The 71275-nt window shown below is 38.8% G+C and overlaps 2 protein-coding genes and 1 pseudogene across 3 annotated transcripts; 2 read left to right on the forward strand and 1 right to left on the reverse strand.

Moving 5' to 3' along the window:
* Positions 5048-6129, reverse strand: LOC109216566 (annotated as a pseudogene).
* On the forward strand, positions 31048-48028 carry LOC109244282 (vacuolar protein sorting-associated protein 52 A-like). 2 transcript variants are annotated; one of them, XM_019411347.1, is made up of 23 exons: positions 31048-31234; positions 33591-33698; positions 33807-33876; positions 33975-34057; positions 34174-34231; positions 34381-34476; positions 35547-35648; positions 35921-36004; positions 37761-37841; positions 38483-38626; positions 39400-39491; positions 40337-40418; positions 40917-41099; positions 42358-42473; positions 42615-42682; positions 43035-43135; positions 44299-44343; positions 45264-45314; positions 45903-46082; positions 46170-46304; positions 46757-46831; positions 47401-47458; positions 47528-48028. In XM_019411347.1, exons 3-23 carry the CDS (start codon positions 33850-33852, stop codon positions 47830-47832), a joined length of 2166 nt encoding a protein of 721 aa, XP_019266892.1. In that variant the 5' UTR covers positions 31048-31234; positions 33591-33698; positions 33807-33849; the 3' UTR covers positions 47833-48028. The 2 variants fall into 2 exon arrangements, with proteins under 2 accessions (XP_019266892.1, XP_019266900.1); XM_019411355.1 differs by lacking the exon at positions 44299-44343 and having other exon boundaries at positions 31049-31234; positions 42615-42673.
* Positions 48836-50812, forward strand: LOC109216575. Its single transcript, XM_019380743.1, has 3 exons — positions 48836-48859; positions 48901-49532; positions 50501-50812. The coding sequence occupies exons 1-3, from the start codon at positions 48836-48838 to the stop codon at positions 50616-50618; spliced, it is 774 nt and encodes a 257-aa protein (XP_019236288.1). The 3' UTR covers positions 50619-50812.

Here is a 71275-nt window from a genome sequence, read left to right on the forward strand (position 1 = left end):
CTCATCCGAGCTCGTGACATCCTTGTAAATACCAAACCGCAACCTCGTTCCTCACCTTCAAATTCCACAACACTCACGATACCTAACATGCCAACATGCGATAGTATAAGAATTTCATCACAACTCTTGAACCACTAACATGGTAAACAATTCCTCACATGGAAACTTTTTTTTTACTTAACTCATTCCAAGAGAACCATAGCAACACACGAGTGAATTCTCGCAACCGCAGAAGATGCAATTCTTCAAGTAGTGGCCTAAGCCACCATAGCTCTTTCCGGGATCCGCCTACACATAGCAGGCCACAATACTAGAATACTTCCGAATAAAGTCAATTACGGTGGCCGACAAGCCTCACATGTACCATCACAAATCACTTGCATAACTTAATCACGTTGTAGGAACTGATCACTGCCACCAGCATGCCAATTCCACCATGGCTAACCAATCCAACCTCTTCCAATTTATCCTTAATTGTCTTAGAATAATAATAACTTCATTCAACACATAATGCACTCAACCCGAGTGGCCTTGTAACACGAGACCATGCTGTCTCGAATCCCACGAACCACCTCATACCTTCCTTGTGCGCATATTCGCATCTCGACTGGTATATCCATTCTGATAATTCCTCTACTAATCTGAAGTCCTTTTTCTCCCTTTCCTCCCAATGCTACACTGCAAGTCAACACATCATAGAACATTCTTAGCCTCTCATCATAAGCTGCTTCACAAGCTCAATTCTTAAACATACTGCGGGATTGAATCCTTAGGCACCGCATTTTTAACCCTTGAATTCACTAGGACCGTTATTGAGAGTCACCCACTCTGACATGGTTCCGAATATAATCAACTGCAAGGCTACGCTAGCCCATGACCACCCTTCCAAAGAAGCACCCGGCCAAATCACCTTCCTTGCAACTCACTTCTACGCGAAGCAAAATTCCTGAGTCTTCCCAAAGCCTGAATGCGAATCGATGATGCCAATTATAGAACACATTCTTCTATTCCTTTGCTCAAATTACTACTGATGTTCTCTTTCCTTAGCCGAAACAACTTACCAATACGCCGATAACCAAAACCTCACAAGAATATAATCATACAACCCAATCGTAGGCGGTGGGACTCTCCCACTTAGCTTGAGGCCAGCATTACGCAATGCTGGAATTCGACAAGATTCTTTCTTTATTGTTGACATGATCTAGCACAACCAACCCGCCAAGCTCCTCGAAATCTTTCTGTAAACCATTTATGAATACTCTGGATCATTAACCACATTCACATGTTCGACCTCCTTACCAGATGGCCAGTAGGATTCTTCGCAGAAGCTTCGCCAACCACGCGACCGCTCATCTGCTCACATGAGATAGCCCACCTGTGGAGATTACACGCCGACATCTTTCAACGCTACTGCACGAGGCACAATCACTATGTCATTCATAACCCATCATGAACCCGTGCTCATCCACCAATTGTACTAGTCCGTTCACTTCTTAGGGACATCAACTAAATGTGCGACAATATCTTCCAATTCTAAGTTATGTTGTATCCTTCTTCATATCAAGCATCTCCTTTCCGCATCAAATCTCCCGCCGCTATGCTAGCCAATATTTCAAATTAAGCTCGACCTAATCACCGTCCACTAAAATTCCCAAATCACTCCAAACTTTCCTCAAGGGTGTAGTTATCCTGCCACAGCATCCACGTGTTGCTCTGCCACTCTCCCACTTTGTCCAAACCCTCTTCTTTAAGCAACTATTTGACTTTCGCGTATTATACTTGGCCTTCTAGAAATTTAACCACCGCCTGACACTTCCCACATGTCCTTCATCATCATTCGCCGCTCAGCTGATGCCTTAGATAAAAAATCTAACTTAGTAGCTCTTGAACCAATTGGCCGCTACTAACTTTAAACCTTCCCGAAGATCATCTCTTCTCGAGCCATCGACATTAGAAACATCGATTAAATCCTGAACCACCGCACCCCGCGATCTCTGACAGCCGCTTCTCCATTGCTATCTCACAATATCCTACCCCAAAGGCGAATTGTAGAAGATAATAACACCGACAAACTTAGCACATTCAACAAGGTAAACAGCACCTTATCATAGATGAGAATTCCACCACGCTCGGAAATACCAAGTCTCGTTACTCCATCAACCCAAATCTAAACATTCTTATCCTGATTGTCTTTCCACCGCCGGGAATAAAATACCGTATCTCTGAATCATGCACTGAGTAAACCTCCCTTCAAGTCATTCGCTGCCCTGACACGTAGGCAAGCATCCTACCATCATATCAATACTGTGGGACAACCATTCATAAGAATCATTGCAACTTTTGCCTAGCGTCAGAGCTCTTAGAAGTATAGCTATTGTGCTGAAACGACAGAACATCCTTCCACAAGGCGACGATAATAGTTCAAATGACCACGCAGGGAGAAACACCCCGCACCACATTCGTAGTACCATTACAATTACTCACTCGCCGATTCATGACCAGCGCTTCGCGTCGCATAAGATCAATTAGGAAGGAAACAAGGCGTAAGCCTCAAAGGAATCAAATCGCACGATGAGGAAATCAAGAAGGGAAGTGCTCCTAACAGCCCTGTAGCCTCCCGAAGATAAGTACACACGTCTCCGTACCGATCCGCGAGACTCTACTAGACTTGTTCATGACTCGTGAGACCTAAGGGAACCTAGTGCTCTGATACCATGTTGTCACGACCCAAAATCCACTAAGGGTCGTGATGGCGCCGGACACCATTGTCAGGCAAGCCAACACTAAATAACTAGTAACTTCTTATTTTAGATATTTCTGAATTACTTCTTTTCCATATTTAAACAATAAAGAATAAGTTCCACTTAATAAATAATAATATCCTTAACAATGTCAATATACTGAATAATCCCATAGACATCCCAGAACCTGGTGTCACAAGTGCACGAGCAATTACTAAGAGAATTGAACAAAGTACAATAACTGTCTGGAATACAAATTGTACAGAAGTAAATACAATACGCTGAAAGAGACTATACTAGCTGCGGGTCGCCTCGAAAAATGTAGCTCACCTAGTCTCCGTATCATCCATGCTACTACGCCCAGTAGGCCACTAGAAATACCCGTGTCTATGCAACAAAAATGCATGGCAAGTGTAGCACGAGTACGAAAATAACGTGTACTCAGTAAGTATCCCGTCTAATCTCGAAGAAGTAGAGAAATCGGAATTTTTGTGTCAATGGTATAGAGTCAAACCCGAGAAATTAGAATTTTTGTGTCAATGGTATATTTGATTAAACCTAACCCCGTGTCTGGATAAACAGGTACACCATGAGTGGGGAAAGAGGTAAGTCTGAAAAGAGGACCAGGTCAGAAGGGATACTAGATTTTCTTATTATTGATCAGATACCACAATTGTTGTGGGACTGGAAGAGAGATTTTAAGGAATATGAGCGAAACCAAATAAAGAAGTACTTGGGTGTGGTCAAAAATTAGTTGTTCACAGCATGCCCCTCTTTGCTTTGAAATAATGGAGAGTTTTCAGGCAAATAAAATGAACAAGGTGACTGATTTTTGACCTCACAATTATTTGAAGATGAGAAGAAGATAAAAGAAAAAGATGTGACCGAGCCTTGGTTTTAGGCAGCCTACATATCCCGGGTTATAAGGGAATCAGGTCACGTGTAGTTCAGGTAGAAGAAGAATAATGGAGTATGCTTAGATGGAGAGCCGAGCGAAGTTCCGTCGAGGTTATGATCCGCGGTTCCTACTATTAGATCAAAATGAAAAGAAAATTACATACTCTTGAAATCTAAGAGTTACAAAATTCCTATCTAAATGCCATTTGGAGTCTTTTCTTGATTCATGACTTGCTTCTCCCATTGATAAAATTCTCTTGTTCCTGTTCTGGATAAAGAAAAATTCGTTAGTTTTGAAATGGTGGTAAGTTTGTGGCCTTGATTTCTTGGGCGACTTGACCTTGCGTCCATTACACTTGTTAGAAAAACTGACTCTTTCGATGATCGTACAAATTGCCGGGAGATTTTGGCTTTACTTTCTGAATATCTTCTTTCTCAATATCAACAGCTGACTATTTTGCGCCTATCACCATTTGTGTTTATGGTACAAACAACCTTGCTCCCCAAAACAACTTTAACTGAGTAACTTTTGTTGACCCTTGAAATATTGTTCAGTCCTTCAAGCCTTTTGCTCGTCGGGGAATATCAAAGTTGGCTTTATGCCTTTGCCCATACTGTTTATGCCCAGAAATTTTGCTTCATATAATAAGGAAACTGTAACCAATTTTGCGACCTTTTCTTTGCTTTGCTTTGACAAAATTAGACTGAAAGGGACTCAAAAAGTAATGCGAAAGAAAATAAGAAGGTGAAATAATAAGTATTACAACTTAATCAAGAAGCGTCCCTTTTAGAGGGGAAAAATAAGAAAGGACTTATCTGGAGGAATATGCTGACTTCAATGAACATGACATGCACTTTGGACTGGATGCCCGATCCGTCTGAACCGTTTAATTCTCAAAATTCATTGTAAACTTCACTTTGAAACTGAGTTCTTTGTCTTAACCATGCTTGACGGATATATCTGTCACCTTTCCTTCTATATCTGTCAAGTGTAGAGCTCCTTTTGACAATACTTTTTTGATAAAGTAAGGACCTTGCCAATTTGGGGTAAACTTTCCTTTTGCTTCTTCCTGGTGTGGAAAGATGCGTTTCAAAACAAGCTGTCCTACCTCAAAATTTCTTGGGCGCACTTTCTTATTGTAAGCGCGTGCCATTCTTTGTTGGTATAACTGACCAAAACAAACTGCCGCCAAACGTTTTTCATCAATCAAACTCAAATGTTCCAATCGGGACTTCACCCATTCAGTGTCCTCAATCCCTGCTTCAACAATTATACGGAGAGAGGGAATCTCAACTTCAGCAGGTATGACCGCTTCGGTGCTATAAACCAACAAGTAGGGCATTGCGCCGACTGATGTACGGACAGTTGTTCGGTATCCCAAAAGAGCAAAAGGCAGTTTCTCGTGCCACTATCTAGACCCTTGGATTATCTTCCTAAGAATCTTCTTGATGTTCTTATTCGCAGCTTCAACAGCTCCATTAGCTTTGGGCCGGTAAGGAGTAGAATTGTGATGCTCAATTTTAAATTGTTCGCACACCTCCTTCATCAGATGACTATTCAAATTAGCAGCAGTATCTGTAATAATGGTTTTTGGAATACCGAAACGACAGATGATGTTGGAGTGAACAAAGTCTACTATTGCTTTCTTGGTAACTGCTTTCAATGTAATAGCTTCCACCCATTTGGTGAAGTAATCAATTGCAACCAAGATTAATCTATGCCCATTTGAAGCTTTTGGATCGATTGGCCCAATGACATCCATTCCCCTAGCAACAAAAGGCCAAGGAGCCGACATAGGATATAACTCTGAAGGAGGCGAGTGAATCAAATCCCTGTGAATTTGACACTGATGGCAACAAAATGAAAGCAATATCGTTCCATGGTAAGCCAATAATATCCTGCCCGAAGGATTTTCTTTGCTAGAACATATCCATTCATGTGCGGACCACAAACTCCCGAATGCACCTCATTCATAATCAATTCAGCTTCTTTGGCATCCACACATCTCAACAAATTCAAATATGGAGTTCTTTTGTAAAGGATTCCCCCACTCAAAAAGAAACCATTAGAGAGTCGCCTAATAGTTCTCTTTTGATCCCTATTAGCATGTTCCGGATATTTTCTTGTTTTCAGATATTGTTTGATATCACGGTACCATGGTTCACCATCTAGTTCTGCTTCAATTGTATTGCAATAACCATGTTGATCTCGAATTTGAATTTCTAATGGGTCAATGTGAGTATTACCCGGATATGGAAGCATTGAGGCCAGGGTGGCCAAGGCATCAGCTAATTCATTATGAAACCTGGGAATGTACCTGAACTCGATGGACTTGAACCTCTTGCTAAGATCTTCCACACATTGTCAATTTGGAATGAGCTTGAGGTCTTGAGTCTCCCAATCACCTTGAGCCTGCCGAATAAGCAAATCTGAATCTCCCATCACCAACAGTTCATGCACATTTAGGTTTATTGCCATGTTTAGACCCATGATGCAACCTTTATATTCTATTGTGTTGTTTGTAGAGAAGAAACGAAGCCGCACCGCGGCAAGGTAATGTTGCCCAGTAGGTGATACAAGAATTTGCCCTTGGAGTACCAAATCTTGTAAAGATGTTCTTCTTCAAAAATTCCACCACACTTTTAGATTCATTGTTGGGCAAAACAACAGCCTCAACCCATTTAGACACATAATCAATCGCGACTAGAATGTAGGTGTTCCCACAAGAGCTAACAAACGGTCCCATGAAATCAATACCCCACACATCAAAAATATCTATCTCTAAAATGGTGGTGAGAGGCATTTTGTTATTCTTTGACATTCCACCGGCCCTTTGGAATTCATCACAATGCTTGACAAGCTCACTAGCATCCTTGTAGAATACACAACTAAAAGCTTTTGCCGCCGTTCTTGCTCTACCATGGTGACCATTATACGGTGAAGAGTGGCAAGCCTCAAGAATTCCCACTTGTTCCTCCTCCGGCACACATCGCCGAATCATACTATCGGTACGAATCCGAAAGAGGTATGACTCATCCCAATAATATTCAAGGCAATCCCGTTTTGAGCTTCTTCCTTTGGTTTGAAGAGAACTCATTCGCTACAATACCACTCACAAGATAATTGGCTAAGTCGGTGAACCATGGCATCTCGGTCACTGAAATGGCTAGGAGTTGCTCACGGGAAATGAATAATTTATCTCAAGACCGTCATGTGGCTTCCCATCCTCCTCCAAACGAGACAAGTGGTCTGCCACTTGGTTTTCACTACCCTTACGGTCTTGAATCTCTAAATTAAACTCTTGCAATAGAAGCACCCACCACATTAATCTTGCTTTAGAATCTTTCTTGCTCATCAAATATCGAAGCGCCGCATGGTCGTGTGAACAATCACCTTTGTATCCATCAAGTACGGACATAACTTCTCCATAGCAAAAACAATAGCAAGGAGATCTTTTTCGGTCACTGTGTAGTTGACCTGAGCATCATTCATATAGTAGACCGGATGGAAGATTTTTTTGATACGTTGCCCCAATGCTGCTCCAACCGCTACATCACTTGCGTCACACATGAGCTCAAAAGGCAAGCTCCAATCATGTGCGGTAATAATAGGAGTAGTAGTCAACTTGAACTTAAGCAATTTGAATGCCTTCATGCAATCTTCGTTGAAATGGAACTTGGCATCTTTCTCCAAAAGTTTGCACAAGGGTTTCACCACTTTGGAAAAATCCTTGGCGAATCGGCAATAGAACCCCGCATAACCCAAGAAGCTCCTCACTCCCTTCACGGATGTAGGGGGTGGGAGTTTAGAAATCACCTATATTTTGGCCTTGTCACCTCAATACCATTCTTTAAAATTTTATGGCCAAGGACAATGCCTTCCTCGAACATGAAGTGACATTTCTCCCAATTCAATACCAAGTTCTATTCTTCACAACTTGCCAAGACCTTATCCAAATTTTTCAAGCAATCATCAAAAGAATTCCCGACCACGAAAAAATCATCCATGAAGACCTCAAGAAAATCCTCCAGCATGTCAGTGAAGATAACCATCATACACCGTCGAAAAATCGTTGGTGCATTACACAACCCAAATGGCATCCGTGAGAATGCGAAAGTACCATAGGGACAAGTGAAAGTGGTCTTTTCTTGATCCTCTGGAGCAATAAGAATTTGATTGTAGCTGGAATACGCATTGAGGAAACAATAGAAAGCACGACTGGCCAACCTATCAAACATTTGATCATGGAATGGAAGTGGGGAATGATCTTTCCTTGTGACTTTGTTGAGCTTGCAATAGTCCATACACACTCTCACCCGGTCATCGTTCTTGTAGGAATCAACTCGTTCTTCATTGGTAACCACAGTCATGCCCCCTTTCTTTGGGACACATTGCACCGGAGAAGTCCATGCACTATCGGAAATGGGGTAAACAACCCTCGCATCCAACCACTTTATGATGTTCTTTTTGACCACCTCTTGCATTGCTTCATTTAGCCTCCTTTGATGTTCAAAAGAGGGTTTGGCACCCTCCTCCAAAATAATCTTGTGCATGCAAAAGGCGGGGCTTATGCCCGATTATCCGCCAATGTCCATCCTATAGATTTCTTCCTCTTTTGTAGCACCGCCAATGTGGAGTCTACCTGCACGTTAGTCAAAAAAGAGGAAAGAATAACCGGTAAAGTGGAACAAGGTCCGAGGAGTTCATACTTGAGATGTGGAGGCAATAGCTTCAACTCCAAGGTGGGAGGCTCCTCGATTGAGGGCTTTATTGGAGGAGTTTTCCAGTTTTCAAGATCCAAGGATAACTTGTGGGGTTCATAAGTGTACGATTCCATTCCTTGCAAAGAATTCACACATTACACATAGCCATCCTTCTCCTCATCATCATTAAGGTTGAGCAAAACGGCCTCCAAAGTATCCTCAATATTAATTGTGGCACCAGCATCATCAATAATCACATCGTTCACCAAGTCCACGAACGAACAAACTTCATTGCTATTTGGTTGCCTCATAGATTTTCACACATGGAAGACCACCTCTTTATTACCCACCCAGAAGGTGAGCTCACCGGCTTCCACATCAACAAGAGCCTTCCCCGTAGCAAAGAAAGGTCTACCGAAAATAATAGGCACCTCATAGTCTACTTCATAATCAAGAATCACAAAGTCCGCCGGGAGGATGAACTTGTCAACACGAACCAACACATCATCAATAATACCCAATGATCTCTTATAGTACGATCCACCATTTGTAACCTCATGGATGTGGGTCTTGGTTGCCCAATTGTCAAAGTTTTGAACACCGAATAGGGCATCAAGTTGATACTTGCCCCAAGATCACATAAAGCTTTGGCAAAGTCGACGCTTCCAATGGTACAAGGGATTGTGAAAGCGCCCGGATCTTCCAATTTAGGAGCCATTGAGTGCACAATTGCACTCACTTGATGTGTCGTCTTTATAGTCTCATAATTCATCGACCTCTTCTTGGTCACCAAGTCCTTCATGAACTTTGCATAACCCGACATTTGCTCCAATGCCTCAATCAATGGTACACTAATAGACAAACTCTTCATCATGTCAATAAACTTTTTGAATTGGTTCTTGCTATTTTGTTGGCAAGCCTTTGAGGGTGTTGATACCCAATTTTTCCCTATATTTTTTATATGCATAAATACCTTCAAAATAGCATATACATGCATATATAAGCATACACAAAGGTTTTACAATTCTTCCCATGATTTTAGGAATTTAAGTTGATTTATTTTCTTCCCTTTTATTCATAAAATCCCAATAATTATTTCCCAAATTATTGTTATGATGATTTAGTCATTTAATTTCTATATTTATGCCAAAATATGGTTAGTATATTTTTATGCATTTTTATAATTGCATTTGGTATTTTTAAGCTAAAATTGCATATAATTGCAATAATAGCCCATTTAATGTATAATTACATCCTATATGTGTAAAATTGGTCCCTATATTTTTAAAATGATAAATATATATTTTAAATCATTTTGGTACATAAAATTATTTTCCAGAAATTGTTTATTATTTATTATAAATTAAATAGGAGAAAATTAGCTATTGAAAATATAGCCAGATTGACATTTCAATTTTAGCCTAAATTGAACCCAACCCCATCCCAATTTCTTATTAAATTACTTGACCCAGACCCTATACACACTTACCCGACCTAGAACCTGTTAGATCATGGCCGTTGATTTGAGAGATCAACGGCCCATATCGTTTATTTCCCTTTTTAATCTTAAACGACCCCTAACCCTAATCACTCTCTACACACCGCCGCCTCTGTATCCTCTCCTCTCCTCTCCTCTCTCAACCTAACCCTAACCCCCTTTCAACTGCTGCCCCTTCTCCGGTCATCTCCGGTGACTACCTTTCAACTCCTAAGCCTCCAATGGCCCCTCCATTGCCGTGCTCATCTTCTCTGAGGCCTTCAAGGGCCCTGGGCCACGCTGACTTGTATATAGGGTTTGCTGTTTTGTATGTTCATGGCTACTCTGTGTGATTTCGAGCAAAATCACACTGTATTTGTTACGATCTTTGAGTTTCTAAACAGGTTCTTCCATCTCTACTTGGGTTTCTTCTGAAACCCTAATTTTGTTTGCATCTCTTAGATCTGTGTTTTTTTTAAAACGATTTGAGTCTGTTCCTTTTATGTTTTACACTGTTCTTGAACCTCTTTTGCAAAAATCGTCGATTTCAAGTTGTTATTTTTTTACTTTCTTCTAAAGTTAGGGGTTTTTCAGAACTTCTTCTATGATCTGATTAAATCGATTTTTTTATATGTTTTAACTTCTATCCTTTGCATATCTCGACTGACTCTATGTTTTACTGCTTTTTCAACTCGCTTATGTTAAAAGCCCTAATTTTTTAAGGTTCTTCGTTTGGTTTCTGTGTAATAGCATGACGGACCGGTTCTCATTTTTGAGTTCTTGTGATTTCTTGTGACTGCCTCGCCTTGATATGCTTCTACCGAGTTCCTCAGCCTAAACTTACACTGATTATATGTGTTTGTGTTCATCTTGACTATTCACATCAAGACTTACATCTTTCTCACTGATTCGACATTGTTTAACTTTCATATTTGCTAGAGTTGTGTGCCAATTCTTGACTATCCATGTCTTACTCTATTTATATGTCAAACATGCTGACTCTTTTTTCATGACCTTCTCTTTGATTAGTTCAGCGTTCCCTGTTTCCTAGTTTGATTTGAACACTTCCCTTTAAACCCCCCCCCTCCCGATTCCTACCTTTCCACTTAATTTGATTAATTTGCTTGCCTAAATTAATTTTCCCTTGCCTTGTCTGCATTATTACTTGATTCTCGCCGATTATTTCCTTAATTTAAAACTTTCTGGAGCTAGCCTTAATGACTTGTTCTATACTTGTACTATTTTGAAATCTTTCCTTATTTGTTGTACTCCAACTATGTACGCTTTCTTTCCTTATTTATCACTTGTTCTTACCGTTGAGTTAACTCCTCAATTAAAGGGAGTACTTGCCTTGATTGCTTTACTGATTGATTCTGAGTTCCATAACTACTGGTGAACTTTGATTTTTACCTTATTTGCTACTAGTTCTCAACCTATAAATACCTTAGTCTTTCATTAACACAAGACACGAACTCTTGGTTCAAAAAACTCTCTCACACACACTTAAAACTTCCTGCTCTCTTTTGTGCTACTTGTCGCTGCTCTAAGTTAGTCGGCTGCAAGCCAAGGCTAACCATTGTGTTTTCATGCTCTTTCACTTTGCTTACTGTCTTCTTTACCGGTATGTTCTAGTTTCAATTTAAAGTTTCAACAACAACATGATCCTTTTGTTGCTTCAGTTCATTCTGTTTCTAGTTTGCTTCTATTGTGGTTTTGCTGTGAAATCTGTAGTTAATATGTTTACATTATTAGCATGTTATGAAATTCCCTTCTTTAGAATCAGTGTATTACCCCCTCTGTTTGTTTCTGAGCATTTCTAGACCTTTGCTTGATTATGTGTTGGCAATTAAGTGTCCCATGAATCCCAAACCCCCCTGACCCCTGTTTGTGATTACTGGATTTACTTTGGTTCTATGACCACTGGCTATGTCTATGAACCTCTCTTAAAGGTGTTATGTTTGGATTTTTGTTCACTACCCCAATCTCTTTTCAAACTGCCTCTGGGGTTTTACTAAAATTACTTTCGAACAAACTTCCTTTTTACAGTCTTTCACTAAAACCTTTCAACTTGTGTCAAGCACTTTCACTTTACTCCTAGATTAATAAGTTCTGCCCCCTCCAGTATGTGTACTGCCTTGGGATCCTCTAGAGAACCCTCTGAACTCTGGCATGCTGAGGCTGGCCCTTCCACACTGCACTTGTTCAATCTTTGGTTACTAAGTCTAAGTGTAAGCACTGCCCGGGATCCTTGAGATCCTTAGGGAACTTTGATGCACCTAGACTCTGACTTTGTCTATGGAATCGAGGCATTTGAGGCCATTGGAGGCTTTGGGCAATCTAGGCCTAATCGGAGGCTCCCTATAGAATAGCTTCTTGATTTTTTATTTACTTATGTAATTCATTCATTGGTCTGTAATAACTTGTAAACAGATATTGGGGTATTTTAGTGAAAAGGGTGGGTAGATACATGTTTTATGGGGTAATTCGGGTAGAAATCATGCTCATAGGACTTTACTTTTAAATCTGTTTGCTCTACTAAGTAGAAATCATGCTCCTAGGACTTCATGTTTAAATCTGATTGTTTTTCCAATAGAAATCATGCTCCTAGGCCTTCATGCTTAAATTCGATTGCCTCACCAAGTAGAAATCATGTTTATAAGGTTTTACATTATGTCATGTTTAGAAACCATGCCTATCGGTTCTAAATAATCATGCCTTCAATCAGATTAACTGATAGATGTCATGCCTATAGAAATTAATCCAAATTATGTTATGGCAAGTGTTTATGTCTGCATGTCTTAAAATCAGAGTAACAAACATAGACATCATGCCTATAGGGAACCATATTTGAAATTCTGCCTGTCAATCCAATTAGTCTAAATAAATCAACTTAGTCCACGCCTAGTCCATTTCTGAATTGGTTTTATTAAGTATTTCATATTTCTTGAAACAAGTTCTTTCAAACTGCCTCAATCTCATTAGATATCATGCCTATAGGTATTAACGAAATCTGTTTTAAAACCGGCTTTGTTTCTATACAAATGTGCTAATCAATACTCCGCGTATAGGCAAGCCCTTAGGGCGTTTTCAAAAAATGCATCTCTGAAACTGTTTCTATTGCTTAATGTTTTCTGATCCTAACAGGCTTTAAAAAATCCATAGGCAATTGCTAGGTTTATAACTTCTGAGTCTAAAAGAGGTTGTTTGTTTTTTGCACATTCACCTAGATGTCCTGCCTTAGGACATTGTCAAATAAAAGACCTTAACTGTGCTTGAGTCGTGCTGCTTATGTGTTTGTTTGGGGAGGAAACTCTGAGCCGCTAATTGCCCCTTTTACATGCTGAAAGTCCTAAGTATTTTGATTGTCGCCTTAGAATTTTAACCTTTTAAAACCTTAGGGGTACGTCTAGAACCACCTATAGGTAGAGGTCCTAATTCCCTCCAGGACCGTTAAGAAGGGACGGGTAGCAGCACGCAATAGAAATCGCTGACCAAACACTCGCTTTGCATGGCCAATAAAGGGATGGGAAGGGTAGATATGGATATGATGACCAGTGCTCTAATGCCACGCGTAGCCCCTTTCCGAGGAGTGATTACCGGGCATTGTACTGATGTGATACTTATAGGCTAACCAACCTAGGACCTCCCTCTTCCCAAATTCTCTTTACCTGAAGCTTTACTTTCCCTTTTTATGCACATAACCTGTTTAAATCCTTGTTTTATTGTTTGAGTTATACAATGCCCAACATGCTCTACTTGCAATTATTTGCTTAAATTATTTATTTTGTTAATGGACTAATTCGTGAATGTAAGTTCGGCCGGGACCCACAGTTGTGGACCAAGAGGGGTGCCTAACACCTTCCCCTCGAGGTTATTTCGAGCCCTTACCCTAATCTCTGGCAATGCAAACCAATCTAAGAGTTAACCGCTCTAGGTGCCCTAACGCAACTTAAAAATCTTTAGGTGGCAACTCTTCAAATACCCACTTCCCAAAAGGAAATGAGTTATCACCACCCATGAATGTCGAAACCCGGACTTCTCCCCCCGCGAGGGAAGGGGAAAAAAGGGGGCGCGACAGCACGTCGACTCTGTTGGGGATACCCTTTAGGCTCTTACCATGACGAACTTGCTCTTATAAATTAGTCCAAGCATGCTTTATCCCGTACCCTCTTCCCTTATTTTAATTTTTTTTACTATCTGTTTTTTTCCTAAGCATTTACTGCTCTTTATTCTTGAAACTGACTAGTCGGTTTGTTTCCTTTTTGTAACTGTCTTTCAATTGTTTAAATACTGTATTTATTTTTCCTTACGTGAAAATACTTGACTATTAACTGCTGTATAAATCATGCTCCACATCATATTCCACTCGTGCGTATCAAACCCTATAGCAACGCTTTAATGAGTGGTTGCGCTCTTCCTATTTACTACCCTTAAATTCGGAAAGGCTTATTTGCGGTAAAACCAGTCGATCAGCGGTGCAGTCGATGGTCCGTGCCTTCTCCCTCGAGTTTTCCGCTCGAGGGTACCGGTCTAAAACCCCATAGAAACCTTACTCTGGTTAAAATTGTGCATGCATCATGGTCAAATCTAGTCGGATCAGTTATGTTGTCCGCATAATGATCATTTAAGATAAGCCTTATCCAAAGTCCATCGGGTTTTCCATAATTCCAATGGACACAACCACGTTCTGTGCATTAATTTGGAGAACTAAATGCTGATATGTTGATCACAAATGTATAAATAGTCGAGTCTGGTGGGGGAGAAGGGCCTAACCCTTTTTGTTTTGCAGAAAATGAGGCACGAGGTCCCCAGCTTCGATATGGTTAGCACACCCTCACTCTTGCTAGACTAGTGGAGAAATCTTCCATCAGATGACCAAATCAATGAATGGAAAGAGAGGGCCGCCAAATCTAGCGAGAAGCTTGAATATCTGGAATACAGCCTGTTGGAATTGGAAGGAAAAGCGAGGAAGAGAGTCACCGACTGACGCTGAGGGAAACGAAGAAGGGCATTTGGCAAAGGCATTCCTGCTAATGAGCCTATGCGAACTGGGGGATTTGATCGACAAGAGCATTCAGCCTGAAGAAAGTCCTTCCGAGACCAAATAGATTAGGTTTACTTGCTTTTCAAATGTAATAAGGCCAAGTGCCAGTAGTAATTTGTCTTTTTCTATTATCTTGGTATTGTTTTGGGATTCGTCTATTTTGAAATTATGAAATGAAGCATTTATTGGCATTAAAAGTTCTCCAAATCTACTTGTCGCTAGGCCTACCTCGGGTACAACGAGGCTCCCAAATTAGGATGCAAATTTATATTTCCGCATATTTGTTTAGATCCTGCAAACATTTCAGGACCCTCACTGACTTGTTACCTTTTGTTTTTGCTTATTTCTTATTATTATTCCCATCCCCTAGGTTGGTTCAATCATACTGGCCTCATCAGCATGTCACACCAGATCCAGAGGCCCTTCACCTCCTCCTCATCCAAGCAACACAAAGGGCAAAGGAAAGGCAAAGACGGATGATTTAAGTGGTATCCGAAAGGAAAATATTGAGAATGCAGAAACCTCTGATGGTCGTAGCACTATGGCCCCAAATGATCTGGTTTTAAGGCTAGAGCAAAAGATATTGGAACTGCAAGGAGAACGTGAGCAAGTTCGCAACCCGGCAAACCTGTCGCTTACCCTGAATGTCCCTGACATCAACCAACAGAACGCCAAGAACCCAGCACCTCCTCAAAGCACACAAAATCCTCCCGCACCAAATCAATACGCAACTCCACCCCAGAATCCCAACCCATTGCCAGCTCCGCTGCAACAACACCATCAACCAATTCATTACCCACCAGCTACCACTTACCACACTCCCCAAAATACACCACCACTCATTCCTGATCCACAGAACTCCACCAATGACCACCACCACACCCACCAAAGCAACCCCATCTATGTGGAAACCACACCTCATCCTACCCAACCAATCTCCTGTACACTGGAAACTTCTGAAAAGGATTTGCTCATCAAAACATGGATGAAGAACACAAGAAGTTGACTAGCCGGGTTCAAGGTGTTGAGGGCGACAGAGGAATAGAGGGTTTGAACTATGAGGACTTGTGCATACAGCCGGATGTCGAACTGCCAGAGGGGTACAAACCTCCCAAGTTCGAAATGTTCGATGGTACAGGTGATCCCAGGGTTCATCTCAGAATTTATTGTGACAAACTTGTCGGGGTCGGGAAAGATGAAAAGATCCGAATGAAGCTCTTTATGAGGAGCCTTACCGGGGACGCTTTGTCCTGGTATATCATCCAAAATCCCAAGAAGTGGTCTAATTGGGTAAGCATGGCATCAGATTTCATGGTCCGGTTCAGGTTCAACACAGAGAACGCACCGGATGTCTTCTACTTTCAGAATCTTAGAAGAAACCTACTGAGATGTTTCGTGAATATGCTACTCGTTGGAGGTCGAAAGCGGCCAAGGTCAGGCCATCCTTAGACGAAGAACATATGAATAAATTCTTCGTCAGGGCACAGGACCCGCAATATTATGAGAGGCTGATGGTTATCGAAAATCACAAATTCTCTGACATCATCAAACTCAGAAAAAGGATAGAAGAAGGGATCAAAAGCGGAATAGTAACAAACTTTGAGGCTTCGCAGGCCACGAATAAAGCACTACAGTCAGGTGGCATATCGAAGAAGAGAGATGTTGGGGCAGTAATGGTAGCCCAGGGCCCAAAATCCCCGCTTGTCTACCAAACACCTCCACCCACATACCAAATACCTCCACCCACGTACCAAGCATCACCGCCCATATATCAACCTTCATCTCCCAGATACTCCCAACCAGCCTCTGTCCATCACACCTATAACTCCCAACCATCCTACTTCCAATCACCGCCAGCCCGTCAAAATTATCCGAGACCACGACCCAACTTTGAACGCAAGCCACCCAGACAGTATACCCCCATTGCTGAGCCCATTGACCAATTATATGAAAGGTTGAAAGCCACCGGTTATGTCACTCCTGTTCCCGCTGTGGCGTTAGAAAATCCATCCCAGTGGGTCAGCCCGAACAAGACTTGTGCGTACCATTCCGACATGAAAGGGCACACCACTGCTGAGTGCCGAACATTGAAGGATAAGATAAACGCTAATTGACAACAAGGTCATACAAGCAAAGGAGGCCGCACCTAATATCCGCAACAATCCCCTCCCTGATCACAGAGGTGATGATATACATGTGATAGAGACAAATGAAGAATGGGACCCTGAGGGGTCGATCGAGCTTATTCGGGAAGGCGATGACTCTAAGGTCGCAATCACACTCACCCCTATTGTGGTTTAGACACAGGCACCAATCGAGGTTGAGGTAACTGCATCATATCCATTCGAGGTAGAAGTAGCGCCGCCCGCAGCCACCCCCGCTCCATTTGAAGTAGAAGTGGTCACGCCCTTCACTGTGATAGTATCCACCACACCTCGATTCAACTCAAAAGCAATACCCTAGGATTATGTCGCTGAGGCTCGGCGGAAAGGGAAGGCCAAGGTAGAGGAATCTGACTTGGCACAGGGAATGAATAGGACCGGAAGAGTCTATACACCTGAACACCTAGGAGGTTCAAGTAAGGAGGCCACTACTAGGCAACCTATCATTGATACTGGGCCAGATGACCTGTGGAGGAAAGTACAGGCAAAGGAGTATTCTATTGTTGACCACCTGAACAAAGTCCCTGCTCCGATATCTATCCTATCACTAATTCACTGTTGCAGAATTCTGAGGCACACAAGAACGCCTTGATGAAAGTGTTGAGTGAGGCCTATGTACCCAATAACATCACCGGCGTAGAAATGTCCAACATGGTTGGGCAAATACTAGAAAGCCATAAGATCATCTTCCACGAGGATGAGCTACCACCCGAGGGGCGGAATCACAATCGAGCATTGCATATTACGGTGCAATTTGAAGACAAGTTCATTGCCAGGGTCTTGGTTGATGGAGTTTCAAGCCTAAACATCTGTCCATTGGACACTGTGAAGAGGTTGGACAAAGGTTTCCACGAGATAAGGGTAGGAAACATGAATGTGAAAGCTTTCGATGGGTCCTAGAGGGCCACGAGCGGGGAAATCAGCCTTTGCTTGCAGATGGGGCCAACTTGGTTCGATGTTGAATTCCAAGTACTTGACATACCAGCCTCATACAACCTTCTGTTGGGCCGACTATGGATCCATGCTGCGGGAGTCGTGCCTTCCACGCTACATCAAGCCGTGAATTTTGAATGGAACCACCAAGAGGTAATCATTCACGGAGATGGAAGTAACTCCATCTACACTAGTCAGACCATCCCGGCCATTGGACATAGAAGAAGGCTAGGAGGGGAAACCTACCATCACATCGAACGGGTCAATGCTGTCGAAAAGGACAAGTGGTGGAGTAACAAGATAGAAAGCATATTAGCATGGTCTAGATATGAACCCGTCAAAGGATCGGGAAAGAACCTCCAAGGTATCACCAAACCAATACAGCTGAAGAATCATGGTACTACCTTTGGGCTCGGATACCAGTACACATGGAAAGAGTACAGAAACTGGTCGCCTCCATGGCGTGGGCCATATTACCCACTTGAGCAGCCAGTGCCACGTCTGGAACAAGCTTTTCACCAAGCTGACACAATGTGGGGAACCGCGGAAGAAGAAACGCTAGCAGGATTGAGGAATTTGTTCTTGGAGGATGAAGACATGGATTGCAGTGCCATAATTGAGGAGATGGAGGGCCTCATTATTCAAACTATGGAGAAGGGAGCCGTTCTCATGAATTGGACCTCCACACCATCCCGAGCCCGCCGGGTCCCTGGGTAGCTTGGCAAAATTTACTTCTATAAGCCATTCTAGGCATTTAGGATTTCCCGTAATTTTGTTTTAAGTTTTATTTGTTTTCCAAAATGAATGCTCGATTCATCAAGCAGTACTTTGTCTGGATAATTTTTCAAGTTTTAATCAAATGAATTTGCTCTTTATTATTCACTACTATCTTTACATTTTTTCTTTTCTACAGCATTATTATTATTTTTCCTGATGAACCAGTGACTGTGACATGTAATGAGGCAACGCAACATGAGAATAGTGAATCAGAGGAAGATGAGATACCTGAGGAAATTGGCAGAGAGGTTGAAAATTTTGAGAACAAGCCTAAGTCCAATCTGGACGAGACTGAAGCAGTAAATTTGGGAGACGCCGAGACCGTCAAGGAGACCCGCATCAGCATTCACTTGTCACCAACAGAGAAAGAAGAATAAATCCGGTTCCTAAGAGAGTATGAGGACATTTTTGCATGGTCATATGATGACATGACCGGTTTGAGCACGTCCATAGTGGCTCACAAGTTGCCCACTAATCCCATGTGTCTGCCAGTCAAGCAGAAACTCAGAAATTTCAAACCCGGCATGAGTTTGAAAATCAAGGAGGAAGTTACCAAGCAGATTAAAGACAAAGTTCTCAGGGTGGTTGAGTACCCAACTTGGTTAGCTAACATTGTGCCAGTTCCGAAGAAGGATGGGAAGGTCAGAGTATGTGTCGACTACCGGGATCTAAATAGAGCAAGTCCCAAGGATGACTTCCCACTACCAAATATACACATCCTGATCGATAATTGCGCCAAACATGAACTCCAATCCTTTGTAGATTGCTTCGCAGGTTATCACCAGATTTGGATGGATGAAGAAGATGCAGAGAAGACACCTTTTATTACACCATGGGGTGTATATTGCTACAAGATGATGCCATTCGGTTTGAAGAACGTTGGGGCCACTTACATGAGAGCCATGACAACCATCTTCCATGATATGATACACAAAGAAATAGAAGTGTATGTGGACGATTTCATTATCAAATCCAAGAGGGCCGCAGATCACATAGCAGACTTGAGAAAGTTCTTCGACATGCTAAGGAGGTACAACTTGAAACTGAACCCCGCCAAGTGTGCATTCGGGGTTCCCGCAGGAAAGTTATTGGGATTCATTGTCAGCCGTCGAGGGATCGAGCTAGATCCGTCTAAGGTCAAGGCTATTCAGGAGTTACCGCCGCCTAGGAGCAAAAAGGACGTGATGAGCTTCCTAGGACGTCTCAATTATATCAGTCGCTTCATAGCGCAGTCCACAGTCATATGTGAACCCATCTTCAAAATGATGAGGAAGGATGCCAAGACAAGCTGGACCGAATATTGTCAGAAAGCCTTTGACAGAATCAAGGAATACCTGTCTACACCACCAGTGCTTGTCCCGCCAGAACCGGGACGACCTTTGCAACTCTATCTATCTGTACTAGATGGAGCCTTCGGATGTGTTTTGGGACAACATGACGAGACAGGAAGGAAGGAGCAGGCCATATACTACTTGAGCAAGAAGTTCACACCTTACGAAGTACGGTACTCTCTGCTTGAACGCACTTGCTGTGCTTTGACCTGGATAGCTCAGGCATTACTTTTGTTTCTACACTACATACCTCATATCCAGGATGGATCCTCTGAAGTACATATTCCAGAAACCCATGCCAACTGGAAAGTTGGCCAAATGGCAGATACTATTAAGTGAGTTCGATATCGTCTACGTAACTCAAAAAGCGGTCAAAGGACAAGCATTAGCAGATCACCTTGCTGAGAATCCGGTGGGAGGAGAATATGAACCTTTGAAAACGTATTTTCCCGACGAAGAAGTGTCATTTGTAGGAGAGGACATTACTGAAGCATACGACGGTTGGAGGATGTTCTTTGACGGAGCTGCAAATTTCAAAGGAGTAGGCATTAGAGCAGTTTCGGTATCAGAAACAGGTCAACATTATCCGGTATCTGCTAAACTCAGATTTCCATGCACCAACAACATGGCGGAATATGAAGCTTGTATACTAGGGCTCAATATGGCAGTCGACATGAACATTCAGGAGTTGCTGGTGATCGGTGATTCAGACTTGCTTGTGCACCAGGTACAAGGAGAGTGGGCCACCAAGAATTCCAAGATATTGCCATATCTGCACTATACGCAGGAATTGAGAAAGAGGTTTACGAAGATAGAGCTCCGACATGTGCCCAGAATTCAGAATGAGTTTGCCGACGCATTGGCCACTTTGTCATCCATGATACAACATCCAGATAAGAATTATATTGATCCCATTCCGGTGGAGATCCACAATCAGCCGGCATATTGAGCTTATGTCGAGGAAGAAGCATATGGAAAGCCTTGGCTCCACGACATCAAAGAATATTTATCAAAAGGAGAATCCCCGGAGCATGCAAATCACACTCAGAAACGCACATTCCGGAGACTATCGAATCACTTCTTCCACATCGGAGGGAACCTGTATAGAAGAACTCCTGATTTGGGTCTACTGAGATATGTTGACGCAAAGGAAGCTGCTAAGTTACTTGGGGATGTGCATGCTGGGACCTGTGGTCCACACATGAATGGTTTCGTCTTGGCTAAGAAGATACTCAGGGCAGGTTCTTTTGGATGACCATGGAGACGGAATGCATTCAGTATGTCCGCAAATGCTATCAATGTCAAGTGCTCACCGACATGATAAAAGTACCGCCAAACGAGCTCAACGCGACAGGCTCACCTTGGCCATTCGTCGCCTGGGGAATGGATGTTATTGGTCCAATTGAGCCCAGTGATTCAAACGGACACAGGTTTATTCTGGTCGCCATCGATTACTTCACAAAATAGGTCGAAGCTGCGTCTTACAAAGTAGTAACCGAGAAGGTCGTCATAGATTTTGTCAAGGATCGTATTGTGTGCCGATTCGGAGTTCCCGAGTCCATTATTACTGACAACGCAGCCAATATCAACAGTGATCTGATGAAGGCTATATGTGAAGCTTTCAAAATCAGGCACAAGAATTCCACAGCCTATAGACCTCAGATGAACGGAGCCGTAGAAGCCGCCAACAAAAAACATCAAGAAGATACTAAGGAAAATGGTAGAGAACCACAAACAATGGCACGAGAAGTTACCCTTTGCCCTGTTGGAGTACCGTAACCACGGTTTGCACATCAACCGGGGCAACTCCCTACATGTTGGTTTATGGTACCGAGGCTGTCATCCCAGCCGAGGTGGAGATTCCTTCTTTGAGAATCATACAGAGAAGCCGAACTCAGCGATGCAGAGTGGATTAGAAGTCGCTATGAGCAATTGGCCCTTATCGATGGAAAGAGGATGAATGCATTATGTCACGGCCAGCTTTATCAGAACACAATGGCCAGAGCTTTCAACAAAAGGGTCAAACCAAGACAGTTTGCACCAGGATAGCTGGTATTGAAGAAAACATTCCCTCATCAAGACGAGGCCAAAGGGAAATTCTCTCCCAACTGGCAAGGTCCGTACATGGTCCATAGGGTGCTGACAGGCGGAGCACTTATACTTGCTGAAATGGATGGAGAAATCTGGTCAAAACCAATCAATTCAGACGTAGTCAAAAGATACTATGCTTAGATTATTTTGCATTTCTTCATCTGATGAAATTGAACTACGCTTGACCTGATTCCCGTTTAAGAGGGGATACATAGGCACCCTTATGGGTTCGGTCATATCATAATAAAATTTTCATTTCCCCCAAGATAAAAAACTGGGGCAGAATTTTGAGGAGGACCTTCAAAATTCTGGAGCAAGTCCTGCCAGCGCCAGCATATATTAGACAGTCAGAAATCAGTTAGGAAACTGGGCAGAATTTTGAGAAGGATTCTCAAAATTCCGAAAGGAGTCCGGCAAGGCCTATTGTCTGCAAACGGTCGAAGATCATCTACCAAACTGGGGCAGAATTTTGAGGAGGACCCTCAAAATTCCAATATGAGAGAGTTGCAATGCCTCTAAAATGTGTCACAGTCGCTAGTTCATCTAAAATAATGTGATATTTCACCGTGTTTTAAATAATAACTCTATTTTTCAAGAATTGCATATTTTCGAAAAACTCTATTTCCGTTACAGTTAGGTATCACCCAGGGGAAATCAAAAGGCTTTCAGAACGGAGCAAAGAAAAGCCAGCCAACAGAAGCACGAACCAACCTTCCCCCCACAAAACTTACAATTTTTCTTTGAACGCAGGCACATCTGATGTAACGATAACATCCATGTAGCAAGATCGCTATCAATCACCGAACACATCTCCAGCTAAGACATATGCTGCCCTTGTTTGCTTCTTGCTTTTTGCATTGGACTAATCCCTGTCCTGTATATTTGCATGAGGCTAATCCATGCCTCCCCATTTGCATGAGTCTAATCCTTGACTCCCTGTTTGCATGAGTCTAATCCTTGCCTCCCCATTTGCATGAGTCTAATCCTTGACTCCATGAGGCTAATCCTTGCCTCCATACTTGCATGAGTCTAATCCCTGACTCCCTGTTTGCATGAGTCTAATCCTTGACTCCATGAGGCTAATCCTTGCCTCCATATTTGCATGAGGCTAATCCCTGTCTCCATATTTGCATAAGGCTAATCCCTGCCTCCCATTTGCATGAGTCTAATCCTTGACTACCTGTTTGCACGAGTCTAATCCTTGACTCCATAAGGCTAATCCCTGCCTCCATACTTGCATGAGGCTAATCCTTGCCTCCCCATTTGCATGAGTCTAATCCTTGACTCCCCGTTTGCATGAGTTTAATCCTTGACTCCATACCTACATGAGGCTAATCCTTGCATCCCTGCTTGCATGAGTCTAATCCCTGACTCCATAAGGCTAATCCTTGCCTCCCCATCTGCACGAGGCTAATCCTTGCCTCCCCATTTGCATGAGTCTAATCCTTGACTCCCCGTTTGCATGAGTTTAATCCTTGACTCCATACCTACATGAGGCTAATCCTTGCATCCCTGTTTGCATGAGTCTAATGCTTGACTCCATGAGGCTAATCCCTGCCTCCATACTTGCATGAGTCTAATCCCTGACTCCATGAGGCTAATCCCTTCCTCCATACTTGCATGAGGCTAATCCTTTCCTCCCCATCTGCATGGGACTAAGCAATGTCCCTCTTTGCACAAATATTGCTCTATTTTAGTACTATTCATTTGCTTTTCGATCGGGCTAAGCTCTGCCCTCCATTTCACAAGACTAAGCCTTGTCTTGTTAACATCATAATATTGCATATCATGGGCTGGAATATCGCCAATCTATCCAAAGGCGTCATAGTCTAAAGGCATCATCCTCATAGCCGGAAGACACCATGCCATGGCCTGAGGATCTCTCAAAATTGCATATCATTATTCAAAGGCGTCATGGTTCGGAGGCACCATTTTCATGGCCCGAGAACATCATTTCATGGCCAGCGAGTCCCTCACTAAATAATTCATGGCCCAGGACATCATGGTCTAAGGATGCCATCTCTAACCGTCCGAAGACAACTCTCATGGTCCAATGGGAGCTTGCATCATGTTTAAATTAATGCATAGTATACGCTTGTATTGCTTCTATTTGCAGGTAACCCGGCAAGCAACGACTATCCCAGCAGGAGCGATCCCGCTCCAGTCCTCCCGACCATATCAAACCTAACCTCTTCCATAAAACCGTTCAACTATCCAGCCCTAGATGTTGCGTCCGTCCTTGAAATGACTTCATCGGTATACTTCGCCGACGAATCCGGAACTACACATGGCCTGATTCATGTAAAACCAGGGATATGTAGGCAGCTCAGAAGCCAGGGTGCGGCCCAATCTCTTGAACCGTTTTGCTCGGTCAAAATTGGCCATCACTTCTTTACCCGAAAACTCTTTCATCCTTCCCGGGTAAAGAGGGGCAGCTGTTGATACCCAATTTTTCCCTATATTTTTATATGCATAAATACCTTCAAAATAGCATATACATGCATATATAAGCATCCACAAGGGTTTTACAATTTTTCCCATGATTTTAGGAATTTAAGTTGATTTGTTTTCTTCCCTTTTATTCATAAAATCCCAATAATTATTTTCCAAATTATTGTTACGATGATTTAGTCATTTAGTTTCTACATTTACGCCTATGGTTAATATATTTTTTATGCATTTTTATAATTGCATTTGGTATTTTTAAGCTAAAATTGCATATAATTGCAATATTAGCCCATTTAATTGCCTTAGGGGTACGTCTAGAACCACCTATAGGTAGAGGTCCTAATTCTCTCCAGGACCGTTAAGAAGGGACGGGTAGCAGCACGCAATTGAAATCGCTGACCAAACACTCGGTTTGCATGACCAATAAGGGGATGGGAAGGGTAGATATGGATATGATGACCAGTGCGCTAATGCCATGCGTAGCCCCTTTCCGAGGAGTGATTACCGGGCATTGTACTGATGTGATCCTATAGGCTAACCAACCTAGGACCTCCCTCTTCCCAAATTCTCTTTACCCTGAAGCTTTACTTTCCCTTTTTATGCACATAACCTGTTTAAATCCTTGTTTTATTGTTTGAGTTATACAATGCCCAACATGCTCTGCTTGCAGTTACTTGCTTAAATTGTTTATTTTGTTAATGGACTAATTCGTGAATGTAAGTTCGGCCGGGACCCATAGTTGTGGACCAAGAGGGGTGCCTAACACCTTCCCCTCGCGGTTATTTTGAGCCCTTACCCTAATCTCTGGTAATGCAAACCAATCTAAGAGTTAACCGCTCTAGGTGCCCTAACGCACCTTGAAAATCGTTAGGTGGCGAATCTTCAAATACCCAATTCCCAAAAGGAAATGAGTTATCACCACCCATGAATGTCGAAACCCGGTCTTCTCCCCCCGCGAGGGAAGGGGAAAAAAGGAGGCGCGACAGAGGTATGGAGGAGGAGGCATTGGCATTGGAGCCTTAGCCTTTGGCACTACCGGTTCCGGTATATCAACAATGTGCTCCCTAGACGGGTTCACTTCTTCTTGAGTCTCCTCCACGTTGTCTTCAATGTCAGTTCTCACCTCATCATTTGCTTGCAGTTCATTGCTTGTCATCTCATCTTCTTGTACCAAATGCTCCTCATTCACAATTTTCCATCTCCACCTTTTCCACTCCTTGTAGTCAAAGCCATGGCATATCCCGTTTTGTTCCCACCCTTTGGGTTCACCATCATATCACTTGGTAGTGCCCCCTTAGGACGTCTATTAAAAGCTTGCGAGATTTGGCCCAATTGAACTTCTAAATTGTGAATAGAAGTGTTGTGAGAGGCTAGTTAAGTATCGGAGTCGGCATTCTTCTCCATCATTTGTTTAAACATGTTCTTGATTCGTCCCACCTCATTGTTGGAAGAGCTCAGACCTTGAGAACGATAATGAGGCGGGTTTCTCAGTTGTTGGAACATCGGGGGCCTTTGAGAACCCGACCCCCGGTTGTTGTTGTTATTCCAACCTCCTTGGTTATTACCTCCCCAATAGCCTTGATTATTGCCACTCCAATTACCTTGGTTATTTTGACCATTCCAATTTCCTTGATTGCCTTGATTGTTCCAATTCCCTTGGTTGTTTTGATTGTTCCAACCACCTTGATTGCTTGAATTCCAATTTCCTCGATTTCCTTGTGGTCGGCATTGTTGTTGACTTGGGCCTTGACTGTTGTTTCTTTGCCCTTGGAAGTTGTTCACATATTGTACTTCCTCTTCTTGCTCATTGTATTATCCATATTGATCAAATCCACTATCATCTTGCTCATAATTTGCAATCCGATTTTGCACTTGAGTACCCTTTTGCCTTCTCTTGTTTACCATCATATTAACTCCCTCCATTGCATTACTTGCTTGGGACCTTGCACTTGTTGAAGTTGAGCTTTGGCTAGTTGATTCATTGTGGTGGTCAACTCGGCAATTGCTTGCCCATGATCATGTAAGTCTTTATGCAAGTGAATCACATTTAGATCACCTTGAGGAATGTTTGCTCTACTTTTCCATGCCGATGAAGTATCCACCATTTCATCTAAGATCTCACAAGTTTCCGCATATGGCATTGTCATGAAATTTCCACCGGCAATTTGGTTGACCACGCATTGATTGGTGGTGTTGATCCCCCTATAGAAGTTTGTTGAATCATAGCCTCCGTCATGTTATTATTGGGGTATTCTTTGACCATTGTTCGATATCTCTCCCATATCTCATGCAAAGTCTCATTAGGTTCTTGTTTGAAAGCTAGAATCTCATCCCTAAGATTTGCCATGCCCAGGAGAAAAGAACTTGGAAATAAAATTCTCGGCCAATTCATCCCATGTATGGATCTAATGATTTGGCAACCTTTCTAACCAATCCAAGGCCTTCCCCCGTAGAGAGAAAGGGAATAGCCTCAACCGTAAAGCATCCTCAGAGACGTTAGTATGTTTACTCCCCCAGCAAGTGTCAACAAACCCTTTCAAGTGCTTGTATGCATTTTGACTCGGAACCTCTGTGAAGAATCTCTGTTGTTCCAATAGTGTAAGCATAACATTTGTGATTTGAAAGTTTTTCGCCCTAATGCGGGATGGGACTATGTCACTTGCGTATCCTTTATTCGGCAACACTCGGTGTGTCGTCGCTCTTGGAGGAGGTGGGGGTAGAACGAGAACATTGTCATGAGGTGTGCAACCTCGTCTATTTGCTTAGGGTTCAAGAGGAACCTCATCAACTTGGTCATCATCCACGTCCTCCCCCAATGGCACATTTCCAGGAGGATCATCGTTGTTGTATCACCTACAATTGTTTCACAAAGAGATTAGTAACCGGAACCGGAAGGAAAATAATACAACTCACACACAAAACCAAATATATATAGCTAAATCTATTTTTAGCTCCCCGGCAACAGCGCCAAAAAATGATGTCGCCCAAGTTCACTCCACTAATTGGGATTGTGAAGCGGTCGATGCAATGATAATTACCCAACGTGAGTCGGGATCGATTCCACAGAGAGCTTATATTGGATTAGGTATATATCTAGACTAAGTGTATGATGTGCCCAAAATGCACTTCCACATGATTGGTTGTTTCTTTCTACTTCTAATGATTATGATAATGCTTGCAAATGAAAAACTAGAGAACGATATTTTTGGTGTTGTTGTTTTTTAACTTTTTAAAAGATTTAGGGTTGTCACTTCCACCTAGGTGGTTACCTAAAGTATTGTAGGCTTTAGGGCAAATTTGATTGGTCGGGGTTGTAATATAGCAATCACACGCAGTTACCCACTCGATACCTCTCGGTAGTTAGAGTGATTTTGCCCGATTTGGCTTTCTCAAGTCCAAATGGGTATTGCAAAAAACAAGTGATAAATGCTCAAGTCGGGTCTTACTGTCTCTAGATTAAACCTTTTAATTGGGGCTATCAATTTCTTGAGTTCACCCCAATTCCTTGTTAGTCAAGTTTTCATAGACTTAGTCTCTTTTTCTCAAGTAGAAACTAAGTCAATTAGGCATGATTCAATATTTGCAACCATTAATTCTTAAATTCAAGCAAGAACTAGGCTAAATATCACAAACCCAGTTACAAAAAAGCCCCAAATCAAACACCCATTAGATACTCACACTAGGGTTGTGTCACAACCTTAGCTAGAAATTTAGCTACTCATAGCGAAAATTGAAGAAACTAAAGAAGAAAAATAAGATTAAACTCATAATAAATGATAAAGGGAAGAAAATCCAATGTTAAAATGCTAAACTATTACAAAGTTACCCAAAGCAGTAAAGGAAAAACGACTATCTACGTTCAGGTGTTCAAACTTAACCTAAAAATGACAAGAAGATCTATTTATACCCAGCTAAAATTATCGGAAAAATTTTCCCCTACGGAGGTTGTGCGGCCGCACAATTATGTGTGCGGTCCGCACATTGAGACTTGGCTTGACAGGTTGGACTTCTGCGGCCGCACAATTCTGGGTTGCGGCCGCACTTCTTCAGCTTATGCGGACCGCACATTTTTGGGTCCTCCACACTCTTGATTCTGCGGCCGCACAATAATGGTGCGGTCCGCACTTCTTGACCTTGAGATTTGGCATGGGGAACTTCTGAGGACCGCACATTTCTGAGTGCGACCGCTCTCTTGATTATGTGGTCGCACAATGATGGTGTGGTCCGCATTTTGCATGGGGATTCTGTCAGAGGCTGCCTCATGTTCTGCGGCCGCACTCAATATTGTGCGGTCCGCATTTTGCCCTTTTAGCCTTGTTTTGGTCCTTGTCCAAAACTACTCCTTCTCGAGTTGATTTTCATATCTATAGCTCATGTTCCAATACTCCTGCAAGAAAGCACATTTCATTAGTTTTCAGGAATACCTTTAAGCAATTTTGAGCTAAAACGAACGTAAAAGAGTGCAAATAAGTAGTCAAAATCCCTACTTATCGTCTATGTTCTTGATTTTCCATGTGTACTATTATTATATCAGTTGCTCATGGGTCTCAGAAAATACGTAAGTTGACAAAGTTTATGTCATGATATTAATCGAAGGTATATTGATCTTATGACATTCCGAGAGATCTTAGTGTCTTACTTCATTATGCATTGTATTCATTTATAGAAGTACATTGACCCATGACCAGATGACATTATATACGCATATATTATATTTATATGGGATATGGGAAAATGTTACAACTTTATATACACACCACCACCTGAATAGCTGGTATACATTGATGATTTTGCCCACAGTGGCCGAGATGATATGATGGGATGCCCTTAGAGGCTTGATGATGTTATGTACGCATATACCTATGCATCATATGACATTTATACACATATGCATGACATTATAGATATTTCATGATTTACAGAGCTATCCAGACTTACAAGTTGAGTCCCTTACTCCATATTTCTTTCACATTCTTTATATAATAATTTACATGCCTTACATACTCGGTACATTATTCGTACTGACGTCCTTTTGTTGTGGACGCTGCATTCATGCCTGCAGGTATAGATAATCAATTTGACGAACCCTCATAGTAGACGAGGTTAACATTCATCGAATGATCGGTAAAACTCCATTTCATTCGGAGTGCAGCCGAGTCTGTAAGTCATCGTGTCAGAATTTTGCTACAGACTTATGGGTAGGCCGGGTCCCTGTCCTGACCATGTTTTGATGTCAAATACTCTTAGGCTTTGTAGACACATGTTCATTATGTACAGTATGTCAGAGGCCGTGACGGCCCATATGTATTCATATGTTAAGTACGATGGTTTGCTGATACAGTGTTTGCCCACTTACAGTTGTACATTATGAGTTGTGGCCATGTTGGCCCATGATAGTTACAAAAGGAATGGGTTCAGCAAACTCGACCTATGTATGTTCTAGTTTTAGTCGAACGATCATGAGTTACAGAGTGGTTCGCTCAGGCTAGCACGACACCGGGTGCCAACCATGCCTCCCTAGATTTGGGGCGTGACATGTTTTACCCGTATACACCTTCTAACTCGAATTTTTAAAAAAGTCATGTTATCCATAGGTAAGTACAATAAAGTGGAATAACTAGAAGACAAATTAAAATTACAAATAACAATTTTTGATTTTTTAACTTTATGAAATTTAAGAAATAGAGTTAATATTTTTATTCATACATGTAATAGAAAAATAGAATAAATATTTTCTGACACATGTGTTTTCCGAACTCTAAAAAAGGAAATGTCCACAATTTACTTTATAAGACATTATCAACAATTAACAATTTTCTTGCATTTTGAAACATATAAGCTACTTGTATTGTTTAAGAATATAATATATAATTTATAAAAACCCTTTTTTTTATTATTTTGCTTCAAATAATAAATTTCGTTACTTAAATGAAAGTTCTTTATGTAAGATTTTATTTTTTATTATATAGGGAATTTAAGTATTTGATTATGAAAATATGGATAGCACCGTTATAATTGTCTTCGATTTTCATTATATAAGGGGGGTGACAATGTAGCAAAATGGGTATTAGATGCAGCTGAGTCACATTACAGGAGTGGAAATGAATGTCATTTTTAAGCATGCTGTTTAAAATTTATTCACAATTTATAATGCATTTATAGATTATTCAATTTGCTCAAACTTCAGGACACGACGTCGCGAAGTTTGAACCTCTCAAAAAAGTTGAATTTTATGTCCTAAATTTTAAATTAGCAGTTAAGAAATTCAAGACAATAGTCTTGATTTTTAAATTAGCAGTTCAAAAATTTAGGATATAAAAATTCAACATATTAGTCATGAAGTTTTAAATATATTTTAAATTATAGATATATTTCAAAAGTAAATAACAGAATTAAAGGTAGCTACCAGTATACATTGAGTAATTTAAGATCTTAAATAATTAGATTTTCTTTGTCTGCAACTCCCTCCAAATTATTTCTCTCCCTTTTGTGGCCTAAATCACAACCTTTTTCCTTATTCAGAGAGACTAGACATTAGAGGAGAAATTTAAGCCCAAAGCTGAAGATATATAGTCCCAAATCCCAATTCCAAAACTTTAGATCTCTTTTTGGCTCTTCATCACTATCAGGTAGGTCTCTTCTTCTACATTTCTTTTTTGGATGATTTACGTGTAGCGTACTGATCTCTACAATAGGTCTTGTGGTTTTGAAGCTGTTGTATACTGTGGATTTATTATGATTTGTTTGCTTTGAGATGCATCTGTTCTACATTATCAGAAACAAGACTTCTGTTTTCTGTTCTTATATTTTTATGTTAAACGGGATCGTTTCATAATGTTAAAGGGGGTTAGCCTTGCTTGGATAAAGGTGGTGCTTTGAATTGTCCGACTTTCAAAAGGATACTGTGGAGGGAAGATTGAAATGACAAACAACAAAGACAAGTAAATTAGAGAGAGAGCGAGTGTATGATTTTCTTAGAACTCCATATCCATGATCGTACAAGGCTTCTTTTGAATAGCCTAGGATCAAATTAATTCTAGAAAGCTTAATTATAAAGAAAATGTCAGAAAATACAAAAGTATAATGATAAAGTCTGGTTGTCTTGTGAGAGTGGATAGTTCGTAACTGGAAGTCCCTCCTTCGTTCGAGAGCCATCCTACTTATAGGACCTTGGTCTCTTGGACTCCAAATCCAATTTGAGTCTCATTGAGGAATGAGGAGAAGTGGGTTGCTAATTGAGGAGTCGGCAGGACACTCAACCTTATCCCCATGACTCGATCAGTGGGGTTAAATGGGCGTTATCGTGGGTTGGACACGTGGAAATTGTGCCCCACGCCGCAGAAGGTCGTTTATGCCTCGTCTGGAAACGGTTGTGTGATCGTGGAGTTCGATGGTTTGTGACGTTCCTATTAGGTCGCTTGTTCCAGGAGTTGGTCGTCCAAAGATGGACCGTATAGGGAGTCAGAGACGGGCGTCAATTCTCGTGATGGAAACATGTAGTTCGGGGCAGTGAGTGTAGCACATGTTATTTTTGGCAACTACAAGTACTGTCTTAATGCATATACAATTCCTCCATGATCATGCCATTCCAGAGCAAGAGTCTGGGGGTTATTGGCCTAAATCAATAGTACTAATTATGAGCCTTAGGGCTCGTTTGGTATGAAGGATAAGGGATAATTAATGTCGGGATTAAATTTGAAATGAGTTTATCCCACGTTTGATTGGGATTAAATCACGGTATAACTAATCCCGGGATTGTAGTGTTATTTTTACCTGGCATAACATTTCCAGGATAACTAATCCCGGGATAATTAATCCTAGGATAACTTTTTTCCCAACCACACTACCCCTTAGGTCCTTTCTAGAAAGATATATCTTGAGGAATGCATGTACTTAAAATTAGTAATTTTCTTAATGTAGCTTATTTGTATCTTCACCCCCGCAACAGAAAAATTGCTTTTGCTGCTCAAAGCACTTTTCCCTTTTTCACCACACACCTCAAATTCCAAAAAGGTGCCCTTATTTTTATTTAAGAAAAGTGCTTTTGGCTTCCCAAAAGCTTGGCCAAACAAGCTATTAGTTATCAATGAGGATGTGGTTATGATGCCTTTTGTATTTAAATGAATATTAATAGGGTCTTAGTGCTCTATGTTTAATTATTAATTTTGATATGGGATCCTGAATTTGTTAGATATTTTAGTTGGTTTGCATGTGCTTATCTAATATTAATGATTTTGCTGATTCTGTACATAGCAGTACTAGTTGGAATCACCTAAATGGCAAATATCTCTCTCTCCATGACTTATGCAACTTTAGTCTCAGTCCATTTGGAACACCAAGCTGTAGTTTGGTGGACAACTTGGAAAGAAAACAACACTCGGAGATTGAGAACTTCAAAGATAATTTTGTCATTATTATGTTTATATGTATATCTTTGCTTAGATTTTGGTATGACATGGCTAATGATGATGTGAATGATACCATCCCCATTGTTGGTTTTGTTAGCTCGTTACACTCTGTAATGTTGTGTTCAGGATGTAACTTTTGAAGCAGCATATCTTTCTGGCTGGCTATCTTCTATAAAATTTCACATTACTTATCAAAAGAAATGTTCTCTAATCTCTATTTACATCAGTAATATTTAACCCCATGAGATTTACACCTAATATATTTTTGTTACCTAGCACCAAATAACCAAATAATTTCTTGCTGCAAAGTGCATTATGCAAGTTGCTATAAGTTTTCAATAAAAAATATATTAACTATCCATTCTAACACGCTTAGTTTATTTTGGGTAAGTTGAATGTATGTATACAAGACAGATCAATAATAATTTATTATTATTATTTCCTTCTCAAAAAAATAATTTATTATTATTATTATTATTTATTATTAATATTATTTTTATTATTACCCTGAATTGATGAATTGTATTCCAGGGTGTTGTTGACAAAATCACCTGTTTAACATTCAATATATTTGTAGTGCATGCAGTAAAGCTTGTATCCTTTCTGGCCATAAGGAAGTCGGAACATAGTCGTTGAACTCTAAAGACCATCCCTAGATTATTACCAAGACAGCATCACAAAGCAGGTTTTAGAGAATCTTCTTGTTGTGTGGTTCAATTCGTAATATAGAAATGCTTGATCCTTATTTAAAAAAGGTAATAATATAGAAATGCTTGATCTGGCTCACTCTTAGATAGCTGTACGCTGTAAAAAGTTGTTGGTTTGCTCAAGTTGCTATGGCGGAGGTGGCTGGCAACACATCGGTAAACACTTGTTTTTCTCATTTCCCAGAAAGTTTCATGTTTTAGTTTGTGCACATTTTCATATCCTTCCTTGTGTTGCCTTACATCTGTGAATTTAGGCCAATGCGAATAATGGGCAGAAATCTTTCTTTGATTTGGGATCCTTTGTTGGCGATTTGAATATTGAGGATGAAACTGCCAGGTGTGGTTTCATTTCCTGGCCTCATTTTGCTAATTGTGCTATAATGCTTGTTTGTTTTTCATTCTCGATCTTCTATATATGAAGAAATTCAGGACCTTTCTCTTCTTTCTTTCCAGCGCTGATATATCCCTTGAGGGGCTTGAGGAAGAGTTACAGGAATGTAAAACTGATGATGTAAGGATATCGTATTTATTTCACTATACTCATAGTAACAGCTGAATATATTTCAATTAAAGATCGATATTTGTTACAATTTGGTCCAGTTTTATCCCCTTTGAGGGACACTAATGATGAGTCTAAATTTGGCTTATTTCAATACAAAGGTTGTCGCAAACATACTTTCTAAAGGTACAACGCTGCGGGAATACACTAAAGGCGTTGAAAACAATTTGCGGCAAGTTGAATTGGATTCTATCCAGGTTTGCTGTACTAATTCATTATCATTGTTCTGTCTGTATTGGTAACTTGGGATTTCGAGTTGTTCCAGCTTTTGATATTTAGGTATATCATGCATTTTGCTTTCTGAATCTTTATTTATTTTCTAATTTTTGAAAGAAAGGTAAGATATTTTCATTCAACTTAGTACCCAGTGAGTGCTAATAACAAAAGTATTTACAAATACGAAGGCTTCCTTGTTTAGCTGTGTAGTGAATCAATAAATCTAGTTACTTCTCTGGTTATTTGCGGTACACACCCCAAAGACAAAAAGTATATGCAGCTGGATCTGAACTGAGATGTCACAACTTTACTCTGTTTGACTTGAAGCATCTCCTATTTCTTTCTTTTCACATCACTCAAATAAATCAGAAAGGAATTGAATACCAAAGCTTTCTTTTACTCTTCTGCACACTCTCCAACAGCATAGCACCTCCTTCACATTACCATGAGTTGGCCAAGGATGTTGAATAGACTCAGAAACATGCTGCATATCTCCCATGCCAGTGGACAATGTAGAAATAAATGGCAGCCACTTTCCTGTTTCTTTGACGGGAATAGTATCTATTGCATAGCACAAAACATCTTTTTAATAAATTTTCTTGGGTTAGGCATGCATCATTTCACTGCAATCCATTCAAAGCATACAACTCTAGGTGGTACTTTGTTCTGTACCCTGATTTCACAGAGCATATGCCTCTTCTATCGTGTAACCAAAATGGAGAACTATTTCTGTCTCTCAACCATTCCTTTTCTTCGCAATTACTAAGCTGATTCAATAGACTGCTTATTTTCCAATCATAACAATTCTTCCTTAATGTCCGTGCACTACAGTTTAGAGTTTTCTGTATATCCTTAGTCAAAAGTTATATTTCTTTCAGAAAACGAGGCAATAAATCTAGTTGTCACAACACAAAATCATGTGAAGCCTAATGAACTTGGGTTATAATGATGATCGATTATTTCATACTTATGTGCTAGTTTTCTTTAAGTGCCTTGTAAACTTGGTTATGATGACATTATTATGATATGTGCTCTTTCGTAAAATTAATAGGATTACATAAAGGAAAGTGATAATCTAGTCTCACTTCATGATCAAATTCGTGATTGCGACTTGATTCTTACCCAAATGGAGACTCTTCTCAGTGGATTTCAGGTACTTTCCGTCAATATCATGTTAAAGTGGGTGACAATTTTTGCCAGTGTCACCTTTAGTAATATTTTCTATAATATCATTCATGTTCACATGCTGGGATTTTCGGTTTAGTTTTGAGGCAAAACCTCTAACAGGATTTCTTTGTCTCTGACTTCACTCACCAAACAAAGAAGAAAATGGAAGAAATTAAAGGAAAACGACATAACATCTTAAAGGTCTAGTTGCCTATATCTTTTGTCATTAAACTTGATATTCACTGTTTTATCTGCCAGGGAGAGATAGGTTCTATAAGTTCAGATATCAAAATTCTCCAAGAGAAGTCTATGGATATGGGACTGAGGCTGAAGAATCGCAAGGTATTATTGTTAAAGGATGGAGCTTCTTTTACTGTTTACAGTCTAGGCTTGAGCTTCCTTTATTTGGTTAAATGTAAGTTACATCTGTAGATAATGCTATCTTCTGATTCAGAAGCAATGTTCATACTAAGCAATGTTCATACTGACGACTGTTATTGAAATGTATTTTAATGTTCGTATGTGAAGAAATTATCAGTATAAATGAATAAAGTGTGTACTAACTGTGTTTCATGTGTGAAGAAGTTATTATCTGGTCTGAACGTGTATGAGAATGCACGGGAGAAAAATCTATGATTGATATTATTCTCTTGTGTAAAACACGATACAATGAGCCCTATATATATATATACATAACATGTTCTACTCCTAATACATATGGGATTAGGGTTATTTACTTTTATTTACATAACTATTCTAACAGTATTGACCATTTCATTTATCTGCTTTACTTTTTACATTACTTTCTGTAAAAGACCTCATGAGTAATGGGTCATGGATGGTTGTGCTCTTTTACTAACATAGACGATATGGAAAAAGAGGAACAGAAACGTATTTGAAGGAGCTGAAATCTCCTATGTAGAAATCAGAAGAATATTTTTATTTTGATACATTTCTGGAGCATATGTAATATTCCAACAGGTGTGGATGATTGAATACTCTTTATGGAGAATCACATTTCTTTGTAGGTTTTGCTACTTACTGTATACATCTTGTATGTTGGTCTTTACCAAACAGTAGAAATGCTGTTTTGCAAGTTGCATGAGTAGTTGCACTTTTGTTTCTCCTTATTCTGCTTGCAGAGTAAACTGGATTTTTCAGGATAATCCTATCGATTTGCCCGAAAGATTTAATGACCAAAAGTTGTGTTTCAGTGTATAAAAGCTACAATATTTACGTGCTATAGTAGTAATGCCAGAGTAAAGAAATCATCCTAAGTTAGTCCTTGGTTTTAATGTCCTTTTAGCTGTTAGGGATGGCAATGTCCGTCTATTTATTTTTTCCATTTCTGTCTATATATATTTTCTCAAAAGGCATCAACACCCCCAAGGAAACAGAAAAACCTTGGTTGATCATCCTTATATAGATTAATAGAATTCTCATATCTTCTAGTACTTTTTGGCAATGATCGTTACCCCCTGGAGGTGCCTAGTTTAAGGACAATGAATAGATGAAAGCATAAATTCTTGCTGTTGCTGTTGTCGTCTTCGTAGGCGTTGTTATTGTTAGTGTTTGGATCATCGCATGTGTCCTTCGTTTATTTTGTTGAATGCCATTGCCTATTTTACTGTTGTCTATTTTATTGCATGAGCTTCTGAAAGACTCTAAAATTAGTTCACAGTTATGTTGACAATAATTTACTGCGAGTTTCAGCCTTAAGAATAGAACCATCCTTTTGTTAGATTTTTGGTGCAGACATTCTTTTGTAAAAGATATGGATGATATCATTGATCTGATCAGTGCCTTGCACTGTTTGTAAAGCTTCTTCAGCACAGCCGTAGCGCAATTGGTAGTTCCAATAAAATGTTTTAAAGTTACTTATCAAAAAAGTATTTCAATTTAATCTCTCAGAAACTTCACTTCTTCCTTATGTTTCCTCATGATATACCTCTTCTTAGACTTATCAGATGGATGCTAGTGCAAATTAGTCATGCTGTGGTGTCCAGTATACTTGATATGACAACCATATCTGAGTCCTAGTGTTTGATACTTTCTGATGTTTGTAGTGTACTTGCTAAATGGTTATGTTGTTTTGCAGGTGGCAGAGTCAAAGCTAGCAAAGTTTGTCGAGGATATTATTGTTCCTCCAAGGATGATAGGCATAATTGTTGATGGAGAGGTACTTTTGGTTCTTTAATTTGTTCGTCTATTTATTCTGACATTGTATCCAATAGTGAGTCAATGATGTGACATGTTGGGGCAACAGACAGTGTAGTAGCTTGGTTTATTATTATTTTTTCTTTCTCAAAGTGATTATTATATCTAATTTTTTATGGTTTATAGCTAATGAATTTATCGAGTTACATTAGAAAACTCTTCTTTTCTGTTGTAGACTGTTAATGCTGGACTTTGCTTCTCCCTTCTTTTCATCATTTCTCCCTCCTGGCGTACGAATCTTACAATAAAACACTCTCCTTTTTTGGTAGTTGACTGTTAACACTGGACAGGCTTTCTCCTTCTCCCTTCTTTTGCTATTTTCCCCCCTCATTTCATTTTTGGTCTTGGCTCTGCTGGTACTACATTTGATTATGGGGCTTTATTTGGAAAGTTTCTTCTAGTTATTCACCAGCTCTTCTCTTCTGAACCAGGGCAATTATTATGCATTATCTCTTTTTCCCTTCTCTTACCAAGCATTGACCTTTCGCTATTGGATAGCATGTAGACATAATTCTGTCAGATGTTTAATTTTCAAATATTTCATATTTAAATGCCTTGTTCACTCTTGACTTCTAACCTGCCATGCAACACTGATGTTTATAGGTTAATGAGGAATACATGAGGACCCTAGAGATTTTGAGTAAAAAGCTGAAGTACTCAGATGCAGATCTCATGGTTAAAACATCAAAGGCTCTGAAAGATGTTCGGCCTGAACTAGAAAGACTTAGGCAGAAAGCGGTCTCCAAGGTATGTATATGCCGAATAGTCTAAGCACGTTTAGGTTTGACTTTACCATTTGATTGGAGCATTTGGGTTCAAACACAAACCTTGTAGATAGCTTAACCAACACATGAATGTCTGTGGTATTGCTCAATGCAGTGCTCGAACACTCTTGTGATTTCATTATCCTGACTTTTGTCTGTGGAAACCATGTCAAGTGGATTTTGAGATGGTTTAGGATGCAATAGTGATTCCTGTTATTCGACAATGTTCCTAAATTCAACAATGTTATTTAAGTAGGGATGAGACAGATGAATTGGGATGCCTACCTAGCACATCATTTGGAATAAGCAGGCTATGTCCAGTCGTGTTAGAAACAATACAATTTGGGATGAAACAATGAAATTGGGATGCAAACCTAGCATCTGTTCCAACCTACATATCAGGCTGTGTCCACTGCTACTAGAAATATATGCTTGCTTTAACATTGCCTTTCATTGGGTGGTTGGGATGGCTTGTGTTGGTGTTGAAATTAACACTGCCTTTCACTGTTGAATGAGTAACCCCCAGTTTAATTCTACAGACTCTTACTTGTATCAAGATTTGAGACATTTTTCCATCATGTTCTGAATTTTGTATCAGCCTTAGCTGTGTGTAATTTTCGTTGCTGCCTTCTGTTTATGTGAACCTCCTTGTCTGGCTTAGTCTCTCAAGCACGTTTCTCCACTTTTCCTAACTGTTACACCTCTGTTGCATTTCAGTTATGTCTCATCTAATCCACTTTCCCGTTCCTCTTCTAGGTGTTTGATTTCATGGTTCAGAAGCTATACTCTTTAAGGAAACCCAAAACTAATATTCAGATCCTTCAGCAGAGTGTCCTTCTAAAATATAAGTGAGTTGCGTCTTCTTCTGGTTTCTATCATATACTGCATCGCTCATTACTCTCTTCCTGACTACTGAAAACTAGCTTATTTGTTTGTTCACAACACATTTGCTTCTCTACAATTCACTTGAATGACTGCATCCATGAAGAACCCTCGATATAACCTTTTGTGTTAAACATAACATAGATAGCAGCATTTTTTGCTTGGTCTTTCGTGCTCCTAACTGCAGTTCTGTTTTGTTTAGCTACTATTTTCTTGTCAGCTGTCAGGACATTAGAGAATCTCCGAACAAATTTACTTTAACCTTACAATGACATCGAAATTTTGGCACTTGGGAAACCTCTTTCGTTTTTTTTCTTAGCCGTCTTTTTGGAAAAGAAATTGTAGAAAAAGTATGTGCAAGAAGAAGACATGGTTGAAGAGTTGTGGTTTTGTGAGTGCTGAAAATCTGTAAATGTTTTGTACGTGGAAGAAGAATTCTTTAAGGGAAGATGCTTCATTGTTATTCTTCACAGAAAATTTATTTGGAAGAACTTGAAAAAGCTGTTTGGGAGAAAACTTAAACAAAGAGGTTTTTCTTTTTTAAAGACAAGGCAGGTTCTTCAAAAACTTAGAAAAAATCTAAAAACTATGTACAAACGAAAGCCAAATTTATGGCAATCTTGGAGTTTTGGGGGTAATACCTTTTATTGCTATTTTGTTCCACCTAAATGATTTCAAGCAGGATGAGTTCTTCTTAAGAGGTCCCTAACTTAAAATTTTGATTATCATCAGCCTCAAAGCTTCTTTCCAATTTCCTTTTCACCTTTGAATTTCCTGGATTTAAAAGTTATCTTTGCAATTACTTTCACAGGTATATCCTTTCCTTTCTCAAGGAGCATGGCAAGGAGGTGTATCTTGAGGTTCGAGCTGCATACACTGACACAATGAACAAGGTTAAGTTTTACATTATTAATTCACTTTGGATAATTTTGCCAGCTTAGTTGATTGATGAATCAAAAGTCAATGCTTTTAATTTCCTAGGTGTCTAACTCATGAGATCAATGTGGTAGCTCTTGACTTGCAAGTTCAGAAAGAGATTTAATATCCTTAAGGTCCATGAGTGCTTAAATTGACTATTCCTTTGGCGCCCATCCTTGAAGGCATTAAATGTTTTGTTTATGAGTTGTAATTGTTTCTCCATGGTGTAAGGAAGAGGGTACAACACCTGATGTCTCTCGAGAGTTGCTCTAATATATTGTTATATTTAAAACCGGAGCTTCCTTTATCCTTCTCAAAAAAAAAACCGGAGCTTCCTTTTCATCCTCTAAGCTCTAGAGAATGTTATCAATCACAGTTATCACATGTACAAGTGATAAGAGACATAATATGCTTTTTGGTTAACAAGAGGTTGTGTTCTTTCATGAATACTAAAGCGAATTTTTTTATCACAGGTTCTGAGTGCACAGTTCCGCGCTTATATTCAAGCTTTAGAAAAGCTTCAGTTGGATATAGCAACATCTAATGATCTGATAGGTGTTGAGACCAGAAGCACAGGTCTTTTCTTGAGAGGAAGAGAACCATTGAAGAACAGGTCTGCAGTTTTTGCTCTTGGAAAAAGGATAAACATTCTCAAGGTCTTATCTTCTTTCTTAGAGCCTTGATCTTATGACCAAAAAATTTTGTCACTTTAGAATTCTGCGGAGTGCTGGGATTGTGAATCGAATGTTAGTGTGCTTTAGCTTGTTCAGTTATAAAGGTATCTGCAAATTTCACTTTGATAGAATTACTTTTTAGTTTGAAGATAACTTTGAATTAGTGCGTTTAGAGGATGGACTGCCTGATAGTGGAGTGAATATATATATGTCTGCTGACCAATTCATCAATGTTAGCTTCAGACCCGTATGGTCTTAGCTCCTTTTATATAGCGGATACGTAATGGAGATAATGTGAATCTCGTGTAAGTGAAGGAACCTATCTAATGACTGCTGAAAATCATATATTCTATGCTGCTTTGGTTCTTGGGATTTTTCTGTAGAATGCCATCTTTTATTTATTTTGCTTATGAAAAAAATCATATTTTAAGTATTAGTTTTTCTTGTTAGGGAGGAAGTTCTCTTTCAAATGTTCTATGAATACTAGGGAAAATTAAGCTCCAAGAACCATATGAGTTGCATCTAGGTTCATTACTTGGTACCATTCTATACAAAGTTTTGCCTGGGTAAAACCTGTTTAGATTAAGATCATCCAAGACCTGCATCTATGATCCATTTTGAATCTATTGGTCCAAGTTTCAAGGCGATTGAATATATGCAACATATTACTAGAAGAACTTGCTCTATACTTCCATAAACACCTGGTGATATGTGGAAACAAATAAAGTATCCTTCAGTACCACACTATAATCAAAAGGTACAAAGCCTGAGCTACTAGATTTCAATAGATTAGTCATGGAGCCATTCTAAGGGGTAAGGACAGCCCGGTGCACTAAGCTCCCGCTATGCGCGGGGTCCGGGGAAGGGCCGAACCACAAGGTCTATCGTACGCAGCCTTACCCTGCATCCACGGAGCCATTCTAAAAAAGGAAAATTCAGCACTATTTGGTGAAATTGGTTCTTTTAGTATCAAATTGAAGCCATCTGCTAGAGGTTGTGAACAGTCCAAATAATCCCATTATACCAAGGCTTTTTGGGTGTTGCACAAAGGCTGCTACTTATGTTCAGCTAGCACTGAAAAGACAACTGCAAGTAAAAGTGGTAGAATTATCTATTGTAATAATCAACTATGTACATATTCAGTTTTCTATTAACTCTTGATTTGGTCCAGTCCACCCCATTGGTAGGATTGTTCATGATGATTAGATGAAGTATTTACGGTATATACTTTCCACTTCAGGAGATTGAAGAGCCTCCATTAATTCCACATATCGCTGAAGCCAGCTCAAAAAAATATCCGTATGAGGTCCTTTTCAGGAGTTTGCACAAGCTGCTCATGGATACTGCTTCTTCGGAGTACTCTACAATATTCTCTATTTGAATTCCAAGCTTCTGATTTGTAACTCACTTTGAAACAGTATAACTTTCCTACTGATAAAAGAGTGGTAGCATTCCTTTTAAATATGTTTAACTTGCTTTTTTGTTTTATTTGATTAGGTACCTTTTCTGTGATGATTTCTTTGGAGAGCAGACCATGTTTTATGATATATTTGCTGGTACGGGAGGTAGTGAGTTAGAGTAAACATATCCTTGTCATGCACCTTGCTGCAGATAATATCAGTTGTGCTTCTTAGAGAATTATATGTAAAATAAAACTCAGATTTCAAAAGTTTCTTCTCAACTCCAGATCAGCCTGTTTAGCAGTAGCTGTATATGCAGTTCTTCGGATTATCAATTATATCTCATGTTACCTTTAATCTGTTACATTAAGTTGAGATCTCCCTCTCTCAGTCTGTATTATAATAATTCTCAAAGACCTTCAGTACATGCTGAAATCTGCACTTGCTAACTTGATAGGAATAATGCAAATTCTTGGATTTTCAACGAGATTAATGATAAACATTTGTATGATATCAGGCCCATTTTCAGTAATTGATGAGCATTTCGGTACAATCCTTCCCAATAGTTTTGATGCAATTGGCTTAATGCTCATGATTCGCATCATATACCACCACCAGGTATATTCCTAAGCTTCTATTCTGGTATTACTTTTCAGAATAAATGCAGCTAGTATTAAAATCCTATAATGCATCAGAGGAATTGAAATCATCTAAAGGGGAAATTTGTGTCTGGTGAAGTTCCAAGATTCTCTTGATCATTGTGTTTTGATGTCCTTTGGAAGACAAACAAACAACTGTTCTGTCATTGTGTGTAGCCAATTGGAGTGCAATGTACTCAAGCTTAATCACCAGGTGTCTGTGTATCTTCAAGACAGAATACATGGAGTGCAAGTTCAGTGCCGAGTCGAGGGAAGTGGGCATGGACGTGAGGCTTGGATCACAGGTCATCCCCGAGAGAGGCAGTTTCAAGTACATTGGGTCGGTTATTTAGGAGGACGGAGAGATCGACGAGGACGTCACACACCGTATAGGGGTGGGACGGATGAAATGGAGGTTAGCATCTGGTGTCTTGTGTGACAAGAAAGTGCCATTAATACTCAAAGGTAAGTTTTATAGAGCGGTGGTTAGACTGGCCATGTTTTATGGGGTGCCGGTTAAGAACTCACATATACAGAAGACGAGAGTAGCAGAAATGAGGATGTTGAGGTGGATGTGTGGGCACACTAGGCTGGATAAGATTAGGAATGAAGATATTCGGGAGAAGGTGGGCGTGGCTCCTATAGATGACAAGATGCGGGAAGCGAGGCTCAGATGGTTCGGGCATGTGCTGAGGAGAAGCCTTGATGCCCTGGTAAGGTGTGAGCGGTTGACTTTGGCGGGTACGAGAAGAGGTAGCGAGCGGCCTAAGAAGTATTGGGGAGAGGTGATCAGGCAGGACATGACGCGCCTTTAAATTTCCGAGGTCATGGCCCTTGATAGGAAGGTGTGGAGGTCGAGCATTAGGGTTGTGGGTTAGGAGGTAGTTGAGCATTTTTCTTCTTGTATCGGGTGTAAGGCTAGTCTGATAGGGTTTGTCTTAGGCTGTTAGGGCTTAATGTTGTGTTCACACTATCCGTCCGTTTTTCATAGCACCGGGCCTTATTTACTGGTTATTATTATTGTGTTTCATCTATTTTCTGGTTCTTAACTTCTTATGATGATGTTATTATTTCTATGGTTTCTGTTGACGGTACTGATATATTGTCTCTTTTTGTCTTGTTCGTCTTGTTCGTTTTCTTGAGCCGAGGGCCTATCGGAAACAACCTCTCTATTCCATCGGGGTAGGGGTAAGGTCTGCGTATACACTACCCTCCCCAGACCCCTCACCTGTGGGATTTTACTGGGTTGTTGTTGTTGTTGTTGTTGTTGTTGTCTGTCTATCTTCAATAATTGGCACCAGAATCTAACACCTCCTGGCTTTTCACTGTAAAGTTGTCCTTACTACAAACAAATTAACATTATTGAATAATCATTTAAAAGCTTATCACTGAAATATGTGGGCTTAAGTTCGAAAATTGGTTTTCTCATATGATAACTAAACAATGACTGTTACTGATGAAATTGATTTATCAGAGATACTAATTGCATGCGGTGAAATAATCCATTATATAGAGGCCCTTACTTTTTAAAACTTCCTTTCCTACGTTTTAAATGCATTTGATGATAGCAGAAATCCTGCTTTTGTGTTTTTAATGCATTTGCTTAGTAGGAATCATTCTAAGCGTGTATTGTATAATCCTCTTTCTGGAAATTCTATGTTTAAATAGACTGTGGAAGCAGAGATATCTACTTTCTGAATCGTACAATGTGAATTCTCCCAAAATCTTTAGTTGGGAATTTCAAATATCATTCGTGATGGGCTATACATTGGACCTTTTGATGACCGATCTTTCACAATTTAGCAATAAGCACCAATTTTACCTCAGTCCTCTTCTATTACATTTTTCTCTTTCTTTTTTTCTTTTTGATAAAAAGCAAATGAAATATGTCAGATATTCTTTTTTACATTTTTCCGTTTATTTAAAGCTTATAGAAATATTTGTCTCATTAGAAAATTCATTGAGGAATCTTGTGCTTAATGCACGTGTATGATGGTCCTATAGCATGCCAAATCGTGTTTATGAACTTGAAAGCAAATGTGTGTCCTTTTTGGCTCTTAATTATTGCTGGAATCTTTTCTTATCAAAGGACTGCTTTTATTTTCCAGCTTGTAATGTCCAGACGCCGAATTCCATGCCTGGATTCATACTTAGACAAGGTATGTATCATCTAATTCCCTTTACCACCTAAGTCACCAGCATCAATGCTGATTACACATGCATGTGGGATACTTGTGTCTAAACAAACTTTTTGGCAGTTGTTAATTTCATCAGGTACTTATTTTTCACCTGTTGCCTTCTGTTGGGGTGATGTTTGTCCTTGTGTTGTTTCCCATTTGTTATTACCGTGATGTGGAAAAAGAATAATTGCACAAGCATAGCTGGGACATGCAGGATTTCATGTGCTGAAAGTATATAATATTATGAATTTGGGGTATAAAGTCTCATCTTGGGACTCATGGTGTTTGGCAGGACTACATAGCATCAGTAAAACGAGAAAATTAAACAGCTTACTGATAGAATATGGTCAGGTGGACCATTTTAAAACGAGGAAGAAGGAATTAGGATTCATAATTCTAGAAAGGTTAAAAAAGGTGAATATAAATGTACCACAACTCCTTAAGGTCTTTTAGAAAGTTTAACATGATGTTGGGACCAAAAGAAAATTAAAGATAAAATGTTTTCTCGTAGTTATCTTGCCTTTACAATGGACTGCTTTCCACTTGTTTCTTAATGAATCTGGGCAGGTCAATATTGCTTTATGGCCACGTTTCAAGATGGTCTTTGACTTGCACCTCAACAGCCTGCGAAATGCCAATATCAGGACTCTCTGGGAAGATGATGTTCACCCACATTATGTCATAAGGCGCTATGCTGAGTTTACTGCCTCCCTTATTCACCTTAACATAGAATATGGAGATGGGCAGGTTGGAGAACATGAAGGTCCACTTTTTACCTCATGGTTTACTTGCTTGCACCAAACTGGCTTTCATGCTGGCTGCTAATTTTTGTAGCTTGAACTGAATCTGGAGAGACTCAGAATGGCTGTTGATGACTTGCTTGTCAAGCTAGCACAAATGTTCGCTAAACATAAGCAGCAAACCGTATTCCTTATAAACAACTATGACATGATAATATCGGTTCTGAAGGTAAGAAGTTGCTATATTTTCCTTTTCTTTGATCAACAGGAAATGAGTCATGAAAAGTGCAAGTCATTGTCGTGAATTTATATGGGTAATGCTCATGTATTAGTTGGATAAATTTTCAATGAAAAGAAAGATGAATTGTAAAGGAAAATGGGGGTCTATCAGACCGTTTCCCTGGCCTCCTTGTCTGTCAAATGAAAAGAGATATCAAAGTCATGATTCCTGTTCTTATTACATTGCAAATCTGGATAGTGGCATGTCAGTGGCACTAATTCCTTTACTCTGAAATTTTGCAAACCATCAAATTGTAACTGCAACAGTATTGACTAATTGCTATCTGAACATTTGATACCATTGTTAGTAGATTTTACATAATTTAGAAGTCTAATTTATAAATTTTATACTAATTTACTGCTAAAGACTTAAAACACCAAGCAAGCTTCATTTGCTTTCAGGAAGCTGGTCCAGATGGGGGGAAGATCCAGCAGCACTTTGAAGAGCTTTTAAAGAATAACACATCCATATTCGTGGTGAGCACACACTTCAATTCTTGCAATCCAAGAATGTTTGAATTAGTTGTAGTTATATTTCTCTGATGATGATATCAGTTGAGCTTAAAGAAAGAAGTGAGGATTCATATCGCTGACCCCAACTTTGTTTGGGACTGAGGCGCAGTATATTTCTCTGAGAAAAATGAACCTCACTTCTATTATTGCTTTGACTATCAGTTAGGTGCTAAAGTAGACTTAGTGATATGTTGAAAAAAATTTCATTATGTCCTTCCAGAAAATATCAGCTTTGAAATAGATTGAACCAGTAACACAGTTCATCTATATTTGCTGTTGGATACTTGATTTACGAGAAATATTTGTTCTTGATTGCAATCACGAACAGTGGATACCTTTTCCTAGATGAGTTTTCTTATTGCGGATGGCATAAGTAGGATTTCTAATTAACGTTAAGAGCAACATATGTAGGAGATTTCTTGAACAATTTTCATGTCAAACCTGTTTTACCTGATTCTACAATTGATATTCGAGCATTTTACAATCATAAACTTCAGTTGAAGGGTTTGTTCTTATGTTTGATTTTATTGCAGGAAGAATTGCTATTGGAGCATTTTAGCGATCTTATCAAGTTTGTAAAGGCGAGAGGGTGTAAGTGTTAACTATGCATATCAATTTATCCCCACATTCTCAGATGCCCTGAATATTATCTTATTGCAGCTGAGGATCCAAGTATTGGCACTGAAAGGCCTATAACTATTGCTGAAGTCGAGCCGATTGTAAAGGACTTTGCAAGCAGATGGAAAGCTGCAGTTGAACTTATGCACAATGATGTCATTACTTCTTTCAGCAATTTCCTGTGTGGAATGGACATTCTAAGAGCTGCATTAACTCAACTTCTTCTTTATTATACGAGGCTTTCAGATTGTATAAAGAGGATAAATGGTGGGTCTAACTTGAACAAAGATCTTGTTTCAATTTCATCGATAATGTATGAGATCAGAAAATACTCAAGGACTTTCTAGGACATTTTTCTATTTTCGTGTTCGTTTTACAGTCTTTTGCTTTTTTTTCTTGTTCTTTTTAGAGTCTCTTGAATCTCTGTATTTGCGTGTAAAGAGTTTCAGTTGATCATTACATTGTTATTCAACTGACATTTTGTAAGATCTTATGTGTTTCAATGACATCTTCTAAATATATGTAATCCTCATGATAATCTTGATTTTGTGTTCCGTGGAATTTTTATTTTGTGCCTCACACCACTGACATTAGGCTTTGTTTTATCTCACAAGAAAATTGTCTCACACAACTAGTGTCAGTTGTGTGATATTCCCGTTTTCCATTCTCTTTTCTGTTCGTTAAAGCCGATGCTTTATTGGAAACAATCTCTCCATCTCTGTGAGGTAGAAGTAAGGTCTGCTTACACACTACCCTCCCCAAACCCCATTTATGAGACCAAATTGGGTTTGTTGTTCAGAACAATCTTGTTCTTGTTATTGTTTTCTGTTCGTTAAAAAGTTATATGTCCTGTATTTCCTTTTAGATATAGTTCAGGTCCATAGTCCAAACTTCATCTTTTCTGACTCAACTACTGATTTTGACAAAAGAATCTCTTACTCTAAGCTTTTTCACCAATAAAACGAAAATAGAAAAGATTAAAAAGTAAATTATTGCTTGAGGTGTGTAAGGTTATGAATTAGCAGTAATTTTTTTACTACTAGTCAGCTAAACCTTATATCTTAAGGGGTAAATTGATATGATGTATATGTAGATATAGTGGTGGTATAAAATTTAACACTACCTTAATATTTTGTTTGGTTAGTAAGCCTGGTATAAGTTATTCCAGGATTAAAATTAGTACCGGGATATCTTATACTTTGTAGTGGGTGGGGTAATTAGTGCCGGGATAACTTATACCTTCTTCTTAGAAATTATGCAATTGTTATTTTTAATACAGTGATAAAAAATAATAGCAGGATAACTAATTCCGGCATAATAAACCGTATTATAACCAAACGATCCTAAAAGATGTATAAAGTTCGATCATTACTGGTATCTTTAAAAGTTGCAATTGAAAAAATTCCTTTAGATAGTTTCACGGACCAGAAAAAGGAGTTACTCCCATTAGAAGTTTGGACCCATTTTGGAGCAGAATTATTTACGTAGTTAAGAAAAAAGGTGTTTTCAGTTATTTGTGTCAGCCCCTTCTATCCAAAAGGGAAAGCTCGTTTGAGCCATTTCTATACTCTCAAATGGCAGTCTCATCCATAGCCAATCTCTTCTCCTTCTTCACTACCTCAAAACCACCCACCCCCAAAACTACTCTCCTCCAATTCTCCGCCGATTCCCTCTCTTCTTCTTCTTCTTCTTCTTCTTCTTCAAGCCCCAACCAGGAGGGTAATTTATTACCTCTTATCTCAACCAACGACCATAATAACCACACGAACCCTTTACCATTATCATCATCATCGTCTTCAAATTCTGATATTACTTCCGTAGTTTGCCCATCTCTTGCCTACGCGAGCACCCTTTTCTTCAGATCGGCTTACAATGTTCAGGTAATTGTGGATGATAATGAGCACGAAGAGAAGCTTATTGGTCGCTTTCGAAGGGAGGTGATGAGAGCTGGAGTTATTCAGGAATGTAAGCGAAGGAGGTTTTTTGAGAACACACAAGACAAAGATAAGCGCAAGACCCGTGAGGCTGCTAAGCGTAATCGTCGAAGGTAATTAATGATTATCTCCTCTCCCTTTTTTACTCTCTGTTTTGTGAGCGTTTTTACGTTTTTTACTTCGCTTAAAATTCGTTAGTAGAGTAGTGACGTAGTGTAGTTTTGGTAGAAGGATTTAAGTTATATACACTGATAGCAGGTCAATTAATTACTACCAGTTGATGTTTATGAAAAGATTTAACTGTGATTACCTATTAAATGACATAATTGTTTGTAGATATATTTTACTACAATACAAGCAGAGGAAATTGAACTTGTTTGGGCTCCTGTGTATTATTTGAATGCGTAGATAGATGCAATTTAACTCTGTCAAAGCGCGATTGGTAAAGTATAGTCAGTCCACGTCTGGATTAAGGATGATGATTAGGTAGGTTGATGGCCATTGCAATAGTCTAACTATGATGAATCTTCTGATACTGACATAGAGCAAAATGGATACAGAGGATTCATACAGCTTCAGTTAATTTGACAATGATAATTGATTGACCGTAGATAGGTGGAATTCTAGTTAAGCTGCATTGTGCTCGATCTAATTATCGTATCATTAGCTTGAAGGAGGTGGCTAAATATGCACCACAAGTGATTTTGAAAGATTCAAAGTTGAAATCTTTGCCACTGTAAAGACAACCTTTACACTATGTGCTCTATGTTTCTTGCGCTTCTGACATTAGAGTTTAGTTCTACTAGCCTGTGTTTCTTGCCAAAGATTATGCTCATTTAATCTTGAAAGGAAAAAGCTATGTAGATTGTGGATCATTTATGCACTGTAGCGTTTGCTTGATTTGCGATGTATGAGATCCAAAGGTTACTAATCTGTGAGCTTTGTGGAAGTTGCTCTTTCGAGTGCATTATCTGCTAATTCAAATCTTATGAAACCAACTTACACTAAGATGCGAAACAGATGTTTTGAATTTACTAATTTTTGTGCATATTTATCAACCTCACGTCCTTCACTGGAACAGACGTGGGCTACCACCATCAAGAAATTTTGGACAGGATAAGCAAGAGACATCCAAGAACAAGAGGAATGACGATGATGGAGATAATTGGGAACTTCCTGATGGAGGTATCCCCAATTAACTGCTATTTTCAGCTCTTTTTTCTTTTAGGCTCTTGGTAGGTTGTGGCTCATTTTCAATCCTGGAGAGGCTTTCTACCCATATAATATCCTGTGGGGATTTTTTCCTTACTGTATTCTACCGGTTTCGTTTGTTGCAACTTACTAATGGAAACATAATTATTGACTGCCTTGCTGTTGCATGGTTTTGATCTCACAGCTGCTGCCTGCTAGTAGAATACCCGAGTAGAATCACATATTAAGTGTGATGCAGTGCTAATCCCTTTAAGAATCATGGATGTTTTTTGTATGTTCTTGATAAAAAAGCAACAGGTTTAATTGATGAAAAATATTTTAGATGCTCAAAGTGCAAGGATAGTGGCATGGTAGATATTGGTCATTTGCCCCTAGGCTTTTGTTCACCGGCAAAGGTAATACATCGGGCGATATACTATATGGAATTGACGTACATTACAAGTTAATGTTTGCTCTCTACTCTTTCTTTTTTTACTTTTCTTTTCTTTTGGATTGGGGGAGGCTGTGTGACTTATCTGTGTTTTTGGTTATTAGGTATTTTATTAGCAGGATAAGAATTTGGACGGTTGAATTAGTATCATACAATAAAGAAATGATTGCTTGATCACGTCTGTTAAAAACTCTCTTTGCTGTTGCAACGCAAAGTATTGATTTTGGAAGAAAAAAAAGGTGTATCTTAAAATTAAACTACATATAAATAGGTTTTCTAATGTTTGACATGTTTCATGCCCCAGGAGTCAGCATCTTATCTTACTTTAAATTGAATAGAAGTAGGAATACTAATGTTTAACATGTTACATGCCCCAGGATCCTTGGAGATTAGCTGACTAAAACATCATTTTACATCAATAAATGACACTTTTTTGTGTGTGTATTAATAGTACAAACTTCGGTAGTATAGTGGTAATAACCTATGAATTCACCCGAGAAACAATCTCAATCAATCGTTTTCTGGTGAAAACGTGTAGATCGAGGAAAATATAATTCTATTGCTTCTATCAATTTAACTTATATAAAATGGCTATAATATCTGAGTTTTTATATGTAATCATCTAACATGTATTACTAAATTGATATATTTAAGACGAATCTAGTTACTCGTTAAAATATCATGGTATAGCCAGTTTTCACACTGGTCAATGAAAAATAGCCAGCGTGTCACGACCCGGATTTCCCACCATCAGAGTCGTGATGGCGCCTACTCGTGGTAGCTAGGCAAGCCAACTTAATTACCTTTCCATCACTAGCAATTATCTTTAACAGTTTATAACATCAATATAGAACATAAAGTCTAATAAGAACAATAGCATAAGTCTGTCTTAAAATGATGAATTTAAAACGCGGAATAGTCAAAAACAACCTCTACCCAAGATTTGGTGTCACATTACTCACGAACCACTAAGAATAAACTAAATACAAAGGTCTGAAAGAAATATAACAGCTGTCTGTCTCGAAACAAGGAGGCAACAGTCTAAAAGAAAACAATGAGAAGAGACGCCGGGCCTGCGGACGCCTGCAAAGCTACCTCAGTCTCGTGAATATGAATCGCCTGCTTCCGAACTACTGCTGCTGCTGTTCCTCAAAACCTGGACCTGTGCAAAAATGCACAGAAGTGTAGCATCAGCACAACCGACCCCATGTGCTGGTAAGTGTCTAGCCTAACCCCGGCGAAGTAGTGACGAGGCTAGACTGGACACCACATAAACCTGTGCAGTTATAGATATACAACGGAAATCGAATACAAAGCAATTACCAACATGGGAGGGGAAACATGCTATGGGGAGTTACAATAATAACAATAATCCAGAGTAACAACTAAAGCAACTTAGGTTCACAGTGAACAAGGAATCAATACTCAAATGTAAACACATAGCCTCAATAATTGTTGCGGCGTGCAACCCGCTCCATAATTACCATTGTTGCGGCGTGCAACCCGCTCCACAATATCATTGTTGCGGCGTGCAACCCGACCCATATCACTTATCATATATCATTGTTGCGGCGCGCAACCCGATCCTCATATATTATTGTTGCGGCGCGCAACCCGATCCTCAACATCATTGTTGCGGCGCGCAACCCGATCCTCAACATCATTTAACAGTCTGACTTCCCAAACAACAGTCACAATTAAGGGGCATAAAATAAGCAAATATTTGACAACCATCCCGGCAAGGGAAAGAATCCAACAAGTTCAACCAAACGTCCCGACAAGGGAATGATCAACAACGCTTTCTCTTTCTTACTTTCCTTATCTTATAATTCACTTTACTATTTTGAGCCAACGCTCCAAAGAATCAAGTCATTTCGTATACTTTCAATATTCGTATCACAATTCGAGCCAATGCTCCTAGGAATCAAATTATCATATCATCATTCACATGTAGTTCACAACATATAGAAATACTCCAATAAACATGGAGTTCACAATCAGTTCATGATAATCGCATTTTAAGACTCACGGTCATGCTAGACACCAATGTATAGATACTCGTCACCATGCCTATACATCGTACTCGATCACATAGCAATTAGCAACAAGACTCAACTCCTATTCCCTCAAGCTAGGGTTAAACCAAACACTTACCTCGGTGCCTTGAAATCACTTAACCTCAACTATCGCTTTTCCTCTGATTCGACTCCGATACAGTGATATCTAGGCATGATTAATTCAATAATATCAATAAAGACTCAATGGCAACTTCTCATAGCCTAGATATGAATTTTCTAGCATTATTCCAAAAATACCAAAATTAGACACCGGGCCCACATGGTCCAAACTCTAGGCTCGGACCAAAACCCGATCACCCATAACCCCACGAGTGCAAATATATAATTTGTTTTAAGATTCGACCCCAAATTGAGGTTGAATCACCCAAAATTCTCAAAACCCTAACTCTACCCAAAACCCATAATTTCTACCTTGATTTCATGTTTTTAGGGCTAGGAATTCACTAATTAATGAAGGAAATTGAAGGAAACAAGTTGAACAATGCTTACCCAAGAAGTTTTGATGAAAGGGAGCTTCAATGGACGCCTAAGTGCTTGGAGAAGAAAGGGTTTCGTGTGTTTTTATGAAAAATCCCGTGCTACTGTTCTGTTTTTAACTTAAAAATTCGTTGGGCAAAATTGCCCTACGCGATCGCGGAAATAGGGATGCGATCGCGAAGGGTACCACTGACTGGTCATCGCGATCGCGTGGAGGGTTACGCAATCGCGTAGAAGAACTACTGGGGGTCCAAGGATTTGGCTTACGCGATCGCGTGGTTCAAGACGCGATCGCGAAGGAAGACGACTCAGTGCTATGCGATCGCGTGGGGAAGAGCGCGATCGCGAAGAAGGAAATCCCTGTCTAAAAATTGCAGAAAATTTGATATCATCCTAAGTCCAAAACCACCCCGAACACCTCCGAAAACACTCCCGAGCCCTCGGGGCTCCTAACCAGTCACACACCCTAACTCAATAACATCTTACGAACTTACTCGAGTGATCAAATCGCCAAAATAACCTCAAAATCATTGGATCAAGCCTCAAAATCATCATTTTCCTTTCAAACTTCATAAACTTCAAACTTTAGATATTTAGGTCCGAAACACGTCAAACGACGTCCGATTTCGACCAAACTTTACAGAAAGCGCTTAACACATATTTAAGACTTGTACCGGGCGTCGGAACCAAAATACGAGCCCGATATCACAGTCTTTTAATAAATTTTCATTTCCATTTTCCTTAATAATTTCAGAAAAACAATTTCACAGAAAAATTCATTTCTCGGGCTCTAGACCTTGGAATTCGACTCCGAGCACATGCCCGAGTCCCATATTTTTCTACGGACCTTCCGGGACCGTCCAATCTCGGGTCCGGGTCCGTTTACCAAAAATGTTGACCGAAGTCAACCTTAAACATATTAATATCAAAATTCTTCAAATTTTTCACAGAATTCATATATTTCAACATAAAAGCTTTTCCGGCTACGCGCCCGGACTGCGCACGCAAATCGAGGCATGTAAAAAATGAGGTTTTCAAGGCCTCGGAAGCACAGAATGAATGAGGAAACAGGTGATGACCCTTTGGGTCGTCACACAGCGTTTATCAAGTCAATGAAAAATAGCCACTATTTTGCTGCAACAGGGACCGGTCCAGTATAATATACGGGAGTTCTGGTGCATTAGTGTACGAACTCCAGCATATTATGCTGGACCGATATACTTTGCTAACTCTTGTAAAATTTGCGGGAGACTGGAGCACCAGTGCTCCAAACTCCAGTATATTATACTGGACAATTATACTTGCTGGAACTCCCGTAAAATTGCGGGAGTTCCAGCATAATTATGCTTGAACTCCCGTAAAATTTGCGGGAGTTCCAGCATAGTTATCCTGGAACTCCCGTAAAATTTATGGGAGTTCAAGCATACTTATGCTGGAACTCCTGTAAAATTTGCGGGCGTATTTTTCCGGATTTTGAACAGTGTTTTCGCTCAGATTTAAAGTGGCTAAATTTCGATGACTTTTGAAACTTGGCTATTTTTCAATGACCAGTAGTAAATCTGGCTATTTTTGAATTTCTCCCTAGTTACTCTCCTTTATTTACCGCGAAAAATTCAAAAATGGCCAGTTTTTCGCCTGGTCAATCAAATGTAGCCACATAATCACCGGTCAACGATATTTAGCCACTAATTTAGTGCGGTAACATTTTGTTGACTAAAATACCCCTGCTTTTTGTATTAATTTACGCGACTTCACCTTAAATTCTTCTTTTAGCAAAACTTAACAAAATCTTCCGGCATTAATTTTCAAATCGAGTTATTAGGAAAATTTTCGCCGTCAATCTGTAAATCGAAATATTAGCAAAATCTTTCGGCGTTAATCGAGGTATTCGCAAAATCTTCCGGCGTTAATTTGCAAATCGAAGTGTTAGCAAAATCGTTCTGCGTCAATCTGCAAATCGAAGTTTTAGCAAAATTTCCGTCGTCAATCTGCAAATCGAAGTAAGTTCTATCTAAAATTTGTCTGATTATTTAAATTTCTTCTACGATCAAGAATTCAAACTATAAAATTCAAAGTATCAGTAAAAAAATTTAATTTTTCGAATTTTTGATTTGTTTTTAATGCTTTAATCTGTGTTATTGTCTAATTTTCTCAATGTAGAACATAGCGCCAGTATAATTTGTTGGACGTTTCTAAATTAATATCTAAAGCGAAGATTTTTCCAGCTTATTATACTGGAAATCTCATAAAAAAAGCATTATAATTCACTTGAAGTATGTTTCGTTAATGTAGATATTATGTTATAATATAATTGAGTTTTGTTTGAATCCAGTATATTTTACGGGACATCACGTGTGTGTAAGCTTTTCCTCCAATATGTTATACTGGATAAGTTCTAACACTAGAATATAATTGAGTTTTGTTTGAATCCAGAATATTTTACGGGACGTCACCTGTGTGTAAGCTTATTCTCCAGTATGTTAAACTGAATAAGTTCTAAGACAAGAATATAATTGAGTTTTGTTTTAATCCAGTATATTTTACGGGACATCTCATGTGTGTAAGCTTATTCTCCAGTATGTTATACTGGATAATTTCTAAGACTAGAATATAATTGAGTTTTGATAGAATCCAATATATTTTACGAGACATCACCTGTGCATAAGCTTATTCTCCAATAAGTTATACTGGATACGTTATAAGACTAGAATATAATTGAATTTTGTTTGAATCCAGAATATTTTACGGGACGTCACCTGTGTGTAATATTTTTTATGTTATACTGGATAAGTTCTAAGACTAGAATATAATTGAGTTTTGTTTGAATCCAGTATATTTTACGGGACATTACCTGTGTGACGACCCGACCCGTCGTCTCATGTGTTACTGCTCCGTTTTCCCCGTTTATTGCTTCTTCATGTTTCGTTATCGGTATGTGGTGTGTGAGAGTTGATTTGGATTGGTTTTGATAAGAAATGAGACACTTAGTCTCTTTAAGGAAGGCTTGTTTTGGAAAAGTCAACCGGACGTTGACTTACGAGTTAGAAGGTTCGGATGTGATTTCCGGTGATTCGGTTAGCTTCGGGAAGTGATTTGTGACATAGGAGTGTGATCGGAATTGATTTTGGAGGTCCGGTGTAGAATTAGGCTTGAATTGGCGGAGTTAGTATTTTGGCGAATTCCGGTTGATAGGCGAGATTTTGATCCGAGAGTCGGAATGGAATTCCGAGAGTTGCAGTAGCTTCGTTAGGTGATTTTGGATATGTTTGCAAATTTTCAGGTCATTCGGACGTCATTGGTTGGGTTTTTGATCGAAAGCGCATTCCGGAAGTTTTTGAAGAACTTAGGCTTGAATTCGATGTGAATTGATGATTTTAGTGTTGTTTTGTGTGTTGTGATGATTGGAACAAGTTCGCATGATGATTTGGGTTATGTTGGTGCCTTTGGTCGAGGTCCCGGGGGCCTCGGGATGATTTCAGATGGCTAACGGGGAGTTTTTGGAATTTCATACAGCTGAAGGCATGCTGTTTCTGGTATTCTCGCTTCTGCGGGTCTTGGACCGCAGAAGCGGAGCCGCTTAAGCGGAGTTGTGATCTCAGAAGCGGCGAGGAGATGGAAGGCAGGATCCGCATAAGCGAAAGAACGGACCGCAGAAGCGGTACCGTTGGTGCGAAAGTAGAACCGCAGAAGCGGGTTTTTGGAAGTTTAATGAAGACCGCAAAAGCGGAAATTTGGCCGCAGAAGCGGTCCCGCATAAGCGAAGGCGGGACCGCAGAAGCGAAAACTGGACTGTTCAGAAGGGTTTTTATTTAATATTTCATCCGCGAGCTTGGGATAATTTCCACCATTGTTGGGCGACCTTGGGAGCTTTTGGCGAGAATTTAAGGGAAATAAGTCCCCTGACTTAAATACATGCGGTTATGATAGATGTAACATGGAAATTGGTTGAAATTCATTAAAAAGGGGTAAAACTAGGGCTTGAGTTTTTGATATTCCAAATTGGGATTTGATAGGTCATTTGAGCTCGGATTTGGGAGTTCTTGGTATGTATGGACTCGTGGCGAGACGAGGAATCCGGTAATGTGAGTTTTGTAATTTTTCGAGAAGCGGGCCCGGGGCTCGGGTTTTGCTAGTTTCGAGATTTCTGTTATTTCTTGGTTGTTTTCGATTGGATATTGTTCCCTGGGCATATTGTAATGTATTCGCTCTGATTTTGGTTACATTCGACGCGCGTGGAGGCCGATTCGAGGGGCAAAGGCGTCGCGGGCTAGAGATTTCGCCGGTTCGAGGTGAGTAATGATTGTAAATGATACCCTGAGGGTTTGAAACCCCGGATTTGCACCCATAATGCTATTGAGGTGACTTGCACGCCAGGTAACAATGGCTGACCGGTCAGGTAACAATGACTGACTAGTAACGAAATTTGTGCCCGAGGGGCGAACTTTTATGTGTTCATCTTGCATACTTATTTGTATTATTACCTGCTATGCTGTGATATTTGTGCCCGAGGGGTGGATTTTCTGTGTTAATCAGCATTAACTATTTTGAACAGTTTCGTAATTATTGAAAGGACCATTTTCGAAAGAGATTTGAACTGAGTCGAAACATTTCTAAAGAATACTCTGATTTCACTGTTTTCTCGGAAATTGTACCCGGCTTCTGTACAGCCCGTTGGTTGCTTTACGTGATTTCTTGCTGCTCAATTATTATTTACTTCTATTACTCACTGAGTTGGAAGTACTCACTTTACTCCCTGCACCTCGCGTGCAGTTGCAGGTATCGTTTACCCGGTAGCGGGTTATTAGCGGATTGAAGGTATTATTATTGTAGCTGAGCAAGGTGACCGCCAGCGTTCGCGGCACCGGATGTTGTCTTTTGTTTTCCAGAAACTTTACTTGTATATATTTATTGGCCTGTAGTTGTGTTAAGGTTTTCTTTAGATGCTCGTGACTTGTGACACCCCGGTCGGGTTGTGTTGGGGTTGTACATACTGGTTATCATTGTCGTTAAGCTATATTCACCTATTCGTTTATGTTTAATAAATATTAAAGAGACGATTTGGGTTAGTTGGCTGGCCTTGTCTTCACGAGAGGCGCCATCACGATCGGGTTTGGAAATTGGGTCGTGACAACCTGTGTGTTAGCTTATTCTCCAGTATGTTATACTGGGTAAGTTCTGCATAAACTAGAATATAATTGAGTTTTATATCAATCCAGTATATTTTACAGAAAATCACCTGTGTTTAAAATTTTCTCCAGTATGTTATACTGGATGAGTTCTATTTAGAGTAGAATATAGTTGAGTTCTATTTAGACTAGAATATAATTTACTGGACGTTTCCAGCTTATTATATTGGAAATCTCATAAAAAATGCATTGTAATTCACTTGAAGTATGTTTCGTTAATGTAGATATTATGTTATAATATAGTTGAGTTTTATTTCAATCCAGAATAATTTAAAGTACGTCACCTGTGTGTAATGTTTTTCTCCAGTATGTTATACTGGACGAATTCTGTTTTCAGACTAGATTATAATTGAGTTTTGTTTTAATCCTGTATATTTTACGGGACATCGCCTGTGTCTAAGCTTTTTCTCCAGTATGTTATACTGGATAAGTTCTAAGACTAGAATATAATTGAGTTTTGTTTTAATCCAGTATATTTTACGGGACATCACCTGTATGAAAGCTTATTCTCCAGTATATTATACTGGATGAATATTATATTTTTAAACTGTATAATTTCTAGATATCTAATTATTGGGTTCATTAAATACAGGATGCATACAAATTTCTTGATTATTGCGTTCGATGGCAAATGGACAGCAGATTACAAGTACTTGGATCATAAAACGAAGCTCCTCCTGATAAATGATGGGACTTCATTTGAAGAATTCCTTAGAAATTTTTTTGAAGTTATAGAGCTTGACAACAAAAAGTTTCAAGCAAATGTATGCCTTAATACCAACCTAGGTACTTCTAAGGGAATAGAAGTGACAAAAGATGAAGATCTTATTATGTGTATGATTCTTTTAAAAAATGATCCATACTATAAAGATTCGAAATTTGTTGTTGAAATATCAGAAAAACCAGATCAACAACTAGAAGGTAATGCAATAATGGAAATTGATAATCAACAGTTATTGCACAGAAACACATATGGTCCGGAAGAGCAAGTGTTGCTGATATCTCAAGTTGAAGAAGAGCAGGAGAATTCAATTTATGATATTACAATGGAAAAAGAAATTGTAATTCCTGTGGAAGATCAGCACATTGAATCACTACAAAGTATTGAAGGAAGAAAAAGGAAAGGAAAAGGAAAGGCAAAAGAATCTCCATCAATAATATTAAAGGAAAATGCATCACTGGATGATGTAAAACTTGGTTCTGTTTTTCAAGATAAAAATGCCATGATTAGATGTTTTTGCTTAGCAGCTATAAAGGAGCATTTTGAGTTCTATGTTAACAGGTCAAGTAACACGAGATACTTGTGACGACCCGACCCGTCGTCTCATGAGTTACTACCCTGTTCTTCCCATTTTCTGCTTTCTTATGTTTCATTATCGGTATTGGGTGCGTTAGAATTGATTTGGAATGATTTTGATAAGAAATGAGACACTTAGTCTCTTTTAAGAAGGCTTAAGTTAGAAAAGTCAACCGGATGTTGACTTGTGAGTTAGAAGGCTCGAAATTGAATTCCGATGATTCGGTTAGCTCCGGGTGATGATTTAAGGCTTAAGAGCGCAATTGGGAGTAATTTTGGAGGTCCGGTGAAGAAGTTAGCCTATTTTGGCGAAGATAGTATTTTGGCGATTTCCGGTTGATAGGTGAAATTTTGATCCGGGAGTCGGAATGGAATTCCGAGAGTTGCTGTAGCTTCATTATGTCATTTTGGACTTGTGTGCAAAATTTGAAGTCAATCGCACGTGATTTGATAGGTTTCGGCATCGGAAATAGAAGTTGGAAGTTCTAAAGTTCATAAAGCTTGGATTGGAGGTTGATTCATGACTTTAGCGTTGTTTGATGTGATTTGAGGCCTCGAGCAAGTCCGTAATATATTATGGGACTTGTTAGTATACTTTGTTGGGATCCCATGAGGCTCGGATAAATTTTGGAAGAGTTTTTGAAAGATTTTTGCCGTTTTGAGCATAAATGTAATGATCTAAAGGTTCATTTTTAGTTCTAGAGATCCAAATTTGATTCCGAGACTTCCGAAATTTTGATAATGAATTATAGGACTGATCTGGAAATTTTGGTCTAATTTCATCAAGTCGCAATTGGGTTTTTGACGCGAAGCATGAGTAATTGTTTAACGAGCTAAATGGATATCGTACTGGGCAAATGAGCTCCGAATTGAGTTTCGATTGAAGGGTTGTGTTCGTATTATTATTTGTGACTCATAGGAACAAGAATCGTCTAATTCCGAGTTCGTACGAAGGAGTTAGAGCCTTTTTAGTGAAATTAAAGAGTGCTGGTGCATCAGGTCTGGTGTGGCACTTTTAGCGACCAGATTTGGGTCTTTAGCGACCAGATTTGCTTATTAAAAGCTGCTGCGTTTCTGCTCGTTTTTTTTAACTATTTTCTTGCGAAATAACACGGCTTGGGGCGATTTTGAGCAAGAAATCATGGGAAATCTTGAGTTAAGTCACTTGTGATTATTTCTACTCCATAATATTGAATTATCATCGAATAATCCGACTAGATTACATGTTTTTGAGGTGTAAATTGAGGATTTTGGACCTAGGGATTTGAAAATAAGATTTGAAGATTTGAGAGGTCATTTGAGTTCCGATTTTGGTAAACTTTATATGTACGAACTCGTGGCGAGACGAGGAATCCGTTGGTGTGATTTTTGGAATTTTTCGAGAAGTGGGCCCGGGGCTCGGGTTTTACCAACTTCGTGAATTTTAAGTACTTTTCGAGTATTTTTGATTGGGTTATGTTTCTTTAACCCATATTTATGTATTCGCTGTGATTTTGACTAGATTCGACGCGCGAGGAGGTCGATACAAAGGGAAAAGGCATTGCGGACCAGTCTACGGCCGGTTAGAGGTGAGTAGTTGGTGTATATGATGGCCTGAGGGTTTGAAACCCCGGCTTATCACATTGATCAATTGTTGACGCTATTGTAGCGGCGTGACTCGCACCCCATGCAGGTGCGGGATTAGTTATGGACTGGGGATTGAGACTTAGTGGTATCCCGAACAAGAATGTTTCTATATTGGCGACTGATACGCACCCTGTATTGAATATATCTGGGCTTATTGCCGTGTTTGGGGCCTTGTGCCGATCTGTTGCATCCTTAGAGGATGAATGTCATTGTGATAGCATGCTTTGTATAATCATTTGATCTCAGTCCTGTTGTTAATCACTGTTATTGAAATGCTAAGTCACTTTTCCTGAAGTTAAATATCTAAAAGATATATTCTCCTTTAATAAATTGGAAATTGGGAAATTAATTGAATCTGTTACGTGATTCATGATGCATATTGTGGACTGAGTATGGATCGGGGCTGCACGCCGCAGCGAATGGTATGATTATATTGCGCTTGGGCTGAAGGAGCCCCTCCGAAGTCTGCACACACCCCCTAGTGGAGCGCCGTCGACGTTAAATGGATCGGGCTACGCCGCCGTAGCGGTCATGTGCATTGCATTGCATCCTTACCAATTAGTATACTTGACTGATATATTTGAAGTTGTTTTCGCTGTGGTTCGTAGTTAGGTGTTGGACTGTTAGTTTTAGCTTTACTTTGTGGCCATTTCGTGGATTTCTTATCTCAGACATTTTATATGCTTATTACTCACTGAAGTTGGTAGTACTCACCCCCTACTCCCTGCACCTTGTGTGCAGATTCAGGTACTTCGGGAGTTTAGTTGAGCTAGGGCCGCTGGTTTCCAGAGTTCCAGGAGTGGTCGAGGTAGCTGCTATGACGTCCGAAGGACCGACTCTCCCCTTATCCCTTATTATTTCCGTACTTTAGAACATACTTATTTTGAGGATTTTTTTGACTCTTATTAGTTAGAGGCTGCTAGACTCATGACCCCAGGTCTTTGGGAGTTACAGTTTATGTCAGTATTTCGTATTGTTTTAATTGAGTATTTCAACTATGAGTTTAATATTTGATTTTAAGTATCTGATTAATTGATTTTGAGCTTTGTGCTCGGGGTTGAGAGAGTTAAATGGTCGGGCTTGCCTAGCATTAGTGTTGGGCGCCATCACGATCGGGTTTGGGGTCGTGACAATACTCTATTTGGTATGTACTGATTAAAAAGTTACTTGGACTGTTCTGGCGATGGTTCAAGAATTAAGGAACATCAACACTTGTTTAAAATAGTTTAAATTTCAGAGAACACTATTGAGTGCTCAGTTGATATTCGAAAATCAGATCAAAGGCAAGCAACTTCAAATGTGATTAGAGATTACGTGATTGACAACTTAAGAGACATAGCTACTGAGGGTAAACCTAAGTGTTGTCATTTCAGTAGATAGAAAGAGCACATGGAATTGATGTTGGTTATGGAAAAACATGGCATGCTATTCAAAGGGTTATCTTTGTTAAGAGGAACAACTGAACAGAAATATGAGCGCTGCCATCATATTTGTATATGATGGAAACAAAAAAATCCAGGATCATATACAAAATATTGTGAGAGATGAAGAAAAAGCAGAGATAATATTTATTTATGATAAAGCTTTCTCTGTAAATTATCTGGGTGAGTTCTGTTCAATCTATTGTATTTTTATTTGTCCAGTAATGAATTATACAGGATGTTAGTGGTGTGTCGTCCAATATATTTTACAGGATGTGTGTATTGTGTAAGCTTTCTTCCTGTAAATTATACAGATTGAGTAGTTCTTTTTATTTATTACTTTTTTGAGTGATTTTTTTTATCAAACTTATTCAAAATACGGGACATAGTGGTTTAACAGTATATAACTCCAGTTTAATAATACAAGGAACACAAAATATTAAAGTTATGTTTTCAATTTTATTTCATTTTTGGTCCCAGTATATTAAACAGGAAGTTAGTGGTTTGTCTTCCGGTATACTTTTATACAGGACGTTGTATTGTAAAAGCTTTCTTTCCTGTAAATTATACTGGGGTGACTTCTCTTTCAATCTATTGTATTTGATTTGTAAATATATTATACAGGATGTTAAGTGGTTGTCAATTCAGTATATTTTACAGGATATCTTATTTTATAAGCTTCTGTCCCTGTATAATATAAACTGGGGTGAGTTCTGTTCAACCTAAAATTTTGTATTTTTTAGCTTATTTTATCTAGTATTATTACTGGATGTTAAATGGAACTCGCAAAGCATTCATTACTGGAAAGAATATTATAAAAATACGTTAATTTTTGTTTGATCCCGTGAAATTTTACAGGACGTGTGGCTTGTAGAGGCTTTATCTCCAGTATATCTTATACTGTGTAAGTTAACTGAATTTTTTTACTTTCTTTTTACAGGTTTGTTTACATGTTTTTTTATGTATGGGGCATCAATTTCTGGGTGGAAGTATTTAGACCACTGATCTGCTGTTGATGGAACATTTCTAAAAAAAAAATATAGAGGTGATATGTTTGGCTGTTACCAAAGATGCAAATTAACCAGATTTTTTCCTATAGCTTTTGGAGTAGTTGGGATAAAGAGAATAATGAATCATAGGATGAATGGTATTTCTGGAATTAAGAAAAGCAATTGGGATTCGTAATATTTAATTGTGTTCTTGTCAGATCCGACACGAATGGCTATTGCAAATTGGAATTGCAAAAGGTTTTCCCTGAGTGCTTCACCATGGAATATTGCATCTATCATTTAAAAAGAAAATCTGACGCAAAGAAGAGTGGAGAAACATTGTGATATATCTCTTCAAATGCTGCAAGAGTATACCTTCAATCAGAATTTGATGACGTTCATGTCCCAAATAGCTGCTGTTGCATAAGAAAACTTTCCAAATTATTTATGGAGGAAAACTGCCCAGGTAAGGTGTGGCTCGTCACATGTCCAAGAATATTGTAACAACCAAATATTGTTAGTCAATGAATAATGTTAAGACGTTAGAGAGAATTGGCCAATTTTAACCAATATGGATTCATACAAGAAAAATTACAAACTGGTTCTATGAAAGAAGGATACTTGCAGAAGGAATATTTTCTACGTGATATATCAAATTGGCAGAAGCAACTATAGGTCCACGGGACGGGGAACGGGACGTATTTTTACACGGGACGGGACGGGACGGGACGAGATTTAGGCGGGACGGTGGCGGGACGGGACATAAACGGGACGGGAACAAACGGGACAAACGGTCGTACGTCCCGTTCCCGCAGACCAAACGTGGACGGGACGGGACCAGGTTTGTGGCCTTAAGTGTATTTTTTTTTCACAAAAAAAAATTGCTAGTTTTTTTGAAAATTACTATGTTTTAAAGTTTGCAACGGCTAGATTTTTGACTTATTTAATAAACTGTAAATATTACTGATGTAGTATGTTTAAAAAGAAAAATTAGAAAACTAAGTAAAAATATTATAAAATATTAAAACAAAGACCTTGTAATAAATAATCTATAAATATAAATTAATATAATTGAGTTTATAAAAATTTAATTTAATATAATTTCAAAGTATAACTATTAAGTAAACGAAAATCATAAAAATCCAATTCATCTCTTTAGATGCCATTTATTTTATTAATGAGATCTTTGCAAATTCAAATTAACAAATTACAATTCTTTTGAAAAGCACCTAAATCTACGCAGTCAACCTTTCTAGGGAGGGTTCTGGTTTTTGAACTAGGCCTCTTAGTAGCCACATTACAGAATTATCATACTAATATTTGTCAAGCTCCTATATAGCTTCTTTGTAACTTATCAAATAATATCTCTGGGATATTCTACTGGAATTGGCCAATGTTGATTGATGTCAATGAGCTCCATGCCATCACCGTCCCAGTGGTAAGTATTTCATTGTATTCTTTCTTCCTCCCTAGGTGGGTTAGTTTTCAAAACCAAGATTTCTTCTTTCTGAATTAATCCAATCTCTGAATACAGACGGAAATCTTCTAGACTGTCTCCGCTAATGAATGTCTATGATCCCAATTTGAAATCTTGTCCGCGCCTAAATGCACTCTCCGATGTACTATGAATGATTAATAGCCAGGATTCTCGGGCCATACATTGAAAGTGTTGAAAAGCCTTGCCGTCTCCCTTCACCATGAGACAAATTGTTCCTTGCCCGTCCTTCGTCTTTAACTATTTTTCAATCCTTGATTAAGATAAAGAATCAAAGTTCATCATCAATAGAGGAATCAAAACCTGTTATATCAATCCATATCTTCCCATAAAACTTCTGCTCCAGATTAGAAGTACGATAGGAGCAGTTCAAGTACTAGTTGTATCCATAGATTTATATTTATCAAACATTGATCTAGCATAAAAATATGTGCTAGCTTGGAGTTTTTCGAGAGATGGTTGTTCATTTCTTGAATTTCTAAATTCTCATAAATTTACGAACAAGACCCTTTGCACCTGCTTAGTTTTAAAGATGGTTAAGTAGTGTGAAATTTTAAATAAAACTTCGGGAATAGGGAAAAATACTTTTTTAAATTTAAAAAATCATCTTCTTTAATGGCGGTGCATAATTGGATTTTTTTTATACTTCCAATAAACAGGAAATTCCACAAACATAACATAATATTTGTATAATAGTAGGATAATATATACCAAGAAAATTGTTTTGAGGTAGCATAAAATATTTTCTAAAAATTTAGTAAGCTTCTCTAATTTTCATCCACAATCAGAATCAACAATTTGATCAACAGGGTAAGGCATTATGCATATTAAATACTTTCTGATGGGCACCCGATACATCATAAGCCAACTTTAAGAGCATTTCATAAGTAGAATTGCCACCTAGTACAAACATCTTTTTGAACTTTTCTAAAATGGAAGGCCAGCACTAGCACAGTTGAGCAAATTTTACGAATTCTTACTTTGTTTATGAGCACGTGAAAATATAGCCACAGTATGTTGTATTTTACTAAAGCATCAGAAAATAAATTAAAGACCATCTTTTAAACAACCAAGTTATAAAAATAGCATGGACACTTACCATGAAAAATTGTTCGATTAATTGGACAAAGTCTAGATTTAAGTCTATTGCCGCGGGTTGTGTTCAGCAGAAGCATTATCTTAAGGTGATAGTTAGAACTTTATTAATAAGCCCATTAAAATCAAGTATTTGTAGAGAACAGTAGTTGCAATATATGCTCCAGTGTGTTTAGAATCAACAAATTAATAACCAATAATAACGTTTTTTGCAAGTTCCAGATGTCAACCTATGACACGTCCACAGTTAAATAATTCCACAACCAATTAGGACTTACGGCCTATATCAGATGTGAATAGGACACTTTAACAATCCAGTGATAAAATACACAACGGAAGTATACTGAAGATATTCAGCTCTGAAATTTAAAAACATCATTTCTAACCAGCTGGTCTTGGAAAACCTTGAAAAAGCAGGGTTATAAGGTTTCTTGAATATAATGCACAAAAGCAGGGTGAGAGGAAAAGTAAAAGGTAAGCACAGACCGCCCACCATTTTTGCTTTAAGTTCTCACGATCTCTTTATCTTTTGTTATATTTTTGTAAAATATGACCGGGAAGCAGGTCAAGTTGTTGTTGAATTTGCGTTAGAAAACCAGATCCACCTAGGATGCCAGTATGATGTAGGATCTATAATTTTCCGAGTTTCTATGTTAGCCTTTTATCATAAATCTTTGTTGAGCACTTCTCAAGTGTCTTAGTTAACCCCCCTCCCCCCCCCCACCCGTCCAACCAACTCTTTAATCTGAGTGTGCAAATTGTTGCTTACGATACTTTTCAACAGATGAAGCACGATGATTGACTTTATCATCTTTAAAAAAATTCCATACAAGTGATGTTTTGGGACGTTCAACCTTAGGCTTACCCCTTACAGGGGGTAACAGGGGGGTAAAGCTCCAGATCTTGAGATTGACTCTGAGTTGGAGGCTTGTGTTGCGGAGACTAGTGGTGTTTGTCTAATTTCTTCTTCCTCAATTTCTTCAATCCTTATTTCTTCAATCCTCAAAAAAAATATCTTGCCATTGTTTTGTAAAGTTTTCATGATCTACATTGTTTCTCCGACTATGAACATCATAAAAATGTGGGGGTGAGAAAATAAAGTTTATGCACACTGAGTTCATTTCATCAATATTCGTTCGAACTCTAGGGTATAGGAGAAGGGTTTAGCGATTAGATTACTCTACTTCACCTTTACCTACTTTTTTTACCTACTTTTTTAAACATACCAAATACATTTTTAGGTTGCCATGATTTAAATACGAAACTAATTAAAAAAGACTAACACAAATATACACACAACAAATGAAATACGAAAAATATAACACGTAAAGTAAAACACAAACATTAGAGCACTAAAATGATACGCACGAAATTATATATTAAAATTAGGAGATGGAACGAGTGCACCGTGATTAATATTGAAAACTTGAAGAAATTGCCCGAAATATGTCCAAATACTTGACAAATTAATTTGAGCTTGAAAAGTTGCTCCAAAAAAAATTTGCCCAAATACTTGAAAGTTGAAAGATATCACTTGATAGTAACAATTATTGGAGAGAATTAATATAGAATATTAGGAATGTAGAGATTTGAGAGAGAAAGATGATTTCTTTGTGGGAAAAAATAAAGAGAGAATGGGGGGTATTTATAGTAGAAAATAGGGCCAAAGTGTAAATTATTAACTTAGGGGTATATTAAAAGTTTGGGGGGGATGAGGGGGGTTGGGGTGTTTTGGGGGGTGTGGGGCTTTTTTGGACCGTTGGCAAACGGCTATTTTTGTGCAATTTAAAGCCGTTGCCAGCAACGGCTTAGTTTTTAAATAAAAAAAAAAACAGGCGGGACGGACGGGACGGGCGCGGGGACGAGGGACGCGGGACGGGACGGGACAACACGGGGACAGAACCGGGCGTCCCGTCCCGTCCCGGTTCCCGCGTAACATTGGCCCATCCCGTTTAATTTTATGCGGACGGGACGGGAACCGCGTACGGGTCGCGGGCACGGGACGGCCGGCCCGTCCCGTTGGACAGCCATAGAAGCAACAATTGGAAAAGCAAAAATTTCCAACCAGCTTTTACATTTAGAGTATTGCCCATTGATAGACTAAATTCAATGTCAAAGAAGTTGGTAGGAAATTTATTGTTGATCTAGACAAAAGAACATGTGATTGTTTCTGAATTTCAGCTAGATGAGATGCCATGTGAACATTGCAATTGCTTGCAATTGAGAGTATACATAAAAAGAAATCGGCCTATTTGCTCAGTCCTATGTTTTCGAAGGACTTTTGGTTGAAAACGTATGAAAGGGCAAGTAAATTCTGTAGGTGATGCAACACAAATGGGTTATAGACCAGCACTGATTAAATTAGAATACTAAAGCCTCCAGATGCCAAAGTACTGCTAGGAAGAAGACAGAAAGAATTCGACATTGTTTCCGGTACAGAAGTTCAGAAGGAACCAAGATGTAGTCGTTGCAAAAAATATGGCACTACCAGAACAAATTGCCCAAATTCTGCTGTTAGTTCATCCCTTATTGCGCAAGAAAATATAGGAAAAAAATGATTGAATATATACAATAAAGTTGCATGCTGATGTATATCCCGAATAATATATATTTAATATTCTTGTTTTTCAAAATTAATACTGTGTATTTTTTTTTGCTTCTTGATTTGCTTACAAAAAACCAACCTATGTCGTAAAAAACATAGTGGTTTTACGACATTATAACTCCAGTGTATTAATAAAGGAAATAAAATATTAAATTATGTAATTCCACTACTTTCATTTTGTTCCAGTATATTATACTGATGTTAGTGTTATTCCTCTAAGTAAATTTTGTTTGATTCCAGTAAATTTCACGGAACATGTGCCTTGTTTTATTTAAAGGCTTTAAATTTTCGGTCCAGTATATTATACTAGGTGAGCTTCTTATTATTAGTGCGATTTTTTAGGATTTTTTCATATCCAGTTTAATACACGGGGTTTACTGCTTTCAACGAATTATTATTACCTCCAGTGTAAATACAGAAACAAAAATTGGAATGAATATAGGATAAAAAAATCTGCATTTATTCTATTCCACGTAGTAATTACAGGTATAGCTGGTTTTACAAATATAACAACTATCTCCATCAAAATTATACAGGAAACTAAAAATTAAATTTATTTAATTCCAAGCAAATTGTTCTAATTACCAATTTCAACTATTTTCCACTTCTCCATTAAATATACTAAGATCTATATTCCTCATGAGTAGCGATTTCCAAGCATGTACTATAGCAGGTATAAAAATTTGATGAGTATAGGATAAAAAAAAATTGCATTATTCATTCCAGTAGTAATTTACAAGGATATAGTGGTTTTAACAATATAAAGACTCCAGTATAATATACAGAAACGAATATTAAATTATTTAAATTTCAGTAAATTGTTCTTAATTACAAATTTCCAGTATTTTCTACTTCTCCATTATCAATATACTAGGATTAATATTCCTTCATGAGTTAGCGGATTCCAGCATATAATATACGGGTAATTCAAAAATTGGATGAATATAGGAATAAAAAAATGAGCAATATTCATTTCCAGTAACAAATTACAGGATATAGTGGTTGTACAATATAAAACTCAGTAAATTATACAGGACACTGAAATATTAAATTAATTTAATTCCAGCAAATTGTTTCTGATACCAATGTTTCCACTATTTTCCACTTCTTCATTATTATATATGCTGTATTAATATTCCTTCATGAGTAGCCAATTCCAGCATGTAAGGTCATGTACTATAAGGAGGTAAATGAAAATTGATGAATATAGGTGCACAAAAAAATCTGCATTATGTCCATTCCAGCACGATAATTACAGATATCATGGTTTTTACAATATACACTCCAGCAAATTATACAGAGGAACTAAAAATTAAATTTTTAATTCAAGCAAATTTTCTAATTATCAAAATTTTCCACTTATTTTCAACTCTTCCATTATAATATATACTAGGGATTATATTCCTTCATGAGTAGCGATTCCAGCATATACTCATATCGCAGGTTAATAAAAATTGGTCTGAATAGGATTAAAAAAATTTTTCAGCAATATTCATTTCCAGTAATAATTACAAGGATAATAGTGGTTTTACAATATAAAACTCCAGAAATTATACAGGACACTAAAATATTAAATAGCAGAATACAGATGCCTAGTTTTCCAGTATAATATACTGGACAACAAGCTTAAACACGTAGAAATTCCTGTAAAATATATCAGGAACCAACAAAACTTCAAACTCATAATAATTTCAAGCTATTTTCCACTTCTCCATTATAATATAACTGGTATTATAATTCGTTCCATATATTTTGTTTCAAATTATACTAACATCGGAAATTTTGGAGTATTCGACATCCCAGTATTAAATACAGGACATTGTGTTTTAACTAAAAATCTCCAGTGTAATGTACGGTTAATTACTAGACCACAAAATATTAAAATTATTGTAATTAACGGTTAATTTATTCTAATACCAAAATTCCACTAATCTCTCTCTTTTTT

This window comes from Nicotiana attenuata, chromosome 2, assembly GCF_001879085.1.
Source record: "Nicotiana attenuata strain UT chromosome 2, NIATTr2, whole genome shotgun sequence".
NCBI lineage: Eukaryota > Viridiplantae > Streptophyta > Magnoliopsida > Solanales > Solanaceae > Nicotiana > Nicotiana attenuata.

Bases quoted from the DNA above. Each gene is read 5' to 3' on its own strand.
- LOC109244282 (XM_019411347.1), top strand. From the start codon at position 33,850: ATGGCGGAGGTGGCTGGCAACACATCG. The intron at 34,477-35,546 runs GTTTGCTGTACT...TAAAATTAATAG, and splicing joins TTGAATTGGATTCTATCCAG to GATTACATAAAGGAAAGTGA. The intron at 37,842-38,482 runs GTACTTTTGGTT...TGATGTTTATAG, and splicing joins GCATAATTGTTGATGGAGAG to GTTAATGAGGAATACATGAG.
- LOC109216575 (XM_019380743.1), top strand. From the start codon at position 48,836: ATGTATAAAGTTCGATCATTACTG. The intron at 48,860-48,900 runs GTATCTTTAAAA...TCCTTTAGATAG, and splicing joins ATAAAGTTCGATCATTACTG to TTTCACGGACCAGAAAAAGG. The intron at 49,533-50,500 runs GTAATTAATGAT...TCACTGGAACAG, and splicing joins GCTAAGCGTAATCGTCGAAG to ACGTGGGCTACCACCATCAA.